General features: G+C 35.3%; 2 protein-coding genes across 2 annotated transcripts; one reads left to right on the top strand and one right to left on the bottom strand.

The window, feature by feature from the left end:
- Positions 1 to 12178: 12178 nt before the first annotated feature.
- On the top strand, positions 12179 to 48305 carry sNPF-R (short neuropeptide F receptor). The gene is made up of 2 exons (XM_017624544.1): positions 12179 to 14570; positions 48227 to 48305. Exon 1 carries the CDS (start codon positions 12513 to 12515, stop codon positions 14562 to 14564), a length of 2052 nt encoding a protein of 683 aa, XP_017480033.1. The 5' UTR covers positions 12179 to 12512; the 3' UTR covers positions 14565 to 14570; positions 48227 to 48305.
- LOC108369441 (uncharacterized) lies at positions 36604 to 37986 on the bottom strand. Its single transcript, XM_017624545.1, has 2 exons — positions 36961 to 37986; positions 36604 to 36878 (listed from the first exon to the last, which is right to left on the bottom strand). The coding sequence occupies exons 1-2, from the start codon at positions 37301 to 37303 to the stop codon at positions 36757 to 36759; spliced, it is 465 nt and encodes a 154-aa protein (XP_017480034.1). The 5' UTR covers positions 37304 to 37986; the 3' UTR covers positions 36604 to 36756.
- Positions 48306 to 59944: the final 11639 nt, after the last annotated feature.

The raw sequence follows: 59944 nt of genomic DNA, 5'->3' as shown, positions 1-59944 counted from the left end.
AAGTGCTGTTTCTGTGCTCCATCTCGGGTACGTTAGTATCACGTAGATACATTTCTGAAAATGTCCCTATTTGCATACCTGCCTTCTGCCCCCAGAAAAAGTTAGATGTCTCACCGATAAGACATGGAGAATGCCAGAGAAACCCTCCATTTTGAAATCGAGTCATATTTAAGCTCAAACAGTTTCTATCTCTTTCGCATAACGTTTTGTACGCATTGAGTTCATGCCTTCGTTTAGTTCATCTTGTTAAGCGCAAATTGGCATACAAAAACTACAGATGAAAGTATGATAGACTTCAGCAAGGCGATACCTTACATGATAAGCCACCCTGCAGGAAAATCATCAGCTACATGGTGCTTGAATTTTCTGGCTCAGAACTGTATAGACCGCCTAAAGCAATTACGATCCACTCGCGAGGACGACGTCTTCTTTCGACATTCCGCAATGCCAAATTTAAAACGGAAATAATCGCTTCTTTAGGGCGAAATTTTGAAATATTGAATTAGATCGAAGCGATCAAAAGAGAGAAGGTCACAAAGGCATTGTTTACCAGCAAAGAGATCTATCCCCAACTAGACGCAGTTCTAAATGCACTAGAAGCTAACCATATCCAAACACATTCAGCGAAATTTTTCCTACAGGGTTGGCGTGTACATGTATGCATACAAACAATATTGTTACATAGAGATCATTCGTATAGACATGTTGACACATCTTTCTAATATTTTTTTCCTTTTACAAATTCACTTTCGTCTACGCCCCATTGACCTCATACAAAGCCGTTGTTGTCATTTCTATTCAATTTCGTCGACGCTCAATTGCTTTTTTATGCAAACTCAATTTCTGCTCGCTTACACAATATACATTTTGAAGTAGCAATATTTTTACAAATCGCTTGTTGACATTTTCAATTTTGCATATTGTTTTACGATTTTGCTTTTTTCGCAAAAGCCCATTTACATATTTATCTACATACATATGTATGTATGTACATATGTATGTCTGATTATGTAAATCAGTGCATCGGCGTGCATATGTATGTATGTACGTCAATATGTATTTTTTTGGTTTTTTTGATTTCTGCACTACACTTGGCATTCTGTGACAGAAGCCAGCAAAATGGCCGCACACAAATTTGTAAACAATTTTGATTAAATTTGCTTTGGTCATGAATGTGTGCATGCGTGTGTTTGCATGCGTGCGTGAGTGGGTGGTTGGCATTTTTTGTGGCTTTTGCGGGTAGTGGTAAAATATTTTGACAGACGCCCACAATGCATTAATAATTTAATTAAAAATTGCAACGTGTTGGAAGGTATACCACATTTTTTTTTTTAGGATGGGTTTTAGATAAATGGACGAAAATTGCTTGGATTTATACGCAAATACTGGTTGCAAAAACATGCTATTAATGAAGTTTTGATTCATAAAATTGATTAATGCATTTTGTTGCCACTTAAAAAGAGAGGCTATTATATAGCAAGGATATTCTGTAATTATTATTGATTGATCAATAAAAACTGTCATATATCATATTTTATCGCTAAAGTAACTATGCATTTATTCTAAATAAAACTGGTATTTAATTTTTATGAAATTTGTAGTAAAGATTTTAAAATTTTTACCAGTTACTTTATCGAAAATTTATTAGAATCAGAAAAGGTGTCCTGAAACTGGAAAATTTAATTGAAGAGCCACTTGTTTGTAGAAATGTTTAATGAGCGATTTGCTAATTTTTTTTTTTGTAAAGAATTTTTGAAACTATTTATGCAAGAGTTGCACTCTTTTAACCATAATCAATAGATGAGACTTCAACTATTTAGCTGTTTGCATGCATATGAACAAAAAGAGAAGAGGTTCAGTGAACCAAAACGAAATAGTTTAAGCATCTACATTTTTGATTGTTTAAAACTGAACCACTGAACTAACCATAATTTTTTGATTATTTGAAAACGTAACAAAAATGTTTAGTCTTTTCAAACATGGGCAAAATTTTTTTTTTACTTGAAAATTGGGCATAAATTTTAAGCCATATCAATACCGGAGATAATTTTTTGGTAATTGTAAAATGGGGTACAATTATTGTAAAAACCGATTCCTTCTGGTCGCAAATAATGTCACTTTCATTAGTTTTCGACTACAATAAGTTTTTGTTCTCTATTGGATCGCCTTTTGACCAAATATGTTTTCTTCTTTTTCCCTACCAGGAAATGCATGAATGGTTTTTCGTTTATTTTCCGAAGTTTGTGTTTGTTCCGATATTGATAGTTGAGATGTTGCCACCTTATCGCTTCGAAACTCGGCCAGCCTGACCCTAGATCGACCTCGATTGATTTTCTTTTAAACTTATACTTCGGGATCATCACATGATATCGGCTTCAACCACACCATCATAAGGCAGTTAGGAAGGACGGTAGCCAGTTCGAGTTCGACTATAGCGTCAATAGCGATTACCCCAATGGATTCATAACGGACTGCAGTGCAGAAGCCGAAGTCTTCTCTGAACAAGTATGCTTGTCTCCTTGTCTGGTAAGGGATACAAGCATCTTCCCAGCGGAAGTTCTAGGCAACTATCTTTAAAGCCTGTAACATTTTAGGCAATAAAGTCGCTAAGAAATATAAAGCAACAATATACTGGTAGATATTCTGATAGTCATGCGACACTTCTAGTATTAACAAAAACTTTTGCACTCTATGAAACTGTTAACGTTTAAATTTATTTCATTAATATTTATTTTTAGAGCCTTCACTTCACATTAATCATAAAGGAGTTTGTGTAAATTTTTAATTTTTTGCTGTCGATAAGCTTTAACATGACTTTGCAATCTTATGCATCGTTGCGCTAACTAAACACTAATACATACATCTATGCATAGCAAATATCGACGGAAAAGCGACAGCAGCTAGAGTTCACACACATACATGTAGATACATATATGCATAAATATTTGATAAGGCTGTCAAAACCGAATGAATGAATGAAATGAGTAAATGCGCAATAAATGGAAAAGTTCCGAAAAGTTGTGAAAAAAGAAAACTGCGAAAAACTGCTAAAATATGAGGGCGAATGTACGTACATACATAGATATATATATCGATAAGGCAGAGGCTTAATTTGAACAAAGTTATAATCGATGGTGCTCTGAAATAACGACATAACTCTTAACTAAAAAAAACCCCTACTACTGAACAATGTCATATCGCTCAAATCCTTGTCTAATCTTAACTAAATCTTTAAGACTGCTTTATAAATACCTGGTAAGGATTAGAAATGTATTAGAGAAGGTTAAGCGATATGTACCACTGTTTAGTAGTAAGAGTTTTTGTTTTTGAGTTTTGAGTTGTGCCGTTATTGCAGAAGACCATCCATCACAATCGATAATATATCTATTTGCAATACACAAAATTGCCGCGGTGCAAGCGAACTACATTTATTTGTATATATTTTATACAATAAGTAACTCTCGATAAGGTTCACATCAATAAGTTTATAAATAAATAAATCCACTTACAACTTCATTCATACAAAGCTTTGCCAAAGCGCCCAAAGCAAAGAGAAACAAATGTGCAGTTTTTTTGTTTTTTTTTGTTTTTGGCGTGGTTCTGCACAGTAAGCTTATTCAGTTTATTTCTGCTTTTATAATTGCAGTGGTGTGTGGATAATGGGTACCAAAGAATTTTTTAAACATTTTATTCGGTTATATGTACGGATGTGCGATTAGTCAATTAATCCAAGAAGCTGATTAATCGAGAGCCGATTAATTAATTAATCAAAGAATAATTATTTTGTATTAATCAAAATGATTAATTTCCCGATTAATTACTTATTCGTTAATCAGAATCTAATTAATTTGATAAATCAGCAAACTGATTAATCATAACCTCATTAACCATAAATCTGAGTAATTGCTGTTGTATTTTGTTTTACATACATACATAGTACATACATATGTATGTATACAAAAGGGAGCTATATGCATATGTACATATTTACGTGATATGTACTACATAGCTAGTATGCAGTTTTTTTTTTTTTAATGCAGGAAACAGCACTCAGAATACATGCCGCTCATTATATTGTTTTCATGTCCCTTTTAATCTGTTTTAAAATTGCACGATTTACGAATAAACCTAAGCAGATTGCTGAAAAACTAATTCCAAAAGCCCAAACATTTTCTAAAATTTTAGTTCAAGAATTTCGAAATTTTGGTGAAAATTTTTGGAATTTTTCAAAAGTAAGTAAAATTTTTCAAAAGTAGGCAAGGTTATTATTATTATTGGCACATGATTTTTTTTTTACTTATTTTATATAAAAATGTAGTTTATACTACAACTAAAAAACATAAAATCAAAATCTTGAAATCTCTTAAGTGTACAGTTTTATAGCCCATTCAATTTTTAACCGACTTCCAAAAAAGGAGGAGGTTATCAGTTCGTCGGAATATTATTTTTTTTTCCGCATAACTTTGGACCGCGTCAACCGATTTCGATAATTCTTTTTGCATCGGAAAGATAGTGTCTCAGAGGTGGTCCCATACTAATCTGGTTGAGATCCGATCAGTGGATCATGAGATACATATATATATATATTTTTTTATATGGGAGTTGAAGTCGGTTTTTTTTTTTGCTAAAAATTACTTGTACTATAACAAAGTGCAAGCTTGAAGCAGTTAAAAACCGCATTGATTTTTGGCAAATTTTTCTGCGGACGGTGCTATTATTTTCTTCCATACAAAAAAAAAATGTCGAACATACTTTATATGGAAAAAACCAAATAAAAAAAAAATAAAAAAAATCAACGCAGTTCTTAAGCAACTTCAAACTGGTACTTCGTTAAACTAAAATTGAATGGGCTATAAAACTGCATACTTGGAATTTTTCTAAAAAATCTGATTAGAAAGTTGCAAATAAGTATGCAAATTTATTGAATTTTTCTGAGATAATTTTTATATTTTTTTGGTTGTAGTATGAACTGCATTTTTATAAAAAAATTTACGAAAAGAAATCAGAATAAAAAACTTTGCATACATTGTGAAAAAATTTCTCTGTGCCAATGCCTTTGTCCAGCACTGTATAAGGCTTGAAACTTTGATTTGTGTTCTTTTCGATAAAAAATTTATATCATTTTTATGGAAAAAACAGATAATTTTTTACTCGAAAAATATTGTAAATATTTGAGAAAACCACCATTTACGCGCCCTTGCTGCTCGGCAGTGTAAATAAAAATCCACGTAACAAAATATGAGTAGATAACACTTAATTATTCTGATTGCCATTATCTCATTCGTTTTTCTTATCAATTCGCATACAAAAAAAATGAGTCCGTGTTTGTGCCATTTAGCTCAAATGCTCGCATTTTTTCACTATCGCAATAACACTCGAATCGTCGGCTTCCGCAAAGATGCACATATTTACATACTTATGTACATATCTAAACCCAATCAAATTGTGGTTATCGTACACAATAAATTACTTAGCAGCTTTCAATTTTTATGCAATTTTTATGTTCTTTTAATATTTTTTATTTATATTTCGCCTCCCACCATTTGTATTGTGTGAAGTGTTTATGTTCAAGTGGGCCTGAGTATTGGATGTAGTATATTTAATGCGCTCAAAGTGGCTTGTGTAAGGATTTGTACACAGATCAATGCGAATATTTATGTGGGAGATTTTGTCGGCGTGTATGGCTCTTCATTCCAGTGGACTTTTGTTAATTATAATTATTAAAACTGGCCTTGTATTTGATATTTTTACCAGTTAGATATCTTAAGCTTTTTTTCAATGTAGATATACATACATACATATATACATGGCTTTATTTACTTATGTACGTATGCACATAAATACCACAACATAGTTAGTTGACGAAACAAAACACAAACCTTTTCTGCTACAATTTTCTAAATAAACGAGTATTCGTTAAAGATAAAAACTGAGTTTTCTTTACCAATCAATGTATAGAATTCGTTCTATTTCATCTGATCTTGGAGGAGGAGCCTTCTAAGAAATGCGACCAGTGTTCTTGGAGCGGTGAGTTGTCCAAGAAGACATATAAAAAATATCATTTGTGATGCAAAAATTTGTCGATGTCAAAGATAGGGACATTTAGAGCCATACGCACGGCCTTTCCTTTGTTAAATGCATAATAGGTAGTGAAAGCTTCGACCACCTATTTTCCTGATATGGGTATCTAATATGAGCTCTTCAGTAGGATGGACGAGAGTCTTTTTGTAATAGCATCTAAGTACCTTCTCGACAAGTCGATTATTTCTGTTTGAGCCGGCCCAAATATCACGATGGCCATTTCTATCGGATTCAATGATCAAAGAAGTAATACACTTAATCAAAAGAACTCTATTATCATCTTCGTTGTTAAGTAAGTTTATGCTGACGGAGTTGGCATGTCTTGGGCTATGAAACCTAAGGTCAGCCAAAATTACCAGCACCGCTAAAGCGTGCCAAAAAGTAGGTATTGACATTTTTCGCAAACCCGAGCTTTGATGACCCAAGGGTTTTGGATGAGAACAATTTCCTCTGCCCTTTGATCGGGACGCTGTTGTGTGGTGGATCTCAATCTGTAGAATTTCCACTATTATTTTCTGCAAGTTTGGTTGGACGGCCAATAGCCGTGGAGTTGGTGTTTTCCTCATCAGCGAATAGTGGAACGTCCTATTTATCATAGGTTAAGCGTTAATTTCACATTGCTAGATATTATTGCATTTAAAATTGGCAAGATGCAGGCGCGGGTATTCCAGCATTTCTTCTTCTTGTTTGGTTCTACCAACGTTCGTCGGCTTGGGCCGAAGCCAAAAAACTTGGCCAATTGGCTCTCCCCTTTGCGAGGATGCACGAGTTGTACATCCCAAGTGCTAACGGGTCCTCCATTGGGCTCGTGGGCTTCCAGTCTTTTGTTTTCCATCCGCGGGTGCTGTGTAGAAGAATCGTTGTATTTTTATGCGCTTAACTACTAAGTACATGTCGTTAAAAAAGCTCGTAGAGTTCATTATTCCGGCCTCATCGGAACTCGTCGTTCTCTCAAAAGCCGCCAAAGCCTTCTCATCTTTCTTCGACACTGTCCATTTTGCTGCGCCATATGAAAAAGCGGCCATGATTAGAGCTTGGTCGAGCTAATTTTTGTTTTACGGCGAGAAATGGTTTTGCTTTTCAATAGCCTACCGAACCCAAAGTAGCACCAGTTGGCATGAGTAATTCTGCGCTTTATCTCCAGGCTCCCAATGTTGGTGGTGTTTAAGCTGGCTAGGAGGACAATATCTTTCACTACTTGAGAGTTATAACAGCCAACAGTGTATCCCAAAATGATGGGACTTGCTAGGAAGTACTTTGTCTTGTTCTTATTCACCGCTAGATGAACTTATTTTGCTTCCTTTTCCAGACTGAAAAATCCTGCGGTGATGTCTCTGGTTCTCAGGTATACGATGCCGATATCACCTCCATACGCCAGAAGCGGAGCGAAGTCACATTTACGGTTCAGCAGTTTTATAGTAAAAAAAAAAACAAGTTTCCTTTTTCCCTTTGTTCGCGTAAAGAGTTTGAGCTGTTTCGTGAAGGAAGCAGAAGACACTTGCTTTTCCATACGTTAAAAATTTTGCTCTTCTGCAATCTCCTCGCTTTCCTCACCTGTCTGCTCTAGGTATCATTAGGATATTAGCAGGAAAATTATTTGCGAAATATACATTTTCTAATGAAAAATATGAACTTTAGCTTCCTTAGTTGATTTTTTTTACTACTTTATTTTAGTGTTGCCTTATTCAATTCAGTTGTCTAATCGTTGTGACCGCTTCTAAGTACTTATATTTAAATGGCCAACTTAATTAGACCTGCATAAAGATGCACAATTCTGAATAAATTAAAATGTGCAATATTTTTTTTTTTTTTCAGAATAAAAATAAATCGCCTAAATATCGTTCTATGCTGACGTTTTTTAATTAAAGCATCTTTCGCACATCGCAATTAGAGCAGAAAGGCAATGTTGTATTTCATTTATTGACAACATTTTGCATTAAAGTTAAAAATAACACACGAACTTATTCAAGCTATTTGATGATTCGTACATATGTATGTATGTTAGCTAATTAAAAAAAAATTGTGCTTCACGCAGCATGCGTTTTTACGGCTAGCATGTGCTTAAAATAGCAGAAATATAAGTTTCATGGCTTGTTCATGATTCATGCTGCTTCAATATCTCATTTTAACGACGCGTTCTTATAAAGTTAATGCAGTTGAAAATATTTAAAATTTCTACACATTTTGGCTTGCTATTTATTTGCGAATAACCGATTTTTATTTGTGGAATTTTTGTGGCTTCAATATTGCAGCAGTGACTTGATTTGTCTTAGAATTTTTTCATCTTTTCTTTACATGCATATTTCGATCGACAGCTTTGGCACCGCATCTGTTTTGCTTTGGTGCGCATGTGGGTTGCGTTTCTTTAGCGCTTCGCTGATGTCAAGGTGACGGTATACTACATGCAATGCATGGTAAACTACGTTGTGGATATTATTTTTATGTAAAATGGTCATGCGAAGATTGTGTAGCATCGTTGAAGTGCTTGTGAAATATGCTAGCATGATCCAAATGGTGATGGAATTTTATAAATGACCAGTGGGATTTTAATATACATAAATATCTGCTACTCAAAAATCACAAAATTTTGTTTGACAATTAAAATTCACTTAAATTAAATTAATTTACAGACTTACAACCGGAGGTCTTAGCTGTGTCTTAGTTTAAGATAGGTTAGGTTATAGGTTATAGCTTGGTTATCCGTTCGCTTACCATGCGCTCCCATAAGGCATTATTCTGGAATGGTACCAACCACTGTAAACAGTGATAACGGTGCGATCAATACGTATGAGAGTTTAAGATCTTATCTCGTTGATTTGTACCTGACCGGATCTGCTTAGTAACGGAATATGTTGGTTCTTTCGCCCGTATTTCGTTTGCCGATTCAATGGAAACAGATTTGAGTGGTGTTCACACGAGGAATAGGAGGCGTCCGCATCGTGCTTACAGTTAACTCAGCGCAAGTCAGTGCAACCCCCTCCCAAGCGAGCTTGTCTGCGCCGCATGAAAAATGGTACAGTTCAAGATAAGAGTATTTAAAGTTTGATTTAAAATTTTCTGCAATTTTTTCCCCGAATATTGTAAATAAATGAAACGAATTTTTGAAACTATGGCATTGTGCCATCTTCAGTGGTTATATATCTCTTCACAGTGTAGGGAAATCAACCAATACAATACATATACATATACATATACATATGTACAAATTACAATCTTTGTGATTTTTTGAGACTTTGCAAAACTTGTCTTTAAAATATTCGAGTTCCTTACGATTTAGTTATTTTTTTGCCTTTGCGGGTTGTTTCGGAATTTTTTCGATCTGTGACGTTTTTTCTTTTTGGCGTTATGTTTATCGTCTTTGTGAGGTTTTACCGAAGTCTTCGTTATTCTTCGGGATGTTTTTGAGAATTTTTGGGATTTTCGGTATCCTTTATGATTAATTCGGGACTGTTCGTTATTCTTAGGGTTTGATTTTCGGGATAACTAAAAATTGTATGGAATATTTTCCGGAAACTTTCGGAATTTTTTTTGGAAAATTTCAAACTTTTCGGGATTAACTCCAAATTATTTTAATCTTTAAATGCTTTTCATTATACTTATATGAAATATATCGAGATTTTTCTGAGTTTGGAATTTTCTTGTGACTTTCACGAATTCTTTGTATCTCTTTGTAGGCTTTTCGAAGAACTTTTCGAAACTGTTGGTATTCTTCGAGACTTTTCTGTATTTTTGCGAGGCCTTTCGTGTTTTATTTCTCCCAATCTTTTGCTGTTTTCCAGGATTTTACGAAGACTTTGCGTTATTTTTTGTAAAATTTTTTTGAGACTTTTCGAGATTTTATCGGTACATTATTCGGTTTTTTTCGGGATGTGCGAGATGTAGAACTACTTTTAAGATATGAAAGTACCTTTGGACATGGCAGGTACAGGATAAACTCCAAAAACTAAAAAATTACGAATATTTGGGATTATCCGGTTACTTTCATGTCCAAAAGTCTTTTTGTATCTTAATTACATATTTAAATATTTTTTGTGAATACCAAGGGTCGGCTACTTCGATAAAGAACAAAACCCTGCGCTTTCTTTTGAAATGAAGTGCGGGTTTGCACTATTTTCATAATAAAAAGCTGCAATTTATTCCAAAGACAAACTGAAAACGACTCTTTTATTTAAACTACTTAAACAAGAAGAACAACTTTATTTTAAGCATCTACTTTTACACACCTGTGCCTCGCCCGCACACGCATAAAGGCGTACCCGTGTGCACTTAATGACCACCGCAAGTGCTCAAAGTAATTTTCTGCGTAATCGCAAACGCATTTATGTATATTTCGCAGAACGAACACAAATACCCACCCCATTTCGCGCCACACTAACGTACGTACATATAGCCTCGTATGTTTGTACATTAAGACCAATCAACCAACCACCCACCGATTGCGTAAAACACCTTCACCATTATTTTTTTATGTGTGTCACAACACAAATTTACACCTCTTCCACCTCATTTTCAAACCATTTTCCAACCTCATGCAAAATTACTTTTGACTCTGTAACCACGAAGTCATTATATTAAACGCGGTTGCATTGGCGGTGATGGCTGCGCTGCGGCGACAAACAAACACACATACACACACATTTTTTTTAGATTTTTAGCTACCACACTTAGCTTTTGGTTGTAATAATTTTAATATACCCGCCGCTTCTGCTGGTGACCCACTCACAATGACAGTTTTTTCGCACACAAATTTTCTTTTAAATGAAATCCCATTAAATTTTTCACATTTGCGCCTTTATTTAATGGGCTGATGGGCGAGATACATATGTATGTATGTATAGTACTTATGTAAGGTGAAACGCAAATCGCAAGCACCAAAACCTTTACAATTTTATGAATGCAAAGCGGTGAGCATGAGTTGCGCGTACAGATATGGTTTTGAGCAAAAAGACCTCCAAGCGGACATGCAAGTGATGAGTTTTAACTTTCATACATACACACATACACAGTCATTTCTTGTCCCATACGCGCGCTGCCTGTTAGACACAATTCATTTTGTATGACTCTTTGTGTTATGTAGATATGCCTTGTATGCATGGATATGCAAATCTGAAACGTTCTTCTTAGCACAGATGCTGGAGGATTATAGAGGAAATGTGTAAAAAGTGTGACAAACGCATTTAAATTAGAATTGCGTTGGTTTTTTTGTGTGTGCGTAAAATGTATGCGTTCTCTAATATTTTTGTTGCAATGCTTATGATTTAGAAGCTTCTTGGATACACTGGAAGCTTGGATACACACAAAGAACCTCTCATAAGACCTCTGCTTTAGGCTGACGGACCACTGCAGTGTCTTCCAAGCAGAACTCGCAGCCGTAAAGGAGGCTGCACTTTGGCTTATCAAAACTTCTCTTAACCTGCCTTCAGTAACTAACTATATACTCCGATAGCTAAGCAGCTAGATTGCTAAGACCTCGTCGATAATAGCGATAGAACGTAAGAAAGTCTTTAACGATTTAGCTTCAAAGTCTACTACCTACATTGTGTGCCAGGTCACAGAGACATTCGAGGTTATTGTGCAGCGGACAAGCTTGCGAGGAACGGAACCACCCTGCCCGACCCTGTCTGACTCGTAAATCTGGGAAAGCGTCGACAGAAAAAGAACCGACGCACTCATTCGGTTAGAACGCCCTCTACTTAGGCTGGTGACCGGTATAATTACGGTCCACTGCTTAATGGGAAGACATGCTGGCAGAATGGGCTTGCCGGCCAATGCCTTCTGCGGAAGTTGCCCGGGTTTGAATTCGATCTCTCAATTGGTAGCGCAACGGCCCCACTGGGTCTAAGTGTGCCTCTGTCATACGTTGGACTAAGGCAGCCGCTTCAACCTAACCTAACCCAAGACACTGAGTGCATCCACAGTCCAGGTCTTTATTCCTACTTTTTTGCCGAGGTGTAAATTAAAATAAAAGTTATTAACGAGTTTTCTGTTTCAATTTAATAAATAAGTATTCAAAACCTTTGCTAATAATGTTTCGTTTCATTTTCAGATTGCTATACTCAAATCCATTGAGCGCCAGCAGCAACGAAATTGAAATGCACAAATTCAAATACCTGATGCGACTACTTTAAACCATCGATGTTGAATGCGCCACTTTTGTTAGTTATGTCTCCCACCAACAAAGCAATTACCGCACACACACACACACACACCCACAATGCGGCAAACTATTGAAAGCGGCAACCCCAAAAACTAATTTCGAAACCACTAATTAAATCCCTTCAGTCCTGCGAGTAAAATCAACGCCACACTACATATTTCAGTTGATTTACCGTGTCGCACGCGCCAGAGTCACAGCTTTCACACATCCGAGTGGCGCCACCAACTACCCACACCAACGCAGCGTAACGCGACGTGACACAATCACAACGATAATGGAAATAGAAGAACGACCGGACATAAATATGCCAACGACGGGCGAAACGAGCACCTCAAATGGCACACCGATAGTTGGCCGACGCAAAGCAACAACAGCAATGCCACTTGGAAGCCCAGCAACACTCACTGCAATAATACTATTGTTCAACATAACCTCAGCCGCATTAACTTTAGCTGCAGCGGTAACATTGAAAACAACAGAAGCGGCTGCAGCGGCGCCAGCACAGCAGTCGGTGAGCAGCACAATTGGCGCGAATTCCAATGGAAGCGCAGCATTCATAAGTGATGCACACGTTAACACAACGACTAGCGCCTTGTCGGCGTCCACAGCGACCGCCGATGTGCCGCTTGTTGCAACTACAATGCCTTATGCAGAAAGTGGCAGCAACAGCGGTGCGACGAGCACCAGCGCAAATGCGCGCATCAGTGGCAGCGTCGGCAGTGCGGTTGAGTTGCGCGACGAGGAGCAGCGGACCGATTTAATCAACAACAAATGGGTGCAAATCATCTTCTGCCTCATTTATGCGACGATATTCGTGTTGGGCATTTTCGGCAATGTGCTGGTGTGCTATGTCGTGTTGCACAATCGCGCCATGCAAACGGTGACCAACATCTTTATCACGAACCTTGCGCTCTCGGACATACTGCTGTGCGTGCTGGGGGTGCCGTTTACGCCACTCTACACCTTCATGGGTCGTTGGGTGTTCGGGCACACACTCTGCCACCTAGTTACGTTCGCGCAGGGTTGTAGCATTTACATTTCAACATGGACGCTCATGTCAATTGCCATCGATCGTGTTTTCGTTATCGTATTTCCCTTCCGGCCGCGCATGAAACTCTCCACCTGCATACTGATCATCGTGAGCATTTGGTTATTCTCGCTGCTGTTCACAATGCCCTATGGCATATTCATGAAAGTGGTCGTGTCGGAGCAAGCTAATATCGATGAATCGCTGATTAACAGTACCTTACAGCCGCTCGTTGTCGTGAATGACTCCAATATTGCGCACAGCACTTATGTTGTTTCGTCTGCGGTCACAACGGCTTCAGCGCACGTACTAGATGTAACGACGACCAGCTCAGCTGCGAGCGTGAATGAGGCACTAGACGATGCCACTACTTACACGATTACCACCTACTGCGAAGAGAACTGGCCCTCGGAGTCCATACGTCAGGTGTTCGGCTTTGTGACCAGCTCATTGCAGTTTATATGCCCTTTTGGCGTGATCACCGTCTGCTACATTTGGGTATCGATAAAGTTAACTATGCGCGGCTCAAAGCCCGGCTGTCGGTCGGTGCAGCGTGAGGAGGCCGATCGCGAGCGCAAAAAGCGCACGAATTATATGCTCATATCGATGGTCGGCGTGTTTGCCATTTCGTGGATGCCCATCAACATGGTCAATATGATGGATGACTTCTATGAGAAATCGAATGAGTGGCCCTACTATACGTTCCTATTCTTCGTCTCGCACTCGATCGCCATGTCGTCCACCTGCTACAATCCCTTCCTCTACGCCTGGTTGAATGAGAACTTCCGCAAGGAGTTCAAGCATGTGCTGCCCTGTTTTAATCCTTCCAATCATAATGGCATGAACTGGCGTGGTGTGCGAAATCGTTCGGATCGCAATACCTGCGGACCCCGATTATATCACGGCAATGGCTGTGGCGCGGGTAGTATGGATATCGACGATGCCGATGATAATGGCATAACACAGGAGACCTCGTTGGCCAGACCAAAAGACAGGCTGACAATTGTGCCACGTGAACCGACTTATGGCAATGGTAGCGGTTGTGGTGCCTTGTCTCCGAATAGAGGTCTTAACTCGGCGCTGGTGCATAATTCTCATGTTGTGGATATAGTAATGAACGATAAGGCTCAACATCGGCCGCGTCGTACTACGACGGATGATGACTGCATATCGGGAGATGAGCAGACCGTGGAGATGCGATTCTCGGAGACGCCGTTTGTGAGTTCAGACAATGCGACGGGCACCAGTACGCTGGAGGCGAGCAGCAGTAATGAGGTGGGCGAGCGAGGGTGTAACTGAGGAAGGGTGAGTTTAGTGAGTAAGATGGGTGGGTAAAAAAATTCCTATCGAAGAATTTCTACAAACTTAAAATTAACAAACTGTTTTTTGGTCTCGGCCCTAAACGACAAACGGCCGTCTTTAGTGAAAAATAAAAACACAAGTGAAATTCTGGCACACAAGTGCTTATTTTTCTGACAATCACGAGGGTTAAATTTCTTGTTGTCAAGCCACTGTTTCACTGTTTTCACTCATTTGATTAACACACCATTCTTTCCCCAGATTCTTTTGCCTTTCAGGCAGTTATGTGTGCAATGTAAAAATCATTTATCCTGGATTTTATGAGCTACAATTGCGGAAGTAAGCGGATTAGGATATTGCCTACAGGCAAATACTGAACAATGGAAAGAATGTGCGCTTAACAAAAGATATGCATACTACAGAGCTACTAATAGTACCTTGCATGTGCAGATATATGTATAAGCCGCACTTGTATGTGTATGCATTGTGCGTGCGTATTTATAAATACTTAGTATTCTGTAAAGTCATAACTTTTGCCTGTGACTTGTCTGAAAAATTCTACATTTCTTCCATCACTTACTCACCACTCCTCGAGCATTTAAGGCTGCCTGTCGCCAAATGCCGTAAGGACATTGCGAAAAAGTATAAAAACTGCATATATGTAAAAGCTAAAGTTTTACCTTTTTGATACTTAAGTAAGTAGCTTTGTGTGCCATTGCGCACCCATTCGCCAAGTAGGCGGGTGTGCCTTGTCTGCGCCTGAGTCGTTAGGTTAGTTGCCAACAATTTGCTCATCAAACACAAAAGAGGCAGGCAAAACAAAGTTTGTCCAGCACTTTAAATTTTTAATAGGCCAGCGTTAGCGCAATGTTTGTTTTGTAACTTGTTTCTAGTTTAAGGTTTGTGTTTCTGTATGTTTGTTTTACTATTATTTCTGCGTGTCTCCTCGATAACAAGCAAGAACGTTGCGCATGACGTCCTTTGAATTCAGCAGAGTAAATGTCCTTTTTATCTACCTTTACATGGTATTTAGTTGTTGAATAAAACATTAGTACTGGCTACATGTCGCTTTTGGTTTTTTTTTTGGTTTTTTCTTTGTTGTTATATATATTTAAGTGATCCTTTGTATGAAGGTTCTTTTGGTCTCAGCCGTCATTATTATGTCACTTATTGTTAAAATGGAAATAAGCTAGCAATATGAACCTGAGCGAAGGATCCCTTCAGTGAAGTTCATCTTTTTGATGTTCGCTTATTCGGTCTAACTGCATAAAAAATTAGAATGTTTTATTTGGTTTAAGTCTAACACAATAGAGACAAAAGGAAAACCTGCGGCAAGGCAGCTGCTTGCCCAGCTTCTGAGACATAAAATTATGATTTAAATTTCATTTTGAACTTTTAAAAGTTGGCACAAAAATATATAAGACGGATGATAATGGCTAGCAGGGCGTTCTTTTGGCAGCGAGTATCGGTGAAAATCGTACAGTATATTTTTCCCTGTTTTTAATTTATTGTTTAATTTTATTTACTTTTAATAAAAATATAGTTTACACTAAATATATCAAAATCCATTAAACTTAAAATTTCTAACCTTATAGAATTAAAAAAAAAGTAGTAAAATTTTTATCAAAACTTTACACTTTATTCAGGCTTTCGAGAATTTTTTTGGGTATGCAATTTTATAGCCCCTTCGATTTTAGCATAATAAAGTTTGAAGTCGCTCTAACTACCTTTGATTTTTGAGAATTTTTTCACTTTTTTCCATATAAGCATGCATTTCTTATGAAATAATATGCGGTAGACGGTTCGCAACAAAATTGAAATTTTGTTGAATTTTTTATAAAATTTGAAATTGTGATCTATATGGTTTTGGTTAAAGCTGAGACAATATTTTTATAGAAAAAAATTAACTCGAAAAACATTACGAATATTAAAAAAAAAACACACGTGGTCATTTGTTTGAGTCACTGTATATTTTTTGCTTAAAAATAATAAAAATTAATAAAGACAGAAAATCGAATTAGAAACAGATATAGAATTTATCAAAAAAGAAAGAAATGGTACTTAAAAATTAAATTAGATTGAAAATGGCTTCATTAAAAAAAGAAAAAAAAAAAACAATTAAAAAGTAATAAGATCCTAAAAATTAAATGAAATAAAAAAATATAAAATATAATGCAAAACCGCCCACCGACCAGTTGCAAAACCACCTGAATCGCTGTTTTGGCAAAGGGGGGGGGGGAGTTTTAAATTAAGTTCTTTACATTTGCATGTTCGAGAGTTTTTCTCACTCACGCCAATGATTTTCCAAATTTTAAAGGCATTCAAATTTCCTCTTCATGCTCGCGCACACAACCAAGGTCTTAACGCCTTGCACACACAGCAACAGCTGCCAAACGTTAAATGTCATGGCCACTTTGCCGTTACGCATTTCAAGTGTCGAATTTTCATAGCCACCAGAAAGAGCCGAGTGGAGAGCACTGCAAACCGCTTCTAGCATGTACAAAATGGTAGCAACAACAGCAAGCGTCGAAGGAAATTTTGTAAGAAAATATTATTCTTTCATGAGTTTCCACTACACAGTCTCTTATGGCCATTTGTGGCAAAATAAATGGACACATTAAGTGAAACCAAATAAAATGAAACGAGTAAAAAAATATGCTTCCACAATGCTATGTGACGAAAAAAGAAAATGAAAGGCGTTTAAGTGAGAGGAAATGAAAAGTGGAGCCCCCGAAAAGTGAAAGCCGTGAAGTGAGAAAACTAGGTCAAGTTTTTTTTTGAGCGTGGTGGGTGTCTTCACTTGAATGCAGCTACGTTCAGCTATCAGCAACAAAACCATTGTGGTTTTGTGCAGTTTGGTGAATGTATGAAAAGATTTAAGCGGAGAAATTTGCAATAAGCAAAGCTACAAGAACGTGTTTAACACAATTTTACACTCATATATGTAAATTTCAGCCAGAGACGTGAACTCTACAAAGCTATAGCTTTAGTTATACTCATGTAAACACAGTTGTTGTAATTTAGTACCCGTATCTGTATGTTAATTTATATAGAGAACATTTGAGGCAAATATATATAGCAGTGTACACTGATTACCCTTACAAGATCTAGTAAATTTGTTTCACTTTGCCATCTTTGCTAACAAAAAGTTTTCCTAGATTACTGACATAACATTTAATGCGGCGATAAGAACAGCGACATTGATCCTTTTTGCATTTTTCTTTTAACATTTCGTTTTTCTTTTTTCGCTAATCGCCACCACGTGTTTGGTGTTGGTCATATGAGCGCGTGAGTATTTTTGTTTTCCATGTCAAATAGATAAGAAGACTTGAAATTCTCCCTCGCCAAAAAGAACTATTATACATATAAGCCTCTTTATCTGTACAATTCAGTGAGAGGGGCGGACGAGGTTGTAAAAATGTACAAAACAATAAAATATTTATACAATTTAAAAATGGTGGGTGAGGTAACTAGCAGTAACTACATGCTGAATAGCACAATAACATAACAAAAAATAAAACATATATGAAGCTCTCAGTTGTAAAAGTTAGGAGCCATTCAAAATAAACCTACTCAGGCAGGGCTTGCTCAAGAGGACCTACTTTTTAGAATTCGTATTAGAAGACCTTTTAATAGCACTACCAAACGATGAGAAGGTGAGTTTCCATTGGGCGTATCGGTGCTTGTGTGGGGAAAAAGTTAATTTTGAACTGTGCCATTCCATTATTTCATGTAAATTTTTCGCTTCTAAGGGAAGAACGAAATATGGGCCCCTTTTTTTCTAAATTTGCCGAGTGAGGTGTTTTTTCAAATGTCGATATGCATTTAGTTATTTATTATACTCCTTTAAAAGTTAGCTTTTCGCTGTGTAATAGACAGCCACCCTACTCTAATATTATAAATGTGAAAGTTTGTGAGTGAGCAAATGAATATACTTGCTGCTCTTTCATGGGAGCTGGACGTGTTTTAATGCAATTTGGCACAGAGATAGGCTCTAACGCCTTAAATTATAGGATGTTTTCTCTAACAGAGTTGCCACCATTTAAAAAGTTAGAATCAATTAATTAGTAAGTTGAATAAAATATCTTAATAAGGTGTGAGTCAAATGAAAGGCGTTCAAAAACGATTTATTTAGAAAACAGTTTTTAAGAGAGTGGCCACCCTTTAAAAAGATAAAATCAATTTAATTTTAGTATTTGTCGAAATATTTAAGTGTGGGTTTTAAAGGAGAGAGGTCTAAGAAGACTTTATTTGCAAAATATTCTGAGGAGCATTGCCACTTGATGAAATATCAAATTAAATTTAATGCAATATTTATTATGATATGGAAGTCAAACGAAAAATTGTTAAGAAGGGTTTTGAATAGAGTTTCACCTGTTTAAGAAACTAATGGTGATTTCGTTTCTTCCAAAAAATTTGGCCCTTCGCCGGTGCGAAATATGTTTGATATTACACTCAACCCTGCAAAGAGGTATGTTTTTGCCTTCTTGTCGTTGCTTAGCTCACGCATTTCATAATATTGTCGTTTTGAACATCCTTCTGATTTTCACGGCAACCATCTCCCTTGACAAAGCTTCACAGTGCAGTGAATGTGCCTTTAGTTTAGAAGCAAGCACAATTGATCGCACGATATGTTGTTCATTGTAGAGTTCTGAAATAGAATTGAAAATTCAACTTGTAAATTTTTACCCAATTTTATACGATTTCAAGTATTTGGAATATAAAGTTGCTCTAAGAAAGATGAAGTACCGCAGTGTATCGTATCGTACATGTTTGAGGCCACCTTAACTCGCTGCACAAATGAATTTTTACGATGAAAGTTAGTGATGAATTGGAGTTAATTTTAATTCAGCCACCGATTCCGTCTTAGAAATAATATAGAAGACCAAAAAAGTTTCGCAATTTAAATTGCATAATATTTTCTTAAAGAGAATATTTTCAAAAGCGTAATTACAGCTAATGAAGGTTGATTTCATCAAACCATATATTAAACATCTGCATATAGTACATGGATATATGTATGTAGGATAAGAACATCTGCCTACATATTTTGCATCCACCTGTATTGTATGTATTTGTTTTCATAAAATAGCATAATTAGCCATCTTGTTTTTGTTTGTACTCCATCAGCACGAGGCATTATCTAGCAGTTAATCGAATTAATTATAGCTTATGGTAAAGCTGGCAGCGTGCCGGTCAGCCGGATGAGCATAGCGAAGCAGCAGCTACATACGTCAATTCAAGATAAGCAGAGTGCGAACACCTACTGTTATTTGTTTTTTGTTTCCACATCAATTAACCAATTAAGTGCATATGTCGCCGTTGATGTTGACAGCAACAGTAGGAGCAATGAGATGAGCAAGGATATGCAATGTGAGCATTGAAAAGTCACATATTTTACAGAGGCGTGGAAAATGTGCAAATGTTATAGGTAAATGTTATAGGTAAATATCAAACACTTTCGGCCATATTACTGACTTGTCGTTATTCCTTTTTATTTAACAGTTTAGTTATTCTGAGCAAATGTGAGCGCAGACGAAATAACTTTTTTTTATCAATTATTCACTATGCAATAGCAATGAATAACTTTACGGCAGCGAAATAAATATTTGTTCCATTAGTTTTTCCGTAGAACTGACATTTGGAGTGTCAAAATATTATACAATTTTTTAATTATTATTATCTCTTTGAATTTTTAAACACATGAAAAACTAACAAATATTAACCAATTTAACGTCAAGAACTTTGCCTGCTTCAAATCAAATAAGTACATTGATCAAAAATAATAGGAATAAATTCTCTACATAATTGCAGTGGGAAGTATTGCGATGCGGCTTATCACTTTCGCGTAATCGATTGGTAAATTCAATGGTTTTTTTTATGAAACAAAAGCAGGAAATAATGTTGCTCATACGCCGTGTACGAGTATCCAATCGTTTGATCAAACGTAAAGGAACACGATAACAATTGATTACGCGATGGGGATTCGTCGTAGCGTAGTAAATACCTCTGCAGATATTTAGACAATTGATTTTGATAAACGCATTTGATTTGCCTTAGTCTGAGATGAATTGGACAAGATTTGTTAGAATTTCATTAATTTAAAAATTCCAAAAAGATAGAGCTCATTGTTACACCATTATTGGACTAGGCCTCGAAATTGCGGAACGGTTGAGAGTTAAAAAAGAAATTACTTTAAGAAAGGCCGTCAGCATCGATCGGCCCATTTTCGGCAAAGTTATGTTTATTAAAAGAAGGACTTTTTTTATAAATCGAGAACGTTCAAAAAATCGGGGAGGCTTCTCTGAATTAGTCGTATAGGGCTGCCAGACGTCCTGGTTTTCCAGGATATGTCTGCATTTAGACAAATTGTCCCGGTGTTCTGGTTCACACTTAAATTGTCCTAGATTTTTAATGAAGGTCAATGCAGACACTCCTCTAATTTTTAACAGATTTTTCTATGAAAAATAGTTAAGCTTTCTGTCAAATTGATAACGAAATGTTTTTATTTGGTGAGTTTACCTTCTTTCTGTTTAGTTTATTTGGTTAGAATCTAAAGTTTTTTAGGCAAATGCCAAAAAAGTCCAAGTTTCTGGTCAGGTACACGGCTGAGGGCCTTTCTTTCCATTCTCCTTCATTTTTTGTATGAGGTGGCTCAAATTGGGCTTCTGCTTTCACTACTCAAAAAAGAGCTTTCAGAAGGGCTTTTGTAGGACGCCTTCTGAAGAAGTTTTTTTTAAGTTTTTCTTAATTCATAAAAATCTTACTTCTTTAAGCAATTTATTTAAGGTTCATATCAGATAGTTTTACTTACGTTTAAAATGCCTATTGAATCTTATTTGGAATGCTAAGTAATATAAATATTTACTTAAGTACATTCGCGTAAATTGTAAATAGGAAACAACTTTCTAGGAAGCATAGAGGGAAGCACTTTTTCAGTCCTTGTTGGTTAACCTTTTAGAATGGCTTCACTTAAGACAGCCTTCCTAAATTATCTTCAGGTTATGTATATACAAGATGGCAAAAATGGATCATGAAGCGCGTTGTAGCCGTCACGAAAAATTTGTTCTTTTATGATTAAAAAAAAAATCAGAACTTGAGCATTTCATCACCATCAATCATGCAGCTCTACGGATTGTGCCACAAAACTACATTGCTTTTATATAACAGAACCAAAGTAACTCTGCTTATAGGGAATATATTGGCACCACTTTATTTGTATCTTCGTTTATGATTTGGATGATTAGTGTCCTGGTCGAAGGGTTCAGGATTATGGCAGCCCTATGGTAGTATAACATAAAAAATTATGAAAAATATCGGAGATGCAAAAGCCAAAAAAGCCAAATGTTTTTAAGATATAATTTAGGTAAATTAAAACAAAACATGGTTACGCTTACTGTTATGCTTTCATGGACATTTTTACATATTTATTAAAAAAATAAATAAAATCGTTAAACACAAAGTTACATTTACTAACAGTTTAAGTGATGAAATGTACGTCGCAAACTCGCATCTCCTTTGCCAAACACAAAATTCAATAATTACAAAAAAAAAAACATGTTTCGACACGCAGAAATCAGAAAAATTTGTGTTTGCATTCCATCTCTCACTTTGCTTGTGTCTTCTGCCTCTCCATATCCTTTTTACCACAAACTCTTCATATTGCTTCTGTTTCCTTTTGAAGTAATATCTTGTTTTTCACATTAAATCACTTCAACGTCAGCTGTCAAATGCCCCACGTCCAAGCCCAAGCATTTTATACATATGGGTTTTTTGTTCTTTAGCAATCAGTTAAGAATGTATTTAGATGCGCAACAAGAAAAATATTGTAAACATGTTCTTGAATATTGATAACACTTGTCTACTTCTTAGTTTGACGTATTTATATACATCTTTATAAATAAAATAAAACTTAGCAGGTCCAAAGTGAGTATGAATTTAGGAGACAATTTATCATTTGGCTTCAAGATATTTACATACAAATAAAACACAAAATCTTTAAGAAAGCAAAAATATTATAGATTAAATTATTTCTTAGCAAATATTAATAGGTACGATAGACGCACTCTGTGAAAGAAATTTTTTTTCTTCACCCATCCTCTATGTTGCCTCCAATACTCTTAGTTCGCTCATGTTGCCTACACAAAAAGACTTTCAAACTATTTTTCATTTCATGTCGGGCATATACCATAGAGTATTCCTTCCCTGCGCTCGTGATTCGACCTTAATTTTCTACTGTTTACTTTGCTTTGTACTCACAGAGTATTGGATTTCAGGCTTTCATTACATCTGCATACTTAGCAATATGTATGCATTCATACTTACATATATAACATTTTTCATATTGTTTGCATTTGATGCTCTTTCCTCTTGTTTCCCCCTCATATTTTTGTGTATCGCATCGCATACATTTCAATCGGCGCTGGCATAAGGTCGAAATCGCGAAAATGATAAATTATTTCTTTTATTCAACATTTCTCAAACAAATAACTCTGTAGATTGGGGTGTGGGAAAGTTATATACATAAGCGCGGAAGGATGTACTTATGCACAAGTAAATGTGCTTATGCACAAAAAAAAAGATAACAGAGTCAATGTAAGTCGAAACTCTTGGTGATTATTTATGTATGTAAAGCTGATAAGAAGTGCTGTTTTGAATGTATGGCAGAAAAAAAAACTGCGGAGAAGAAATTCCACGCATTCTTTAGCAAAGTAAATTGATTTATCCAGGCACTCGTAAGTATGCTACAACAAGTACATATATTAAGCTTAAAGTGGTTATTATCAGTGAAAGTGGAATATTTCCTTTTCCATTGTATAATAATATGTGCTGAAATATTGCAAAACTCAAACTCAAAATATGCCTAGGTGTAGCAGAACAGAAGAGGCAAGGTCGTTTGTTACTTTAAAGAGAGTATCTAACCTAGTATGCGAATTTCTTATAACAAAGGGTTCAGCCATTTTGGAAAAGAACAACTTTTTTAGGGTACAAAAGCGAATATTCTTGAAAATTTTTAATATTTATTTTTGAAAAAATATACATTAAGAACTAATATATTCACGACCAGTTCCTCGAAACTCCTTCTTCTAACTTTATTAGTTAAGCTGTTCGTCATTGAACGAAAAAATACTTTTTTTAATTCTACAAAGTTCTTACTTTTGTTTGATACCCCTATTGTTTTTTCTAAGTTGCACAAAATTTTTTATAAAATTTTTTTAAATAATAATTTCTCTGAAATTTCAATTTCTAATCAAAAAGTATTAAAAAATTATTTTTTGGTTATTAATATATTTTTCTTTTGTCAAAGAGTGTTGTTAGAGAGCATTTGGGGATATGAGGTTTTGCCAAAGTACCGTTGATCTATGAATCCAGAAATGTTCGTGGTAAAACACAAAAAATTGTCTATAATACCGAAAAGTCACTAAAAAAAAAAACGGAAAATCCTTAAAAATTCAAAATAAAACCTCTAAAAACATTCAAAAAATGTCCATGTATTTTGAAAAACTCCCGGAATCACCAATAAATTCCGAAAAATCTCGAAAGTTCTGAAAAAATGTATAATATTTACCTCGAAAAATTTCAATGAAAATTTGGAAGAAAAACTTTTATAGAGAATTCAAAACAAAAAAAACACGAAAAATACATTTATAAAAAAAAACGATATGTCCGAAAAATTCCGAATATCCAGAAAAATTGGGAAAAGGTCTAAACGTAATCTGGTAATTTACACGAGAAATACTTGAAAAAATCAGGAAGTATTGCGAAAAATATCGAGGAAGTCCTGAAAGTTACGAATTGGTTCCGAAATGCCCCACAAAATTTTAAAAGCAAATCAGGAAAAAAGTCCATGAATTCATTAAAAATTAAGAAAAACTTTCGCAAATCCACATTGAATCGAAAAAGTCCGAAATTCTTGAAAGACATTGAAATAAAAATTTAGAGGCGTTCTGTAGAGATCTCGAAAAACATTCTAATTAAAAACCTAGTTGTCTGAAAAGTATCCCGAATGTAAAAAAAGATCCTAAAAATCGCAAAATGTTCAAAAAAAAAAAGATTTCAAAAAATCCGAAGGTTCGCAAAAATATTGAAAACAAGAAAAAAACTTAAAAAGCTGCACACTTTAAAATATTAAAACAAAGTCAAAAAGTATCGAAGAATCCTGAAATTCCCGAAAAAATTCCGAAAACTTTTATAAATAATCTCAGGAACTACTCTGCAAGACTGCTCTTCACTCAGAAACGGCTGCATGGTGTTAGATAACATATGTCACTCGGATCTGTTATAACTCTGACTAACATTTTGCATATTTTTTAAGTTTTTGAAATTCAATTTTGGGCATTTTAACGCCACGCAGGTTCACTAGTAATTTTTGTTTGTGCCCTCGGTGAAGGCTACGCGATAAAAAAAAAGTTATAATGGTGCGTTACATTGTTCATGATTCCTTATAATCTTTTTAGTTCGATCCGTCTTTTTTGAATATCCCGATAATCCGTATATTCGAATTTTTGAAGATCTGATTAAAAATCCGAATATCCGGATATGGGAATATTTACCGGATAGAAAAAATTCGATGGCAAAAGAGAACCAATATGTGGATTTTATCCGTTGGCCCGAATATACGAACGTATTATCCCAGACCTGTTGTTTAATAAGTTGAAGATCATCTTTTATTAAAAAGTCATGAATTCTACATATTTTTTTGTCCAAATATTGCAGGATAGTGTAATCTTATTATCATTCAAGCCAACTTAAAAAGGGCTCAATTATCTTTAGAAACATTTTCATTTCATGCTGAGTTAAAGTATTCGCATGCACATAATTTACTTTATTTACTAAACTTCTCAATCACATTAATGCTTCCTTCAGGCATCATGCGCACATGATTACGCAAGTAGAAAAGTGGATAAATAAAGGAGTTGCCGAATTGGGGTTACCATAACGAGTAAATATATTTACGACATTTTATTCGTTTGGTGAAATAAAACAATGCGACAGTAAAAACCCAAAATATCACTTAAAATATTTTTTTGGTCAAGGTCAGCTTTGGGCCAAATACAATAAATTGATAACTTCTTTTTCTTCCTATTCGGCATTAAAAGCGTTTGTCACTTTGGGTCGAAATTGATAGCATGCAAAACAAAAAGTTTCTTCGGCATAAATACGCAAGTCGCAAGTATAGAAAATTGTCAGAGATGCGTAAAATGTGGCACGTTCGCCAAATAAATTGCCCTTAAAACGTGCGCACATATGTACTTATGTATGTTCTATGAGAGAAGTAAGGAAATAACAAGCACCATAAGTCAGTTAGACTTCTTTCGCCATATTTTCCCTTCTATTTGCTTGCATTTAACTGGGTGGAACGGTTGTAAATAAATACTTGTATAACACAAACATATAAGAATGTATGCAGGGTTATAACTTTTCTAGGAAGCAGTAAAGCAGCATCAATAAACTGATATTTGCGACATAAGAAAATTACGCAAAAATGTGCAGCACGCTATTGAACCCATAAAATTGCTATAGCTTCATTGAAGCCATAATTTGGTGAACAATATTTTGCCAACCTCTATTTGTTTGCTTAGTCAAAATGAGCAAAGACATAAACATAAAATTGTACACTGTGTGGGAGTAATGATTTGGTGCAAATCATAACGTGAATAAAAACCTTTATAAAATGACAATATGGGCGTCCAAAAATAAAGCTGAGCAGAAATTTAGAAAAGTCAAATTATTTATTACTCTTTTCTAGGAAATATGTGTAAGATTCCGAACCGGTTTAGACCAAGCTAGGTGGTCTGCATCCGCACTCGGTGGTCACAGAGACCCATCGAAATACTGTGTATGTCTACAGATTAGTCCACCGGCTCTTAGTAACAATCCTGACCATCTCTATGCCTTATGCGAGCAGCAGTCCCGTAGCAGAATGTATGCTTGAACTCAGTGCCTCCAGTCTTGTAGCAAAATCGCGCGTTTGTTCGCTTCTTCGTTTTCTTAGTACCACTGTGCGTTGATACGCAGCATACTTGGATTGACCGAAATTCACAATAAAATCTAAATTTTTAACTTTGCTCCTAATAATTACCACGCCCATTTCTAGAAGATTCGTCGATTAGAAAAAAGTTGCGAAACAAGTGCTATGTGTTTATCGCCTAAAGCAAAAATCTGCCGGAACAAATATTTTTACTGAATGAATATTCTACCGGAATCAACAATAAAATCTATGCACATTTTTACAAAAACACGATTTTTGACATCTCTTTTTGGATGATCGAATCTTTTGTTTCCTACAATACCATTTAGTTGTCTGTACTTTCTCCTTCTCACACATACATATGTATGTATTTATGCCTGTATGCAAAGGAGTTGCAGATTAATATAAATTTATTGCAGTACTAAAATATAGCACCACGTATCCACTGCCAACATCACACCCCTTAAATCACAGTTTGCCGCAAATCACTCCTAATGGATGCTAACCTGTTTTTTATTGCTTATGATTTACTACATACATACATATGTACATATGTATATACACATATCCGTTTCATGCTTCCAACGCCCTACTCTCCCTGGGGATTTGTGAGAAGCGGTGGCGTATGAGTGATATTCAACCTGCCATGGTTGGCATTTAACACCACTGTGACAGGCACAAGGACGAGAAAGCAAAACAACAAAATGTATATGCATTGTACATAAGAATGTGTGTACATTAGGACGGGTATATATTTCTTACTATGCGCGTATCGCATAGGAGTATTCTACGTGTAATTCTAAGCCAATTTGTTTAAGGAACCATGGGTCTAAAATCAATTTGGAGTTTGCCAAATTGCCAAAACATGTTTCGAAGAAAATGCGAAAATTTTCACGGCTGCGCCCTCTAGTGGAAGTTTTACGAAAAACATAAGTGCAGAAATGGATTCCGTATACCAAAATCACCCCCATAGCATGTTTTTATACAAAATTTAAGCACTTCTTTGCGACACTACCGCAAAATTCTGAGAAACCTATTTTCGCAATTCGGCAAACTCCAAAATGATTTTAGACTTATGGTTTCTTCGGAAAATTTGCTTAGAATTACACGTGCATAGATTCTTTCTGTGCTATACGCGCATAGGAGACGAAAAAATCTACCATACAAATTGACCCGCCCTAGTGTAAATATATGAAAACCTACAAGAGTACGTGCAGAAATGTGTGATTACTTTTTTGGTGTGTTTAGATATACATACTTATTCCACTCACCTGCTGTTACAAAGTTAAGTGTTTATTGTATACAAATTTTTATTGTACGAGTAACACCTTTGCAGCAGTGGGTGTTAATATTTTGGGTGTTCGCAACCACTTATTTGAAAAGTGTGCTTTAAATTATTCTTTACTTGTTGTGATTGTGAGGCTAAGAGCTAATATGTAAGAATGTACTTCTGTAAGGCTGATGTGATGAGCCGTGCACTTCTATGGGAGCTTGCTTCCTTTGAGAATTTATCGCGTCTTTTAATCTACATTAAAATAATTTGTGCTTTTGTTATGTTGGTTCTTTGTACAGGAAATCACTTTTTCAGTTATCTTAATAAGCTTGTGCACTTGTGAAAAATTAATTTAATGTTAGATAATTTAGTGAAGACATGTTTTACAAATGTATAAGCACATATGTATGTAGAAGATTTACCTGCGAATATTTGCTTTATTTAATACCAATTTGTTAAAATTAATTGAATGGAAAAGTATGATTTTAATAGAGATAAGATTTCATATTTGCCGGATAGATATGTTTACAAGGGAGCCCCGCATTTTGAAGTTTTGTCTCCCTTCTTTGGGTTATGGTAATTAGGAATTTCTGCATGGCCTGGAAGAGGGGGTAGGCTTAAAGGTGATTGCGGATGCTGACGACCTTGTGGTGATGGTAATTGGGAAATTTCCACAAACTGTGTGTTGCATAATGCAAGTAAAACTAAGGTTAGTTGAAAGCTGGACCAAGGAGAAAAGTCCGGGTGTAAATGCAAACAAAACTGACCTGGTGCTTTTCACCAGCACAAATACAAGATCCTTTCGCTGCAACTTCCCAATATAGGCAATACGACGCTTAAGCTAGAGGAGTCCCCAAAATATCTAGGTTTGATGCAGGACGAAAAGCTGAGTTGAGAGGCCGTCACTGTTGTAAGGGGTCGATTGGATTGGGGACAGTCCCAGGTCGCAAACAATAGTGCATTGGCTCTGCAGCGTGGGTGTTAGGCCTATCCTGCTCTACGAAGTGATGGTCTGGTGGCCTAGCCTCAACAGACTACCACGGTAAACCGCGCATCCAGTGTAAACTTTGCAAAGAGGCATACAGCTTCTATTCCACATAGAGTTTTGGTAAGAGCGCCTCTGAAGAAAACAGATTACTCCATTTATACACGAATGGTTCAAAACTGCACAAAAAGGTAGGAAAAAATATAAATTACCGAGTCGGGGATGCTCTATTACGAACTGCAAATCTCGACCCGAAATGGGTTAAACAGATCGGAGGTGCATTATTTTAACCGGTAGTCCATTCCAGAAAAACCTTTCCGCCAAAAGTTATATATTTTTATATTATGAATCCCAATCTGTGGTAAAAACATGTATGTCCTATTTCAAATGGACTTCGGGTCAGTTTAACCCACTCGCATAGAGCATTGCCGATTTGGTAGGTCATATTTTGGGGTTTTTCAATTTCCCTTCATTTTACAGGGGATGGACTGTGTTCTAGAACACCCTGTATTTAAAAATAAATGAATTTGTTTATTAAGTTACAAAGTTATACATACCTCTTTTATATAGTGGTGGTAAGGTTCGCGGTGCCACAAGTGCTTTGTTTGCTCAAAATAATAATGGCAAAATCTATAACATGTGAGAAGGAGTTTAAATACCTTTTTTCATCGGGTATCTTCATTTCAAAATCTATAAAGTTCTTTTACTTTCAGTCTCTGGTAAACAGCGATTCTCAAAATAGGCAGGTAGGACGTTTCGAACCAGGCGCCCCTTTTTTTAAGCATCAGAGAATTTGGCTCTAATTGATAAATCTACATATTTTTAATCGCATAGAGGAAATATAGTTTTTTTTTGTTTAAAGCTATGGCATCAGAAGTAAGTTATTAGCGAATAATTATAATGAAAATAAGCAAAATTTACGAGCCTCTAAATAGTATGGCATGTCAGGTGCAAGTAAGAACATCTCAGCATAATACGAAGCACAAAAATACTTCTTCATTATAATATTCACATTTTCGTATTATTCCCCTTGCTAGTTAGGCACTCTTCACGTCGGTCCAGTCAAATAACTTATGTAAGTTCATTTTCATGATTCATGAACTTCGCAATCTGCCTTGGCAACGTTTTGATGCGCAAAGCTGTCGACATCGCGGTATTTGAATAGTTCCGAGTGCTGCACAAAATAGAGCCAGCGGCAATAATAAAGTGCGCGCCGACCAAAGAACAATGCTAATCGCAAAGGCATCACAAATGCCAGAGCAACTATTGCACGAATGGCTAACTCGGCGGTATTTAGCGCTTTTGAATTCGAAAGTGTGAAAGGCATTTTGCATTTGATGTAAAAAAAGTTTAAATTAAGAATTCAAAAAGTAGTAATTACATGCAAAGCTTGGAAAATCGCAGCAATGTAGCGGAGGGAAATTTGCGTAGGAACATCAAAGGTAGAATCAGCTAGTGAATGTGGGATAGTGCAAAATGGAAAGCGCAGCATTTGCGCGCGAAACTACAGAGAAATAAACTGCCAAAAGTGGGTCAATGCTAAGAGCAAGAACTGGGCAAAATAATAACTAACTGTCTAAAAATACGCTAGATGCAATTGAGTGGGTTGTCTGAAATTATGTTTTGAAAACTCTATGTGTACATATGTACATATCTCCTGGTTTGAAATTACCAAAAATTTATGTCCTGGTTTAAAATGACCAAAATTGTATGTCCACGTTTTAAATTATGCCCCAAGTAAATGCTCAGTTTTTAAATGGCTCTAACTTTATAGCCAGTTTTCAAAATGACCAAAGATGTATCTACAATTTTTAATTGGTAAATAGTTTATGTGAAAGCTTATTCCATAAAAATGCTTGGGAAAAAATTATGCTTTTTTTTTTAAAAGAGACGTCACAATATATTGCTCAAAGATAATTAACATAAGTGTACATGTGTTCATCTATTTACATTATTTTTCTAACACAGAGCACAAAAGATATTATCAAAATAAATTGAAGAAGCTACACACACTTAGGAATGAAGAAATGTGCAAAATGATAAAGTCGACGCACGCCATACCCACAGCTCTTGTGGTAGATAACGTAAATTTTATTCGATTTTGATGAAATACAGAGTCAATGCTGGTTTTGACTAGAAAAGCACAATCCCATAATAACGTCAAGATCAGTTAATATTATCGCCCACCAACTCTAAAAAAATAGGCGAAAATGTTAGAAAACTATATTTTGATGAAACTTGGTGTACCCGCTCGTTTACCTAAAAAAATTTAAAATTTTAACGATATTGAACTATGAAAAGAAATAAATAATAATAAGAAATTGCCTAGTACAGTGCGTTTTTTTATTACTGTCCGCTGTAGTTCCTTGTGCGGCAGCGACACAATTTAGAGAAAAAGGAGAACAAAGGAAAAAATAAATCGCTATCACGTGCCACAGTCAGCAGCCAAGTGATTCTACAGCAGCACCAGTTGAAATGGTTGTCAAGCGCAGTGCCATCAAACGCCTTCATTTAGAAAAACATACATATGTACATATGTGTGTATGGACATACATAGCATACGTGTATGTACTTTAAAAAACAACAAAGGATAGAGTGCTCAAACACACACCTACACAAATTGTAAAACTGTCTAAATTACAGCGAGAGAGGAAAAGAAAATGTGTGACACAACTAATCTAATCTACTCTAATGGCAGTAGTTGCAATTGGTAAATACTTCTTGGGTAAAGGATAAATAAGGCTAGAATCAGGGATTCCAACTTGGCGAATTATGGAATTGTGGTACTTTGTGGGGTATAGGGGAATGGCTTAAAATTTTGGGGGAAACCATTAAATAGGCATATCATAACCATTCTCAAACAGGTGCAAAAAAATTGTAATATCTGAGCAAAATCAAAGGTTAAGACATACCTAATAAAATTTCATGAGAAATATTTTCGTAGAACATTTTGGCCCATTAGCTCCCGCCTGAAATAATCGTTTTGACATTTACTTCAAGAAATCGTGAGAGCATTGAAATATCTAGAGAATTACTCTTCGGAAAATTTTACTAGGGATCTTCTCATGCATAATATTCATGTCACTAACATAAAAGTCTCTAAAAACTTAAATTACAAATCTATTTCAAGAGGGAAAAACAACAAAACCTGATTTTAGCAAATCGTTTGTACATAAAAAAAGTTCAAGTTTTTTTCCTACATCAGCTGGAATTGATCTAGTAGTGGCACCATTTTCTTCTATCAACTGACACAGTGGGATAAATAACCACTTTTTTCCGGGGAAGGGTGAGTAAAGAAAAAATGTATACTTAGAATTTCTCAAAGTACGCATATAATGGTAATTTCAAATAATAAGAATCTTGAATAACTATGTAAATGTGTGGCCCAAGTCTACCTGAACTGATCAACGTTTTTTAGACAAGGTTCCAGCTCGCCTGATCTCATTACCACCTTAAAGTTTTAGATTTTCGTCTAAGTTAATTGCATTTTTTACGCCAATTTTATTCGAATCGTCTTTGATCTGCATCTTTTGATTCTAAGAGACAAAGCTTTACTTTTCTGATTACAATTTAATTTTAGACAGATTGTAGCACAACTATATTTTTAGGGGTTTGTTTATTAAAAAAAGGATAGAGTGCCTTGAATGTTGACAGAATGACACTAAGGTGGAGTACCATAAAAAATTTGGGAATTTTTTCCAAAATTTAGGGAAATTGGTCTTGATAGAGTTGGCAACCCTAGCAAAGCTACACATTCTATGTATTTACTTACACATACACATTAGACTGTGTCAAATAAAACGAATATTTTTATTCGGTCCCATATGAAAATTTCATTGTCGGTGACTAACAAATAAATGTGCCAAAATTTCAGCCTTCTGTTTTCTTTTTTGCAGTCAGCGCTTGCAATAATAAAACTGTTTAAAGAAACAATAAAAAGTCTTGATTAAAGAACATTTTTTTCTATTTCTTGCGCGTCAGTTTGTATGAATTTTCGTTCTACTTGAGAGCTGCAAGCAGCCCCTAATGAATGCAGCTTTGAAGTAGTAGGCCCTTGATTTTTGGAAATTTTTTTTTCGGCTAAAATTTTTCCCACAATTATTTTTTGTGACCGACAACGAAATTTTTATATGCATCCGAAAGAAAAAAAAAATGTCGTTTTATTTGACACAGTCTAATGCAACTGCATACATACATATGTGCTGTCACATGACTTTGTTGTTGTGATTTCTTTTGTGCTTGCCACGGTTATGGGTGATCATTAGTGTTTGGTGTTTACTTACAACTCTTTTTTTTTTGCGCTGTGTCTCCCGCTTTTTTATGCCGTTTCCATCAGAGGTCGTGACTGGTGATTACAGTGATTACGCTTACAATATATTTTATGCATATGTATGTACAATGTATCTCCCCATAGTCAACTCGTACTAGTATTGCTTGTGTATGTACTTGCCTTTTCTTTAAAGCAATTTTGCAGAACAAATGGAGTTTATGAAGCGAAACACTGTCTTCGCTGGCTGATTGATGAAGCATAGCAGAAAAGCAGCAAGTTGTAGGGAAAATTTCAATTACTGCTACAAAATTCATGGTTTCCTTAAAAAAAAAAGAGTATGCACATACATACATGCATGCCAGTTTTAGACCCTCCGATTTTGGAACATAGGATTGCAGCACCGCCTTGGGTGGCCTGATGAATAATCGTCGCCTGGCTTTTTGCGGTAAACACTTTCATGACCATCAAGTAGATGGAACTCGATTGCATAATTCTTGTGAAGTTTCAAAGGGTGCGGGGAGTATCCTAGGTGACTTTTTCACCAAAGGCCAACATAAACTCTCACATATGTCCCTAGAACTTTAGACCAATCACTCTCTCTTAGTGTCTTTTTGGAAAAAAGATTTCTTGTGATGACCTGTGAGGAGTTCAATAATCGTACGCCAAAAATGGAGAGTGATTTGGGCCTCTTGAAGGCGACAGATGAAGCTTTTATATATAAAGACTTCAGTGTAGGTGCTTTCTCAATTCAGGGGTAAGCTTGGGGTCGAAATCTACTCAGTTTAGCTCATATCCCGCCAGCTCTGTGTTAAGCGATAGGAGGCAGTCGTGGAGGGGTGGATCTGCTAAGCAAGCTGGTGAGCATAGGCTGCCGGGTGATTTTTGCACTTTTTGTGATGTGTACACTTCTGAATATTCTCTAATATTTGATCCAAGGTTAAAAGATATCAGTTGACTGAAAGACTCGTTGTAAATCCTAGTAAAAATGAGCTTGTGCCTGGTGTTACAGGTATAAATATTCTCAATTTGGAGCTGTTTCTATTAGTTTCAAATACTTAGGCTTGCTTCTAGATGGAAAGCTGTTGTGGCAGCAGTGGAACAGGTGAAGTAGGCATAGTATGGCTCTTTACTGAAGGAAGCAACAGAAACCAGATTTTAGGCCATAAAGTTTTAAGTAATTCCCAGAAAGCTGTTGCAGCAGTCATTAGAATCAGTGGGCACTTAAGATCACTTCCACTCTGGTACTTAACGCTAAGCAGGGCTCCAGCCAGACTTAGCATCAGTGCGTGCTTAACTGGTTCAAGATTGAGATACTCTAATATTTTTGGAGACTAACTTTATCGTGGATAATTCGTATTCACCAGTTCGTGGCTAAACTGATACCAATGAACTGAGTGAACGGTAAGCAGAAGTTGGAAAGATACACCGGTTAAGCTTTACACAGATAGCTCTTTGATTTATGAAAGGGTCGTTGCAGGGATTATTTGTAGGGAACACTCCATCAGCGTTAAATTGAGACTGCTGGGTCAATGCAATGCTTTCAAGGCAAAGGTGGCTGCCATTAAGAAGGTAGGCGATTGGCTGCTCGATTGTGCGACATCAGTAACGGAGGGTAACTTCTATTCTGATAGCCAAGGCGCAATCAGAGCAGTCGCCATGCTTGCGGTGTGCTCAAAGCTGGATAGGCTAGAGGAGTGCCAGGCATCTCTCTCAGTTGCGTAATATTATTTTCTCGTCTGCAGGAAACTGCGCTCGGGATGAAATGTCCAGGAAAGTGATTTTATAGTCGGTGCCACCAAGGTAAGGAAAAGTGATTGTATTCTTGACGTATCTTATGGGACAATGAGTTGATGTCAACTCAACACTTCCTCTCAAACTGAGCACTCCGGGCCTGGCATTTGTCACCTGCGCACAGCGTTTTTCGCTTTTTATATATGTCTTTATATATATATATATATATATCTTTCATGAATATTTGAAATTAATTATGGCTGATGGCAAGCGTGAAATTGTATACTTATATACTAATTAATTTTAAACTGAATGATGGATCAAGGTTAATTGAAATAATTACATTTTTCTGAGAACATTTTAATATTCGACAAAACGGATATGTGGTTTTAATTTGGTATGTAATTAAAATAAATGTATTATTAAATAAGTGTAAACACGTGTATGCATATGTTAGTATGTGTGTGTGAAAATACAAACACTTGAATTGCAAGTGTGCATACATATTTATTTATGTACGAGGATAAACACATCACAATAATAATCTCATTGCATTAAAACGTATGCTTAATGAGTGATGGCGATAAATGTCAGCCAGAGGTAAAATGTAAATAAGCGTACATACAAGTTCGCAGATACATACAAGGTGTAGGAGAATCGAATTTAAATGTGAATTAAAGCCATTTATAATTATTTTTTATATACAAAAGCTTTAAGTTTTAAAATATGGGCAGTCGTTTTGTTTAAAATATGTGCGTTATTAAAAAAAATGTATGGATGCTCAAATGTTAAGTTAATTCTAAAGAAATCTTATTAAAAAAAACACATGCACTTTCCCTTACAATATACTCGTAAAGTAACATATGGAGAAGCATCAAGTCGAAAATTAAAAACAAATCCCACTCAGTAACAGCTTTTTCCAAGTATTTCAGCTGGCAAATTGATGATACAAAGGCAAGTAAAATGTCTTTGTGCACGTTTATTGGTAGAATGAGAGAAAAAGCAAATGGAAGGGAATGTGGAAAATATTATGCAAAGGATATCTTAATGAAGCATAAGTAAGTATGTGTAAATAACAATACATAGTACATGGAAAGAGCTAACAAATTCGAAATAAGATTTTTTTTCTTATTTAAATAAGTAAATACATAGGTTGATATTGACGAAAATCTTGTCCAGCAAAATGTTTTTCTGTAAATATCAATATCAATTTAAGAATGCCGCTGTATATAACACTGGTCGACGGCCAAAATTTACCAGAGACGCCGTTATGAAATTCGTATGTAAAATCACCCCCTGATTCCGAAAATCAAGGTTATTTTTAATTTTATGGTACCGTTTTTGAGATATTTGCAATTTACCGTTTTTGCAAAAAAAAAAAAATTGGGTCCACTTAATCATATATATCTCAAGAACGAATTAAGCAATTCCAAAACGGTTTGAAGCTTTTAAAAGTTAATAAAATTTTCTATAGATTCAAAGATAACGAGCAATCATTACCGATTTTTTCAATTTTTTTTGTAAAAATATAAAAAAAATTGTACTTTGCGGGGAAGGATCTCGAAAACCTTTCATTTTTTTGCAGATTTTTTTTTTCTCCCTAAGCTCTGTTATATTACAAAAAAAATAAGGTATCATCGAAGAAAATCGATGCAAAACTACCTAAGTTATAAGCGATCAAATAAAAATACCCAGGTTGCGCAATTTCAACGTATACCTCAAAACGTATGTATGGTATAAAGAAGAGTGAAATATCTAGCTATGCTATCTATTGAGTTAAAAGTTCAATTTATGAATGAAATCACCCATATTTTTAACTTTTTTTTTCATATTTGATAAATTTGAGTATTTTTTGCATTTCCTCGTAGGTTTCCTTTGTATTTACTGCATGTGCAATCGGGATAGAAGGCTTTTTGTTACCAATATGCAATAATACAGCCTTCAAACTCAGTTTATTGCCGTCTATGAACAATCGCCACTCTTTTGAATCATATGTTTGACCAAACTCTTTGAATAAACCAGGGATGTCGTTGCAGTAGCATATACTGTCTTTCTTGGTATAGTGTTTGGAAAATGGTTCGTGACGAGTTCTACTATATGTCACCTTAACATCGGATGACACAAATTTAAATTGTTGCATACGAGAAGTGTGGATCTCGGCCTTTTCCTTGGATAGTTCCAAATCTCTTATCCAATCATTAAGTTGTGCTTGTGACAGAACGTTTCTTTCGTTTTCCATGCGAAATTCAGTACAACTTGATCCCCTGCACTCAGATGTTACTGTTGACAATGGAACTGGATCCGCAACTGCCGTTGAATGTAGTACTGGTAATGTCACTGTAGGTACGCTAGCATAGGATCTTGATCTTCCAACGCCAAGTACTTTTGTTTGACAAATATAACACTCTATTGAATGGCAAGTAGGTTCTCTCCATATCATTGGTGTATCAAATTTTGTTTGTTGTCCTGATTCCCACTGAAGTGTTCGGTGTCCATGGTTTTTCAGCATTTTTAGGCTCAATTCCAAAATACTTGGAGTATAAAGTTTTGATATGATCTGAGAACACTCGTCGTCGCCTTATGATAGTATATTGGCCACACATGAAACAGAACATATCTGGATCCTTACTACACTCAAATTCTCGCGTCCTTTTACTCATTTTATTTTTTTTAATAAATCACGGTTTTGAAATTAGACTTATGAACTGAACTATCTCCGGCGAGCCTTGAAGATGTTATGAAGTTTCAAAGCGCATTAACTCATATTTATACTCGGAACAAGAATAAAATTGAAAAAATCAAATCTTGCCTAGACAGAAAGGTTCCTTTTTATAACAAGCCGGGGAAAGAAAATACTACCTGTTTTAGATGTAGGCTTTAGAAATTTTCTGTGTCTTATAATTTTGAAAATCTACCTGCATACTTACCCATAACTGACGGAAATACATGTTTATAACTACATGCCTACAGCAGGTTTCGAACCCAACCACTCTTCCTTTCGATGCAACCACTCTACCTACTATAATACAATTCGAGTATTAAAAGTACTATTTGATTTATTTAAAGAAAAAGTGTTATCATTGTTATGGTATTATTCGTTTATCCGGATAATATCTCACTTGCACTTTATACCTTTAATATATGTATGTATGTATAGGTACATACATTGAAGTTGCGCAACCTGGGTATTTTTATTTGATCGCTTATAACTTACGTAGTTTTGCATCGATTTTCTTCGATGATAGCTTATTTTTTTTGTAATACAACAGAGCTTAGGGAGAAAAAAAAATCTGCAAAAAAATAAAAGGTTTTCGAGATCCTTCCCCGCAAATTACAATTTTTTTTATATTTTTACAAAAAAAATTGAAAAAATCGGTAATGATTGTTCGTTATCTTTGAATCTACAGAGCCTAGCAAAAAGTGTTGCATGCACAGTTTATAGAAAATTTTATTGCCTTTTAAAATCTTCAAACCGTTTTGGAATTGCTTAATGCGTTCTTGAGATATATATGATAAAGTGGACCCAATTTTTTTTTTTTTTTGCAAAAACGGTAAATTGCAAATATCTCAAAAACGGTACCATAGAATTAAAAATAACCTTGATTTTCGGAATCAGGGGGTGATTTTACATAAGAATTTCATAACGGCGTTTCTGGTAAAGAGAAAAAGTTGAAATTTGTGGTCCAGTGTAATTAAAGTTGGTTTAAGTTACTTTTACATGGCAATTCTGGCAACTGTCTGTCAACTCACCACAATCTTTCGAAAGACAAAAGTTATTCGCAAGACAATTGTCAATTCTGGCAACTACATTGAAAGCTTTTTACTGTCCTTCGAAGAACTAAATGAAGCATCGAGGAGGTCTTAGAGTTATGCTGTTCGCCTTTTAATAATATCCATTATTTTTTTTAATTAAATAATATTAAAAAAATTTACATACTTTTCTTTTTGAAACAATAAAAACTAATATATAAAGGAAATTTTAAAAACAAAATTAAAAAATTAAATGAAAATATAGTATAAATAAATGAAAATATTTTTCCAAACTAAACGAAATTAAACAAATAAATATTAAAAGAAAATTAAATTGCAAGAAAATCAAAAGAGAAAATAGTAGGTACTTGTAAATTAAGTTAAATTGATTTTTTTTTAAGCAAAACCTTAAAATTTAAAGAAAATTAAATTCAAAATTACAAAAAACTGAAATTTAAAACAAATATAATAAGATTACATTAAATAAAAACTATAGTTTTTTTTAATAACAAAGTAAATTAAGTACATTTCTAAAAATCTTATGAAACTGCATTTTTTCAAAACAATAAAATCTTTAAAAATAATAAAAAGTCAAATAAATTAAGTTTCTAAAAAATAAAATACAGAAGGGCTTTCTCTCAAAATAGCTTTTCACCGCGAGTGGTGCATCAGAGAGCTTGTTTGAAGACTTTTGTGCTAGAATAACAGAAGTCTTTCGAATTATATTGCCATCTGTCTGCCATATGTCTTACGAAAGAATTTTTACTATCTTAGCCAGAATTTTGCCCTGTCAAAAATCCTATTAATAAATGTGAAAGTTTGTGAGTGAATATTTTGGTTGCCCTTTCACGCTAAAACAGATATACCTATTTCAATGAAATTTAGAACACAGATAAGGTATCATCATCATGGAATAACATTTAGGATATTTTTTGGGAAGAGCTGCCACCTTTTTAAAAGGATAAAATCAATTTACTTGTAGGTTAAATAAATTATTTCAATTCTATGGATGTCAAACGAAAGGGATCCTAAAACGATTTATTTCGAAATAAATTTATAGGGAGTTGCCATCTATTCAATTTTTGTTTGGGTATCAAACGAGAAAGAATTAAAAAATTAAATATTTTATGCGGAAATGAAATCAACGAGAGGCCTAAGACAACTTTATTTATTTCGAAAACATTCTTAAAGAGTGTTGCCACTTTTTAATATGGGTGCCAAACGAAAGAGGTTTAAGAAGGGTTTTTTCCAAAAATATTTTTGACGAAGATTTCCACCTGGTTAGAAATTCCATATCAACAATATATATAATAAAATTTTGTATATTGGCGTCAATCGAGAAAGGTTTAAGATAGGAAATATTTCTAACGAATATTTCCGCCTGTCTAATACTTCTCCGCGATTTCTAGTTCCTTCTGCTCGTACCTTCTCAGAACTTATCCTTAAAGAAGTCCCTAAAGAAACTAACTGAGAAAGAAGTTTGTTTCCGGTCTCACAAAACGCGACAAGTATGTAACTCAGCGACAATTCTTGTGCCGCAATGGTCTGGTATAATATACAGTGCTAACATTTTTTCCACCGTAAAACATTTCTAAATGTCAAAACACTCCTTGGCTGGCTGAAAATGAAACTATTAGTTTGCATTTCTGTTGCTCTTGAAGGCTTGTTCTGATGAAAATCGAGACTGCTTACACTACGGTCCTATCATCCCTAAGTGACCGTTTGTCTTTCCTTACCGTTCGGGAATGTTTTTCGACTTTGATTAAATTTTTAGCCAACACACATTTTTTGGGTTTCTTCAAAAGAGTTCATCTTAAAGGCAACTTTAAAGCCGCAGTTATCCAAGCATGAAGTCCTTAAATTTAAATTGTAGCTATACTTAGCATATCGCCAATGGCAACTCTTCAATCCCCGCAAATATCAATGATTCGTGGGTGGAACATAGAACTAACCACGCATCACATTCATCAACAAAACCACATGTTTACATGTTTTGCTTATACATATGTACATATGTCCACGCTATTGCTGTCATCTTAGTCCTCTTATCAAACACGCAAGCAAGTCGACTGACAGCTTGTTTATTGTGCCATCACAACAGTATTATAATTGCATATGCGTAAATGTGCGCAAATACAAACACACATATTTCCGGAAGAGTATATTTATTTGTGTATGGGTGAGTATTTGTGAAGCAACTCTGCTAAAAATGNGTACAATTTTCAGCAATTTTTTCTTTCGGCCAAGATCTTCGAGCGAACGTATTTTGGTCTGTCAAAATTTTCTGTAGACAGCATCTTTTTTCTCTGCAGGTTAATGAAATCCTTCAGTAGCGGTACATAAGATACGAAAGATGTTGCCCCACTACTCGCATATATCAGTTTGTTGAAGATGGCTGGCTCTCTGTTGATCGATTCTAAACCAAATTAGTATGGAAACACCTCGGAGGTACGACCTTTCCTTAAAAAAGAAATAGAAATCGTTTAACGTGGTGCAAATTTATGCGGTAACATAAATGAAAAATAACAAACATTTTAACATAAAAATCTTGCAAATATTCAACAAAGACCACCATGCACTCTATTTTGCACTATAGTGTATTTACATACATACGTATGTATGTAGGTACTGCTGTTGCTACCGATGTATCGCTTGGCTGGTTCTTTAAAGGTTGGATTCTTTTGGCGTTGCTGTCTGTGCGCTGCCTTTCGTTATTATTCTGTGTCTGTTTGTAGCACGTGTGTTTGTAAGCGCCTTCATCATTCCTCTATCGAATTCATCGCGGTGCAGATTAAGTTGGCTCACATCTCTTTCGCTTTCTCAATGGCTGTCATACGCAAGGATGTACAGTTGTACTCTCTTTCTGTGACTTCTGTCAGTTCGTATTGTCGCTGACAAAAAATAATACAGATATATGAGCATATGTATATTATGTACTTACATACATATGTATGTATGTGTATTGTGGTATATCGCGTGGCGGCGTAAATATAATCAGATGCGGCTTTATGCTTCAGTGGCACAAATCCATAACACACGCCCGCAATCACAAGCGAAAAATCGTAAATTTCTCCTTTCTCGCAACAGCTGCTTTTGTAACCACAAAATACATATGTAAATATGTACGTAGTTGGGTCTGCTTTCTGCTCGCTTGTTTGCCATTTTGATAAAATTTGTGTCAACGACATTTGGTGCTTCGCGGTGCGGACTCTTGACGACAATGGCGGCGTATTATATTCCTTTTACACAAATTTGATTTGTTTTCTGGCCTGATGTTTGCTCTTTTTTTGCTTATTTATCACTTAGTTATCTGAGAAGAAATATTTATGTATTGAAGAATGTAGGTGAAGATTTATGTATGTACATGTGTATGCTTGAATCGTATTTTAACTCACTTACTAACTTTAGGTAATATGTATGTATGTATGTAATTATGTGTCTTCATTTGTATAATATATAGATAAAAAGAGTCAAGACAGCCACTGAGCACTAACTATAACCGATTGAAACATACCTGTCTATCCGTCCATCCATTTACCACTCTGCTGAGATAACTTAACAAGATAGATTGGTAAATATTGAAAACGGTTAAAGGCCATTTTCTCAAGTAACCTATAACTTTAAAGCTAACTTTATATTTATGAAGTCATTACCTCTATCCAGCAATTTGTACTGAAAACATAACGCTTGCTAAGGCAGAAGAGTTCCTCCGACTCAAGCTTTTCAAGACAGTGAAGGCAAATAAGGTTGTCATGTTTTCCGATCAAAGTCTGGTGCTAGTGCCACGAAAAATGACCAGTCAGCAATGTCATAAGTCTTCTGCAATCCCATCTACTCAATGAGAGATGATTCCTAGCTAAACCTTCCCAAATTGAGGACAATGAACAACAGCGATGATGGGAGTGCTATAATTGGTTGCTGCACCAGGGCCCAGCTAGCTTTGCGAGACCTTTTTGTATTAGCCCTGCCTTCGCTGTATCGACACAAAAGTGGAATTGGCCTTCTCCATGTCATCAACTCATTTCGAGAGAACATTGTTGCAGGCAGTAAGGGCCAAAGCAAGAATCGCCTTACCATCTTGCAAACACCGTCTTAGATGAACATTCACCGAACTGGCAAACGAAAGGTAGCTAGCAGAATCCACATGTTGGCTTACTAAGCAAATCTCTAATCTCAATTAGCCGCCCCGCTATTAGCACAGTGGAAAGTGTAAATAATCATAGGACACTGTCTAGTGGGATCAAACGCTAAGCGATTGAGTTACTCTACAAATGATTTCTTTAATAGCTGCACGGACGGAAAAGAGGTGGAAAGTATCGATCACTCCCTCTGTCACTACCCTGCCCTAGCAAAAGCGAGTTTTAAAGTGCTTGGCTGTTCTGAACCAGCATAGGCAAAGCTTAGTAATAAATTAAAATTACCAAAAAAAAGCCTAAAAGCCTTTCATTTTAGTTAATTTTATGTTGCTCCGAATACTTTAAAAAAACTGCGATGTCGAGTTTTCATACAAGAAATTATCTCCATTACCATTCCCTATTTCGCTTTTTATATCAACTAAATTAATGAATATTATCCAAACTACCCATAAAAGTATTTCAAAAGCCCTCTACTTCTATAGGAATTGATAAAAAGGGTGCCCAAGCTGTATGCCGCTAGGTTAGTTATTATTTTGAACCCACACTTGTTTTGAATTTTACCCTAAATTGTTTAATGTTTGTTGTGTTGTCATTAATCACGCGCCTGTGCTGTTTCGCGTTGCGTATACGCACCGCTGTTCTCATTATGATGAAGTGGCTCGCAGCAACATTTGTCATTATTGTTTGGCAGCTGCGAGAGAGAGAGAATACAGCAGGCACTGGTCATGCGGCACCTGACAAGCTATGATTTCTGTTCAAATAAATGTTAAGTGAACCCGGAGCTGGTTATGGATTCAATTGTGCTGTTGTTTGTTAACGGCGCATTGTGTTCTTGTTAAATTATTTCTATTCATAGCCCCATTATACATATGTACATATGTATTAAGGCACATAAAAGTTAAGGTACCATATTTTAATTTAATTTTTAGCTTTGTACTCAATGTCCATTAATTTTTGTCGGTTGTTAGGCTTTTGTATGGGCGGGTCGAAGATGCTCCTTTGGGTGTGCTTATGCCAAATTAAGTAGGATTATGCTTCCCCTTTCGCTATTTTGAAGATATTTTTATGGAAGAATTTTGTGCTTCATAATATGAAAAATCAGTCGCTTGTTATGGGCCTTAAATAGGGCACGCTTCTGCAGAACGTAACTTTTATTTTAAAAACCGATTTAAAAATATTTCAATTATGCATACACTAAAATCAAGTTTTAGTTGAAATACACTAAACCCAAAAGGCAAAACACTGGTGGGCAATTGTCAAGAGAAAGACAATTATATTGCATACAAATTTTCAATCGCATATCAAAGAAAACAACTCATTACACGTCGATGTAACTTAATTTGCTGAATGACAGATTAACTTTGCAAAAATTTGTAAAACACATTTTTCAGGTTTTCGATTTAAAACTTTGTCGACGACAATCCTACCACTATACCCTACCACTAATATATTTTAGGCCAACATAAACGTACATACGCATACACATATCGGCAGCCATTTGCGTGAAGTCATCAACGTCAGACCGGATAAGTGTCCGCAGGAATTGGCAGCAGCTGCTGCACTATTGACACATTGACAAATTTCCAGTGGTGCTTTTATTACGTACAGCAGTCGTCATTATCACTGAAATCTGTCTATTATTACCAAAAATTTCTGATGCCTTCATTAGGCATCGAATTCTGGTGATTGCAAATTGGTTTGAAAACTCGAAACTCCAACTAAAATGCGATGCCATCGTGCCAGTAATGTCTATTATGTTGACTAAGCAGACTGCGATAAAAACTGTCTGGCAATCAGTTAGTTTATGGTTAACCATATGAATCAATTGACAATGTCTGGTGAGTCTGATGTCAGTTCTGCGAGCGCTGGGTGAAAATCCGTAAACATTTTTGGCTTAATGGACATAAACCCACTTACCACATTTGGAGTGAAGAAAATATCCGAAAAATACACGATGTACCACTGCATTCACAAAAACGCACGTGGTATGCATGAAGAGCCGATAGAATCGTTGGTCTTTGCATACTTAATTAAAAATGAGAGCGTCGAGTACATAGCCGTAACTGGGGCATTGAGATCCTGCCCTTCAGAAGCACTGAATGTCGTCCTCAATATGATTCTGCTTGATCTATGCCTAAAAGAAATCGCGACTTACTAAGCTTTAAGACTCAGGGAGTCTGGGCTGTGGAAAACGAGGACCTTTGTGCACAGCTAAAACTTAAGTATTGGTCCGATAGAAAATAAAATCACGGACTACATGGTATCAAGCCAGTAATTTGACTTGAATGTGGTGGTACGGTTTCCATCCAGAAAGGAATGGAGAAGGGGCCAAGCAGATGATAAGGAAGCTGTCTGCATCTATACACAGACGGATCCAAGATGGACTTCGGTGTGGGGGCAGGAGTATATTCCGAGGAGCTTGGTGTCAATCTGTCCCTGCGACTGGCGAACCATGCTAGCATATTTCAGGGCAGAAGTCCTGGGTATATGTGAGGCCTGTAGGTTACTAAATAACAGTGCTACTAGAAAAGTAAAAGCAGTGTTTTACTCAAACAGCCAGGCGGCGATGCAGCGTCTCAGTCAATGTCTATCTCTTTTGTCTGGGTTCCCGGCCATAGAAATATAGAAGACAACAAGAGAGCAGACGAACTGGCCAAGGCTTGTTTGGATGAATCGTTAGCGGGGGTACTCGGATAACCCCTCAGACAAGTACAAGCAGAGGTACACTTGCACTTTCTGAAACTGGCAAGGAGGAGGTGGTCAGAGATTCAGACTTGAAAGATAGCACGTGAGCTTTGGCCTGACTATAGCAGGAAAAGAATAGCAGAGCTACTAAGTAGGTCGAGGGTAGATGTATTTAGGATTCTAGCGACTATCACCGGCCACTAACCGATAGGAGAGCATGCCTATCGAATAGGACTCCCATAAAATGATACATGCCGCAGCTGCCGGATAGAGGGCAGCGAGGAAGCGGTATTCCATTTTCTGTGTGAATGCCCAGGGCTGGCTTCCTTAAGGCATAAAGCTTTCGGGAAACACACAATTCGGCAGTTAGAGGATTTATCTAGGGCCAAAATAAGCGATATGCACAAATTTAGAAACGGGTCAAAGTGGTTTGTTTGAACTGCACAAATGCTTGACGATAGAATAAAATTGTCCGGGATAAGTGCAACAAAATGGTGCTACTATGCGCAAATTGATTCTCGAGGATAACTTGGGAGGCACTACAACCAACCAACCAACATAGCCGTCAATTGCGAGCGCCAGCGAGCCAAAATTGGCAATTATTTCATGCCCGAATTGAATTAAATATTGGCTGAGTAACTGTTTATGCAACAGAGCGACTTTTTAAATAAATATTTGGTGAACGTACGATTTCACGCTACTACGGAATTACGCAGTCCTATTGGTTTATGCAAATAAACCGCCAACTTAGGAAGCCTTCGAATAAAATAACGTATGATTCCGTTGCTTGAAAATATTGTCGAAAATAGGATTTCCAGAATGCGCTTCATCCACTCGTCGCAGTTGACATCGCCAAGATGGCTGATACCACGATTACCGAACTGGGCGCGCAGAAAATCGCTTGTGGCAAGGGCTGTGTAGCATTCCTGCCCAAACCATAGATCGCCCGAGTCCATGGCTGCAATTTCAGGCCACAAACAATCGTTTATAACGTCCCTGTAGCGCTCACTGTTAACCGAAATGCCAATGATGCCACCGTTCCAAAATCCGCACCAAACTGTCTCTATCTGAGGCTGCATTGGCTTCTCGACGATCACGTTATTTCACGGGTTTCCGGTCCACGGTGAGAAAATCAACTTTTCATGGGGGGGTTAAAATCACTCAACCCAGTTATGGTTAGCAATTAGTTGGATTTTTGTGATTTCAATTAGATTCGCAAAAACAAAAATAAATGGTTGAACGAATTAAGAAAAGAAGCTTTGTTTTTATGTACGTATGTAAATATGAAAATATTAAACAGCAGCTAACAAGTCTTGTTTAGTGTTTGGCCGAACTTCTCCTCCAATTTCCAATTTCCGTCTTGATGATGCCACACAAATAAAGGAACCTTATACGGCTTAAGAACGGTAGGTAGGTGTTTTTTGTTGGATTTTGTTTAGAAATCAAACTTGGGTACTACCGAGTGACAGAACGCACATTTAACCGCTCGACTGCAGCGGCCACAAATACTCGTAGATTTACGCGTACATGAATTTGCTTTTTTCACTTGACTTCATTAAATTAATTACGGTCTACGGCTTTAGGTCGACAGACTTCAAAAGAACAAAATGACCAAATGCTGTCGTTTCAATGACCGCAAAGTTTTTTGATCTTTAAATTTGAATAAATAGGTAAAAAACAATGCTCTAAAGAAAGGTCAGCGCAATTTTGATATTAATCTTATACAGAGTTTGGTATAAAAAGGAAAGAAAATTAAACAGAAATGACACAATGGTGGTTATTCATTTTGTTGCACCACAGGATGTGCGAGTTGTAAAAGCAGTAAAAGACTTAAATAGAGTATTTAATAAAATTTAATGCTGCAGAAATTCTTTTGAAAATTATGACATGAGAGATGTGAGTGATGTCTCGTTTCTTCGCATATTTATACAGAAATTAAAATTATTTACATATACGTACGCCCTTTAACCCTATTGGAACCAAAAACATACAAATATATCCTCAAGATTTGAATTGTAAAATCTGAGTTATTGATGTCTAAGTAAACGAATTCTTAAAATAAAAATAAAAAAAATCAATGTAAAAAGTAATTTTTTCTTAAATATTTTCCTTAATTTAAACTAAAAACTATCTTTTTTCAACTATTTTATTCTACAACTTTTTTCTTTAATCTCATAATTTTTGCTAGAAAAAAAATAAAATTTTGGGGGGTTTTTTAAAGTAGTTTTTTTCAAAAAAATATTTTACAAAATTATTTCTGCTTACACTATTTCTTTCTTAAGACATCTTAAATTTGTTTTTCCCAAAAAATAATTTTTTGAAAAAATTACTTACTAGATACCCTCAAATTTCTACATGAAAAATAATTTTATTCTAAATTTTATTCCCAATTTTTTTTTCAGAAATAAATAACTTTTACTCAAAAAATATTTTCCAAAATATTTCGAATGTTTGGAAAATTACGTTTTTTCCGTAAAATTATTTTTCCCAAAAAAAATCTTAAAAATATTTCGAATATTTGGAAAATTACGTTTTTTCCGTTAAATTCTTTTTTCCAAAAAAAAATCTTAAAAACCCATATTTTCTAAAACATTAAACTTTTCTAACAAAATTGAGTTAAATCGTTTTTCATAAATTTCTGGATCATTATACCTAAATGAATATCAGGCACATTCAAAAAGTAAAAAAAATATATAAGACATTTAAAATTCTACACGATTTTCCTACAAATAAGTGGGAAATATGTTTCCTTTGGAGCTGAAAGGTTTAAAAAAATAGCAGTAGCTTTATTGTATTTTCTTACACTATTGAATTCTACTTATTTGACAAATTTCTTTGTTTTTTTCTTAATTTCATTGCAGGTAATTGAGACGCACTTCTAAAATCTGGAAAACGGCTTGCCGGCCACATATGTATAGGCTATCAAATACTTTTATATATATATAGTTATATATTAACAAACAAGTTAAGATCTGTTAGATTTGTGTCAGTGAATTTTAGTAAATAAGAAATATTTGCAAAAGAGTTTGAAAAGCAACACAGTTAGCTTGCAAACGCTAATTTTGGTACTAATCCTAAAAGTATGCTAAAAATCCTGTGTTCTATNCGCCACATATGTATAGGCTATCAAATACTATTATATATATAGTTATATATTAACAAACAAGTTAAGGCGAAAGTTAAACTTTTAAAATTAGTAATTAAACTTAAGTATAAACTAATAGATTTGTGTCAGTGAATTTTAGTAAATAAGAAATATTTGCAAAAGAGTTTGAAAAGCAACACAGTTAGCTTGCAAACGCTAATTTTGGTACTAATCCTAAAAGTATGCTAAAAATCCTGTGTTCTATAAAAACGCAAAGGCGCAAGGTATTTCAAAAATATTACACACTTTCGTCATAGATTAAAATATTTAAGAAATTATTTTTTGTTTTAAGTACACACCCAAATCAGCCAAGCTTTTCGCTTCCTTGCCGTTTTTTTACTTTTTGCTTCAAGCTGGTGCGTATAACCTAACCGTTGCTGTCTAAATTTTAGACCTCTACCTCCTTTAAAGTTGTTTTAAGTACTCGCAGCAACTTATACTTTTACGTTTTCCTGAAACTCGCGCAAAAATGGTTTCTAGTGGCATACAGTTTAAGTCTCATTCTAGCGCCTAAAATTATGTTTCTGTATTTTTCTTTGTTTCTGTCATTTTTCAATTATTTTCCGCACTTCACAAGCCAAGCAATCAACCCTTCTTGACGCATGAGGGCGCACGTACTTTTCAATTGTGACAGGTTTAATTGCTTTGCCACAGCACTCTTGCCACCGCCGCCTATGCATATGCAACAAATGTGACAAGCGCGCAATTACGAAATTTAAAATATGAGTACAATACAAACACACGCGCATTCAAGTGAAGTAGTATTTGTAGAGCAATTACGCTTAGAGGAAGGGAGAGAAAAACGTATGAGAACAATTAAAAAATATGTACATATGTATTTTACAAAAGCTACAAACAAATACAATTCTTTGAGTGCTGTACTCGTTNGCGAAATTTAAAATATGAGTACAATACAAACACACGCGCATTCAAGTGAAGTAGTATTTGTAGAGCAATTACGCTTAGGGGAAGGGAGAAAAAAGACGTATGCGAACAATTAAAAAAATACATATGAATTTTACAAAAGCTACAAACAAATACAATTCTTTGAGTGCTGTACTCGTTGCTTTAAGTGCATGCACGCTTGCATACTTTTCGGGGTGTACGTTACGTGCGACATTATTCTTTTTTATTTGTTAACCAGTCAAATTGTCAAATATTTTGCTGTCTAATTCAACTAACTGTGTTGCGTATGCTGAAATGGGTTTTGCAATGGAAATGCAAAAAACAACACAATATTTTAATGATAAACAAAATCTATTTTTAAGCGTAATATTAAGTAGCAGAGAAATGTGTGTAAAATTGTGTATTTAAAATGTGTTCGCTTGTAGCCGAAAGGTATTAAAACTGTAGTTAGATTTCTACCAAATACATTGAAAACTTTGGCGCGCGTTCAGCCTAAAAGTTGCAAAATAGCGTACAAAATGAGCCCCAACTTTGGTGGTTTAAAATAAATGCATAATACAAAAATTCACAAAAAACAACCTAATTTATACGGCAACTCAAACTGAAAATCCACAAAATAAAAATTGTGCGCAACTACCTGGTCACACTTGAATGCATTCAATATTAAGCTGCCAAATTATTAACGTACATATATTTGCATACTTTTAGGCTTCGGCGTATATGAATGTGTACTATATGTATGCACTTGCAAATATGCAACAGTCAAGGACACAACTAAACTTATTTTAGCTGGAGTTAGTTAATTAGTGATACATAATATAATGTTTATATATAAATATTCGCGAGTAGAAATTTGTGTATTTTGGGAAAGTCAATACTCATGAAACATTAGCATAAATTATTAAAATAATATGTATGCTTAGAAAAGCTTTTAGGCGCAACAAAATGCATTATGGTTTTAATTGTGAACTTAGGTTATTTATATAGGTTTCATATATGGATAAATTAGAAATTAAAAATGGCTGTTATGTAAACAAAATGAGTGGAAATACATCAGATTTAAGCCGCTTATTTAATAATAGTGCAATTAAGCAGTAAGTATCGCTTGATTGTGAGGTGATGTGAGGCAGCATTTTAGGCGTACCCATATTTTATACAAATATTGGCGGCCAACTTTAATGCACATGATAATGATCATAGGCATGTATGTATGTGATGTGAAAAAAAAATTACAAAACAAAATTCATGAAAGCGTTGCCCAAAAGTAGGCAAGTTGTTCGTTCGAGCAAGAAATATGGGGGAGCTGCAGAGCAGACATTTAAAGATAATGCTTGGAAAATGTGTTTATGAGATTTTTATATAAAGTGTAAGCCAAAAAGTAGGCTTCAAAATATTTAGATATTAAAATAATTTTTGCTTTTGCTGTTATAATTCTGTTTTTACTTTATTAAAAAAAAAAATATAATAAAAAACGAAACTGACTTTAATTTTGCGCCAATAAATTATGCTTGATTTTTTTTAAATATCATTATATATAATAGTTGCATACTTTTACGCTGACTGTGGTTTTATATTTATGCCAAAAAAAATGCTGTTTAGTATAGACTTAAGCGCAGTTTTTAATATAAAACATCTTCAACAGAGTGCGAGCGCCTAGCGAGTATGTAGTAGCTCTTGGAAGTAAAAACTGCAATTTATGTGAGATTTAGTACGAGTTGGTGCACCGTGCGACAAAAACAAAAAAATTTCGAAACACACGAAGTGATCAATGTGCTCACGAAACTGTGGACCAAATATAATAAAATTGCGTTTTAAGCTTTTCTATTTGACGTCAGGATTTTTTTGAAGGACTTTCTGATTTCAAATTTATTTAAAAAATTTGGTGATTTCCAAATGAAAGCAAAAATTCTGTAGGATTAAAAAAATTTAAATTTTTTTGTTCACAAGGACAAATAAGTATTGAAAATGCCCTTTTAATTAATTATTAATTATTTTTTAAGCTTATAAAGTTAAAAGGATTAGATTCGAGGATGTGGTCGTGTGTACATATATTAATCCTTAACATATAATTAAAAAAAAAAAATTATTGCAAAACTTCAAGGTAATTCAAGGATAAAGTTCTAAAAGTACATTTTTAGTACCGAATCGTCCTAATGCACCGAAAAAATCGATCGGCGTTAATTCTACTAAGTTTTCTCTTTAATTTGTCTGATATCCATACTTTCTACAATGCACTGAATTTTTTAAAATAATTTTTTGAAAAAATATTTTTAAAAACTTCAAAGTCTTATAAAAAAAAATCCTGATGTCAGAGTGAAAAACAAAAACAAATTTTTTTTTTTTGTGTTAAAGTTACTGTCGTCCGTCGTCAAACTTGGTATGTGCATGTACTTGAGGTAGGTACTGTATAATTTTAGTAGTATTTAGTAGTAAACATAATCTAGTGAGTTTAAAAATTGTAAATAAACAACACAAGTTATCGTGCGTTTGAAGCTAGTGCTAGCTAACAAAATATTCGTAAGTAAATAAGAGTTGTAGCTTGAGAACATTTTTAATATTAAAAGTTTATGGACATAAGTAAGTAAATCCATAGTAGATATAACTATTTGCATGTGTTTGAAAAACTGTTTAGAAACTAAAATCAACAAAATTTATACTTAGAAGTGCAAAAAGCTGTGGCAAAATTTTACTAAAATACATACATACATGCATATATGTATACATATATGTAGCTAATGTTAAACTTTTTTAAGTTACCAAATTATAAGTGCATACGCTTAGGTATGTACATATGTAATAAAATTTAGTATTTTACAATGTTTTCTATGTAAATGAGAAACAAAATGAAATATTTAATAAATAACTAAAAGTAGTGTAATGGCTAAGTATGTACTAGAACATATTTCAAACTGCAATTAAGTCTGAGTGTTTGTATTGTGGTTTTAAATAGATATGCTAATTGTATATGAATAATTGTGGCATACACAATCATACGTTAGTCACATAATATTTATTATAAAAGTGTAAAGAAATAAAAATATGTAAAAGTTGAGGTTAGATATTTGTGAAAAATTACAAATTGATAGAAAGCAAAATATTGTAAAAATCAATAAGAAATATAACAGAAATAAATGAATGTTGAATAAAAAAAAATTATGTTATCGTGCACTTTTTTCCATTGGAATCTATCATCCATCTCAATCAACCTGAGAACACCTTGAACAGGAAAATAAAGGTAAGGCGGGACGTGCAAGTTGAGTACGCGCAACGTGGGTCCAAAATTTAAGTGCTGCAGGTAAGGAGACATACAGTGACTCAAACAAGTGACCACGTGTTGATTTCGTTTCAAATATTCGTAATGTTTTAGGTTGTTTTTCTATAAAAATGTCGTTCATGCTTTAACCGAAAACATATAAATAAGAGTTTCAAACTTTATACAAAATTTAGAAAAATTAAACAAATTTTCATAAAATATTCTACTTTTTAATCTTAACTTTTAGAGCATTTTTGGGTATGCAGTTTTATAGCCCATACAATTTGAGTTCAATGAAATGCAAGTTTCAACTGGCTAAAAAATCGCGTTAATTTTTTAGATATTTTTTTTTTTTTGATACTGCATTTCGAATATTAAAAAAAAAAAAAAATCAACACGTGGTCATTTGTTTGAGTAACTGTTCTCAGAAGAAAGTTCACTCATTTATTCTTTTAACCTTCGTGTGCTCGAAAGTCTATATTTGTAGCATTTTTGCCGGAAAATTATAATATATTTTCAACACAACCGAATCCGAGGTTTTCAGTAGTAGTTAAGAGTAGATACAAACAAATTAAGTATATCCCATCTCCTGGCCGGTAGTTTACAAATGCAGTCACCAATTTAGAGTGTGCGTGTAAATTTTACCCACACAAAAATCAAAATAACTCCAATGTGAATGTCGAAAAAGCAAATGCATCCACAATATACCAATATGCCAATATTATTGCGCATTTTGCGCTGGGGCCATTATTGGGCCATAGTTTTTGAAAATCAAGAAGACTTCAAAGAAATAGCGCGTGGACGTCATTTGTCCGGTGTACTTAATATTCCAAACATAACCCCATGTACTTAGTGTCAATTTTATTTTATTTTTCTAAACAACTGTGTTTTCTATTTAATTAAAATTTCTCGTAAATTATGGGTAACATCCTTTACTTGTATACCTTAAGCTCCAGCAACGCATTTCAATCGTTATCGGCTAGTAGGTACATAGTTCAAATATCATTTGAATTTTTATTTTTTATTTTTTTATTTTCCCATTTTCACTGCCATTAAATTCGACTACAGTCAGCCCAATTTCTGAAGTGAATTGTGCGGTTTTTCTCTTTTTTTTTGCTTTTATAGAGTAATGTATTTTTCGTGTTTGGAGTATTTTCGCCCAGAAAAAGCCTGTTGACATTGTTGCAAAGTATGAGCGAATATTTACAGCCATTGTAAAGGCTCTAGGGTATATAATTTCATGAACATATACATACATACTATGTATGTTTATGTGCATCTATATGTCTACATCTTTCTGTTTCTGGTCCTTAATACTCATAGGATCAAATGTCGCATTGTGTACTTTTCTGGTCAAGTTATCGGTTAACAAGCAGAACAAAGAGACAGAGTATGGCATACAAAAGACCCACAATGTATGACATACAAACACACACACAAACCTATTGAACAAAAATTAAAAGGAAGAAGAAGCATAATACGAGTAGGGTTTACAAATAATACAAAATGAATTACGCAAAGAATTACAATAGGGCTCAATATTTTCGCATACAAGTTCCAAGAAAAATTAGAAAACACAATGCAGTATGGGCTTAACTGTGAGAGTGGCGTAGTAGTGCATTTTGCATTCACTGTACATAGTAATAAGAGTAAATTAAATCCATTTTACTCAAATACTCTTAGTACTGATAGTAGAGTAGATACTGACTAATAGCTCAGTTATGCAAACTTGGCGGAGCATGAGAGTTGTCACGTCAGTTGAGATGCGTCAAATTCGCTTGAATGTATTTATCACATGTATTCACAGATACGAATACATGGAAAACCTGCGGAAGCGCAAAGCGTACATTTGGCTAAAAACTATCTCCATTTGATTGCTAAATCCAAACACATTGCGCAGATACATTACTGCCAATATAGAAGTATTAAATATATTTTAAAACTCCTTACTTTGTACAGCTTAAACCGAGAAATTTCGTAAGCTAATTTCTAATAAGCAAATACAGTGTACTGAGAAAATTGTCATAGCTCTAAAAGCTATACCTCCTATACCACAGTTTGTTTAGTTGTAAGTTTTTGCGATTATATCGGGGTTACGTATGTAACGTGTACCAGATATTTAAATTTTAGATGAGATTTAAAACGTTTTCCTATTATAATTTTTTATTTATTTTATTTTTTTGACAATGCTTATTTAATTTACATCTTCAGTTATCAATAAAGGATAATTTGCGCCATTTTAAATTTTTCGAAAATTAACCTCTTTGAATCACAAAGGATTCATACGAATTGTTCACTAAAAAATTGCATAATGTGTCAATAAAGACGACGTTATTTGAGTTTTCATTTAAAATGCATTAAAATGGTGGATACCATTCTTAAAAGAATCATTTAAGTTTTACCCTATAAAGTAAGTTGATAAAAAGCGTAGTGCTGATATTTTAAGCGCCAATTTTTCTATTCTCCAATACTGAGCTTTAAAAACTACTCCCAAAATTTTCAGGTCCTGGGAAACCAAGTCTTGTGCTTAAATTGTTGAAATTTTCATGAGAATCGCTTTAACAATTTCCCGAGAAGTACTTTAAAGTTGCCATTAAATTTAATATTTGGATAGAATTTTAGCTTTTTAAGTTTTGCATTTATTTCTGGGCAAAGGAATTTGGGGCAAAAAAGGGTCTGCATCTAAAGTTTGAAAGTTTTTTTTTTAAGAGACTTAACTCTATATTCATGTAATTGACATTGCAAAAGGATATGGTTGCCCTGAACGCATAGTGTTCATAGTTTTGGTACAACAAAGAACGTCGAAAAGTTAATCAAGTCAAGCCATTAACTCAAAATTGGTAAATGTGCACATTCATGCTTTTAGCATAAAGGCGACGTTGTAGTAAATATTACACATATATAAGTAAGAGAAAAATAGAGCGACTGCTGGCGATGGCAGTAAAAAGCACATATCACACACCGTCTTCAAAAGAGTCACAACTCAAAATAATACGTTTGTCAGAAAATGCGAAAAGCTATTTCTTAGCACATGATAATCGTATGGACAAGGGCGACTTTACCATAGGTTTTTGTTTTAACAAATATAACAAAAATTTGCTTTTGCTAAAAGGTAAATAAAAGATCTGCATACATTTTTAGCGCATAATCTCAAAAATGCCAAATTTTGAGTTGTGACTCTTTTGAAGACGGTGTGCGATATTTTTGGAACATTGTAAAAATTATACAGAATTTAATAGCCTCTTATAAAAAAAATCATTAATTAAAAGGTTACATTCACCACTTTAGTGGAGTGTACTCCAAAGGATACTGAAGCCCAAGTGGTGGCGAAAAATCGTATACTTATACGCGCAAAATATGGTAATGATTACATAGTAAGGCCGAGTTTCTGCTTCAGCAATATGCATAAATAAATACTCTTAAGGACTTACATGCGTATGCATATATGCATTAATGTACGCATATTAAATGTTGTGCCTATACTTATCCATATTTATGTATGTATGTATTTGCTCATTGCAGCTTCAAGTACGTATCATCAACTACACTCAGTGGAAATACGAGATTGCATTTCATTCCATCGGTTTAAGTGGCTTAATGCAAAAATCGGAATAAATATTTTATACAAGTATGCTTTGTCATATTCGAGTATTTAACGGTTAATGAGCAAACGCAATATGGTTTACATATATTAATATACATATAAACGTACTGCAAAATTATGCATTTGCAGACGTAAATATGTAAGTGTGTGTGCGTTCATGCGTTCATAATCCGCTACGTAGAAAGCACTTTTGGTGAATAAGGAAAATAAAGCACCGGATGGAGTGCTCCGATCTGAGGTGCGTCTGCCCGGCTGGTTTATGTCCTCGTAAGGACAAAAGCTGACATCACCGCCATCCAAGAAATTCGGTGGACGGGGCAAGGCGAAAAATGTCTGCCATGTAAAGGAGCGCAAATTTGGTGTTAGATTTGTGGTGGAAGGCAGACTTCGTCGCCGAGTACTGGCATTCACCCCGGTGGACGACCATCTAGCCACAATCCGCATCAAAGCGAGATTCTTTAAAATCTCGCTCATCTGCACCCATGCCTCGACGAAAGAGAAGGACGAGTCGTCCAAGGATAAGCGGTTGGAACGTACATACGAGCGTTGCCCCCATCACGATATCAAAATCGTGCTTGGCGATTTCAATGCCCAGGTGGGAGAGGAAGGAATATTTGAAGACACTGTCGGAAAACTCAGTCCCCACCGCGAATCGTCCGATAAAGGACGGAGACTTATCGACTTCGACTTCAAATAGCATAGAAGAGATACGACTGGCGAGCTTTGTTGAACTTGGCCAAAATCGTTATGGCGGTTACAGCGCCCAATGAGTACAAAAGAAGATGGTCTGGCCCTGATCGTAGCAAACCCTTAGCTACAGCACCTACTGAAACCCAGTTAATGTAAATTTCTCTTGTTTCCTGCCATTGGAAAATAAATGGCGCCGAAGTAAAGAACAAATCAGCTTGTTTTTATGAATCTTTAGCGATGGTTCTGGGATATCCACTCTGTGAAATACAAGCAGAATTATAACTGCACTTTCTGAAAGAACTGCGGTGGAGATAGGTAGTAAGCGAGCTTTGGCCTGGCTGTAGCAAAAGAAGAGTGTAACTGAACTGAACTGGTCAAAGCAACATCGCAAAAAAATTTAGAAAAAGTGTTTTTTTCGTAACAGCGGTTGCCCCTCGGCAGGCAATGGCAAACCTCCGAGTTTATTTCTGCCATGGAAAACAGCTGCTCACAAAAATACACCCGCCGTTCGGAGTCGGCGTAGAACTGTACGTGCCTCCATTTTGTGTGACAACATCAAGGCGCACCCCACAAATCGGAGGAGAAGCTCGGCCAAACACTAACATGTGTGTAGGCGCCAATCTATTATTGTTGTTGAAGGGCCCAAACCTACAACAGATTTCGGTGCTAAACAAAAAGGAGTTGCACTCCAGGGTAATACTGAATTAGCCCTGGCGTAAGTCACATTTTCCTTAGTGTTCTTATTCAGAGTTGTATTGATTTGGGTCTTCTTGCCTTCTACGGCTTATCCTCTTTAATTATTTCAGTTGGCGGTGGCACTTTAATAGTGCCATTTGTCGCCTCAACTTTACCGCAGCTTAATTTGTTGCTAAATTCATGCATATTTCATTATTTTCCCTCCTGCTCCTTTGCTTACTCGCTTTCTCTTACTTGTCTCATTTGCATATGCAAAAGTTTGTCTCTTTACCGAAACCCCCATTTTCTTTTGATTTATATTTCCTTTTATTTATTACTTTGAATTGCTTTAAGTCCCCCAGTTGATGTAGTACTTATGTATTTTGCTAGTTATTGCAGTATACCTTTGCTGGCTGTTGTCACTGATTTCCCAGCAGGTAACGATGATGTTTGCATTTCCCTAGATCCATGTCTATTGATGCCAATGTGATTGGTAAAGTTGTGCCAAGAAAATTGGTGAATTTGATTTAATACATTTGTATTACTAGTATATATAATTAAAACTGAGTACTCTACTTCGTTAGATAGTTTAAAAAAAAATGTTCAGTCTACATGAAATTCTAGCGTATTTTTTTGGTAGCAGCATTAGCCAGTCATTAGCGAAGTATATAACTGGCGCTTTTAGCACCATGCTATGCTGGCAACAGAGGAAGACGCCTCGATAGGCAACGTCAAATATTTCCCAAGTCGCCCTTCTCTCTTAGCACAGTTTCGCTAGTTATTCATGAGTTCTAAGTGCGGAAAGATCCTTTCATTATGTTCTACTTCGCCTAGTCCAATAGTATTTTCGAAACCGTGGTATTTCTATGCGTAAAAACTCGTACAGCCTGTCATTCCGGTAGCCATCATTAATGAGATCACGCCTATAGATATTGCTCGTATATCGCATCGATGAAATCGCAGGAAAAATAGTGAATTTTTCTTAAAGCCTATTTCGTCTCGAACTTCCCAGAGAGTTCCGTCCTAATTCTAGAGGGGTAACAGGTTGTGTTTAAATACCTTTCACATCTACCATTGAGAAAGTTGCTTGCTAAGGACTGCGCCGAAAAAAATTGCCCGTCATACCTTTTTCATAAAGATCTACGGAAATACTAAAATATTTAATTTATTTTTTTTTTAATGTCATAAAATAGTTACTTATTTATCATGAAGTATGCAAGAAAATCGGAGTAATGAGAAAATGCATTTAAAAGTTTCCAGAAGCATCCTGATTGGTCTTTCAAAATTTTATTCGAAAGGTGAAAGTTACCGCAAAAAAGGCTTCGGGGTTGTTAAATGTTTCAAAGCCGAACTATCCAACCATTTCAAGAAGGAAATCGGCAAGTAAAGTAAACTTCTTAGCATCATTTTGGCCTGGAACTAATATAAAAAACAAGACTGAAGGTTTACAGTGGATAAAAGTTCCAGAAGGCAAACTCTGTCAAGAAGGATACCGTAATTTTTATTTTGTGGACATTCGTATTTCGTATACTGAACGGCGAAAAGTACCACTAGGAGATTTTTTCCAACAAATTTAGCAGAAAAACTGAAAGCGATAAAAGTGACAAAAACTCCAAGGTAATCTTTGCTTGGCAGCACGTCCGTACTTGTGGCAAAAACGTAGGAAGTAATGATGTTTGCACTGCCGAGTTTCCATACGCATTGTAGCCCTTCCGGCCATGAACTTCGGAACAGCCACGTTCTAAACTTTTACTGCGAACAGATCAAAAAATCACCAATAGCTTTCTAAAAATATGAATGTTGGCCTCAGTATTAATTACCCTTGGGTACCTTGTTACTCAACGCTTTCCCATTTCTAATTCATTTGCGTATTCAATAAATATATATCTACATATGTATGTATGTGTGTACATAATGGGATATCGTTACATTAAATTCCATCTTAATCCTCATACTAATGTATACATATTTGCAATAACTGTCTCTCTGTTTGCCGTCGCCCATAGTGCAGTGTGGCTAGCGTACTACGCATTGTACGACTGGCTATTATCAACATACATTAGTCAATGCCAGCAAAACCAATAATCAACGTGATTTTGTTGCACTCAGTCACTGGACACTCACTCACTCTACACTCATTCTACGCTTGGCAAAAGACTTTTTACAGGACAGCTACGTACTGATTCCCTCTCTGTTGTATGTACGTATTTTATAGTCTTCACATCATTATGGCCAAACTTTGCACAAATATGCAGGTTTCGACAGATAACTAAGTGCCACCTGCCACTGGCAGTAACAATAACTCT

Source organism: Rhagoletis zephyria, unplaced genomic scaffold (assembly GCF_001687245.7).
Source record: "Rhagoletis zephyria isolate East Lansing unplaced genomic scaffold, Rhagoletis_zephyria_1.1 Rzeph_scaffold_03669, whole genome shotgun sequence".
Taxonomy (NCBI): domain Eukaryota; kingdom Metazoa; phylum Arthropoda; class Insecta; order Diptera; family Tephritidae; genus Rhagoletis; species Rhagoletis zephyria.
This window is presented reverse-complemented; position numbering and strand designations above follow the sequence as displayed.

What these genes read in the sequence shown, in the direction of transcription:
- LOC108369441 (XM_017624545.1), bottom strand. Translation starts at nt 37,303, where the DNA reads ATGCTGAAAAACCATGGACACCGAACACTTCAGTGGGAATCAGGACAA. An exon ending in AGATTTGGAACTATCCAAGG is followed by an intron (nt 36,879 to 36,960) that starts AAAAGGCCGAGA and finishes TAGTAGAACTCG; the next exon opens with TCACGAACCATTTTCCAAAC.
- sNPF-R (XM_017624544.1), top strand. Translation starts at nt 12,513, where the DNA reads ATGGAAATAGAAGAACGACCGGACATAAATATGCCAACGACGGGCGAA.